Genomic DNA, 72,089 nt, shown 5'->3' with positions numbered 1-72,089 from the left:
AGATGTGGGTATTGATATAAATATTTATTTTAATGCAACAGAAATCAAAGAAGGTGTGGTATTAGCAAAAATGTAGACAAATGTATCAATGAAATAGGATAGAAAGTTAAGAACACTCATACTTATGGTATGGGTATAAATGATCAACTGATTTAAATTAAAGGGAGAAGGCTATTTAATGGAGGAAAGACAATATTTTCAACAAAGGTGCTGGAATAATTGAATATCTATATTGAAAAACAAAAATAAAGAAGGAAAAGGAAGGGAATGGAAGGGTAAGGAAGGGAAGGGAATGAAACAGAAGGGAAGGGAAAAATAACCAAACTATAAACTATGCCACATGCAAAAATTAACTCAAGTTGTTACAAACATGATTGCAACATTAAAATTACAAAATTTCTGGAAGAGAACAAATAAGACAATCTTTGTGATATTTGGGTAGATAACAAATGAGAGCCATGATCTATAAAAGGACAACTGAAAATTTGGGCTTCATCAAAATGCAAAATGTCAACTCTTTGAAAGTCGTTGATAAGAAAATGAAAAGACAATCCAGAAGATAAGGAGAATAATCTATATACATATGAAGGAAATATACGCATAATATATAAAAATTTCAAAACTTAATAATATTTTTAAAGCAGGTCAATTAGAAAATGGGCAAAATATTTGAACAGGTACTCCAAAATATACATATATATATGTATATGGTAAATGTATACATAAAACATATTCAGTATAATTAGTGTCTAGGAAAATTGCAATTTGAAACCACAATGTTGTATAGCTGCAGATTTATGAGGATGGCAAAATTAAAAATTCTGTCTGTATCATATTATTGCTGGGATGTGAAGGAATTGAAATTGTCATAAGCTGTGGGTGAGAATGTAAAATACATTTTACATTCAATCATTTTTTAAAAACAAAACAAAGAGTTTGTTAACAGAATAAAGTACACTTATCATATATTCTAGTCATTCAACTCCTGGAACTTATCCAAGAGTAAAAAAAAAAAATGTACAAAAATTTGAACACAAATGTCCATAGCAGCTTTGTTTTTAATATCCCCAAAGCAGTTCCTGTGCTATATTGATACAATGAAATTCTACTCAACATTGAAAGGGAATGGACTATCGATAATAGAAAGCCATGGAATAATCTCATAATTATCATGCTGAATGAGGGAAAGCTGTTTACCTGCCCCTGCAAAAGTTCATGTGGTGTAATTCCACTTATATAAAATTCTAGGAAATGCAAACTAATTTATAGTGACCAAAAGCAGATTAATGGTTACTATGGGAAGAGACGTAGCATGGAAGGTTGAGAGAAAAGGTTTACAAATTGATAAAAGAAATTTGGGGGGTTATATACATTTTCATTATATTTGCCAAGCTGATAGCTTCTAATACACATGCATGTTAAAATTATAAAATTATAAATTGGGATAATATTATATATATATTATTTATATATTATATATATAATACAAATAACATGCAAGTTATTTATACCAGTTATAACTAAACAAAGCTAATCATAATCTACTGAGAAGAAACATAAGGATGGTTTAACCTAAGCTGTTATTTTCTGTACTTTTCTTTTTCTACTGTACTTATGTAAATATTTCTTCAATAGAAATATAAGAAGATAAATAGTAGTAAGCGTTAGGGTTTATTAAAAAATTAAATGCTAATCACAGTCAAGTTGGGTAGATTTCTCAGCACCTCATTTCAGTTTTCTTCCATTTAAAAATTGAGTGTGTAACTTTGTGACTATATCATAGAACATTAAATATAAAATATGATATCCATAGAATCATTTAGGAGATATTTACAGGATATCCCATGCCAGACCAAAAAATGATAACAGCAGGGGAGAAACATAGTTATCAGTATATTTAAAACCTCCCTGTGTAAAAATATACAAACAAGAGTGAGAAACTTTGATGAGGATTAGAATGGTTTACTCATTTTTAATCTTGAGTATACTTGGCAATCTAACAATCATACCTTGATGTGTATACTTAATATAGCTTGGGTAAGTAAATTGATAATTTGGGGGGAAGAGAATAACAGAACTGTCTTTGGATATGCCTGATAATATAGTATACAAAATGAAGTTGGCATTTTGAGTTATGAATACAAAATTTCTAACATCTATCAGCCTCTGTTTTGAAGGGGATCAACTAAGATAAGCTTACATTGCCAATTAAGTACAGCTTAAGTGTATTTTTACTTCATTTTATTTAAGATTTTAAATGGCAAGGAAACATTCTAGTTGTTGAATTTCTTATTCCTAGAGATTCATTTAAAGCAAACAAAAACTTCTAAATGTACTAGCAAATTACACATTTGAATTGACAATTGTCAAATAAAACTTGCTAAAATTACTTTGAAGTTTGAAATTATCTAAATGTTGTAATATTGCCTTATAGTTTCTGAATACTGGATTAAATTAAATATGTTGCAATGGAACTGTTCCTCATATACATTTTATCTTTAGCTTGATAAAAGAGTTTTAATTATTTTTTGCTTGTGAAGTTGATTTATCTTGATATCTATAACCTATGGTTTTCATGTAATAATTGAGATAAATAAAACCTCCAGCTCTGAATAAAAACTTGCAAAATAAACATTGTTACAAAAACAACTGTCTAGACATTCCAGAAAGCAGTATATTAATTAAATTATACTTTTGCAGTCTATGTTTGGCTGTCCTCAGTCTTCTTGTTGTATAATGATTGGTAGATAAATATGAACAAAATAATGGTTAATTAATCAAGTTTTCCCCAATTTTATGGCCATCTGATAAAAGCTGATCATTAATAAAAGCTTTTAAAATTGACCAATATAAAACAACAACAACAAATTTTATTTTATTCAAAAATGAATGGGTAAACAGATTTAAATAAATGGGATCTTAAATGTAAATGATGGAGAAAATGCATTTTTAAATAATTGATGACCCTTTACCAAAAAAAAAGTAGAGGGCCACGGTGGCTCAGCAGGCAGGAGTGCTTGCCTGCCATGCCAGAGGACTTGGGTTCGATTCCCAGTGCCTGCCCATGTTAAAAAAAAAAAAAACTAGAACTAAAAGCCAAACATATTTATAGTATTTTCCTTTAAAAAGTCACATTAAGTTGCTGATGAAATTATTCTGAATTTTTTTATTTAAGGGGATTTAATTATTAATAAGTGGTCTTTTATAGTGACATTCTTGAAAAATCCTATACTTGCTTTCTGAATCATTACCAAAATATGTAGAATCACATTTTCCTTTTAGAATGGCATTATAATTTCATTTGACTAACTTAAATATTATTGAAATTTCAGCAACTTTCTAAATAAGAGAATGCAACAAACCTAAAAGCAACAGCTTACCAATGTTCTCATGCAATTTTCCTTTGCATTTTGCCAACCCCCTCAAGTTAAACTTATATTAAATATATTGAAACCAGCAATTTCATAACTTTTCTTAAAGTTAGCAGAGAACTGAATCAAATAGCATAAAAGTAACCTAAAACCTGAAAAGAAATAAGCACCTACAAGGAGATAGGACCTAGGCAATTACTTACATGATACTGACATAAACAGACACCATATAAGCCAGTAAGAAAATTTAGCTAGGAATTTTTAAAGAATTGCTAAATTCTGATTGTAGACTATCACATGATCCAAATCCTTAATCTTCATAGAGAGGGCAAGAAAAAAATGTAACCAGTGAGCGTTTGTGGAGACCTATTAGAGCCTTCCACAGCAAGCTGATGGGAACAGGCTCTAACACAGAGGGATGGTCAGAATAGGTGTTAGGCCCAGCATTACTCATGGAGGAGAAGCAGGACAGCTTATAAACACATACTCTTGAGAACCATACTCACAAGGACTGCCTAAAATTGAGGCTTAATCAGAACATCACAGAATGCCTAAACAACATTATCAGCTAATTTGACCAATAATTAATATTTACAGTGTAATACTCTAACAACTTCAGAATATGTATTCTTCTTAAGAACACATGGAACATTTACTAAAGTATCATATATGCATTATAACACAAACTTCAATATATTTAAGGGTGTAATATATCCAATGATTCTAACAGCATTAAATGAAAAAAATAATCATGTTGGAGGCATGGCAATATGGAAGTGTAGGGAGGCATGGAATTTACTTAGTTCTCTAGACCAGGTAGTTTAAATAGTCAGGAACTGACTGAATGGAGCAACTGTTTTGGGGTCATCTACAACCTAACATGCATCACACACTAATCTGGAATGGATGGAAGGGCCAAGATCACTGAACAAAACTGTAAGTAAACTTACAAACCATGAAGGTTGGTGCTCCTCCCCCAATGGCATGGTAAGCTGATTTGGAGTCTCTTTCCAGTGGGAAACAGAAGTCCTCTCCACTGGGAATAAGGGAAGGTAGCTCAACCAAACTCAAATTGTGGTTTTAATTAACAAATTTTGACTGCTGAACACAAGCTCTGAGCAAAGATAAACCCAGAGAAGCAGGAAGGTAATCCTGAAGTAACTACTGGAAGAGACAAGATGGGACTGTTGAGGAAAAAAAATTAAAGGCTTTTGAAGTTGGCCAAGCTCAGAATACTGTGCCCCAAAAGAAAAGGGGCAAATAGAACAAAGTGCCATTTCCAGCTCTTGACTGATGAATCTTAGGAGCAGGGGAAACTGGCTTTGAAAAGGGATTTTATTTTATTTTCTCTCTCTCTCTCTTTTATTTTAAAGATATTCTAAGTAGTTCAATAGAGAAAGCCTCAGGACTTTTCACCAAATATCAGTGCTGATCCAGGCAAAGGCCTGGTTAAGATAGTCTGAGAAACAAAATAATAAATCAAATGAACAAAATAATTCCCTAAAGGTGTATCTTTCCCAAGAAAAAGGGCACTGGGATAAGCTCATGTGACGGCCCTCCTTCAGAAACAGCTTAAGCTTGCCTTCCACCTCAACCTCTGTCTCAATCACATGTCTGGTAGGCTGAGAATTAAAGGCTCAACATCACTTTATGCCAGTGAAGAGCTGTGGGCTGACACATGCAATGTGCTGGGCAGAATAGAAAAAGCACATCATCTAAAGTCTCCACAGCACAGACAGACAACCAGCTGGGTCTCATCCTCAGGGAAAATTGATACTACCTACACCCTCATCCTGAGACCTGAATTTGCCTCCTATAGGAAAATCAGATTGGGGTTCTTCATATCTTGGGAAACCCTCCTCAAAAAAAGGTTCCACATAAGCTGGGCAAGAACCAGGATAACAAGAGCTGTAAAATTCTGACCAGTTAAGCAGAAGCCATCTTAGAGGAAAAAAATCAGTTGAACTGAATGCCAAAGAACAGATAGAAACCAAAGCCAACCAACAAGGAAACCCGATGTAAAAGAGTGAAAGCAACCTCCAGAATAAACTAATCAAGGAAAGGTAGGATATAAAGAAGACATTGGGGGACCATACAGAACAACTCAAAAGCTTGAAAGAATCAAGTGGCAGAACTTATGAGAATGAAAGGCACAATAGAAGAGATGAAAAATACAAAAACAGATTTGAAGAGGCAGAAGAAAAGATAATGAACTAGAGGACAGGGCATCTGAAATTCTATGCCCAAAAGAACAGATAAGATGAGAATGGAAAAATATGATCAGGGTCTCAAGGAATTGAATTATAATGTAAAACACATGAATATGTATGTCATGGGTGTCCCAGAAGGAGAAGAGAAGGGGAAAGGGGCAGAAAGAATAATGGAGTAAATAATCACTGAAAATTTCCCATCTCTTATGAAACATATTAAATTGCAGATCCAAGAAGTTTGCAGCATACTCCAAACAGAATAGATTTGAACAGACCTACTCTAAGACATGTACTAATCAGACTGTCAAATGTCAAAGACAAAGAGAGTATTCTGAAAGCAGCAAGAGAAAAGAAATCCATCGTATGCAAGGGAAGCTCAGTAAGACTATGTGAGGATTTCTCAGCAGGAATCATGGAGGCAAGAAGGCAGTGGAAGGGTATATTTAAAATAGTAAAAGAGAAAACCTGCCAACCAATAATTATATATCCAGAAAAATCTGTTCTTCAAAAATGAGGGAGGCTTTAAAATATTTTCAGACAAACAGATCCTCAGACAGTTTGTGAATAAGAGACCTGCTCTAGAAGAAATACTAAAGGGAGAACTACAGGTAGATAGGAAAAGACAGGAGAGAAAGATCTGAGGAAGAGTGTAGAAATGAAGTCTATCAGTAGGGGTAAGAAGAGAGAAAAAAATAATGAGATATGATATATCAGAATAAAGTCATGATGATGCAACAATGTAGATGAACCTTGAGGACATTATGTTGAGTGAAATTAGCCAAAAATAAAATGACAAATACTGTATTGTATCACTAATATGAAGTAACATTGATAAGCAAACCTTGGGAGCTAAAGTTGAGAACATAGTTTATCAGATATAGAAAGAGGGTAGAGATTCTGTACTCCTTTAAATGCTGAAGTAGTGCAGAATGTTCAAAAGGATTGATTGTGAAGATTCAGAAATGCATAGTACAATAATTTCTGATTGCAGCACAAAATTGTAAATGGCCTGAACAAAACTTAGTGTGAATATGGTTGAAAGAGGAAGTTAGGGGCATGTATGACACCAGAGGGAAAGAAAGAAGACAAAGACTGGAACTGTATAACTTAGCAAAACCTAGATGAACAATGGTGGTGATAAAAAGTATAAATATAAGAATGTTTTTATATGAGGGAGAAGAAACTAACGTCAACAGTAGGGTGTTGAAAACAGGATATATGCAGAAAAAATACAATCAATGCAGACTGTGGTCTCTAGTTCATAGCAACATTGTAATATCTTCCATTAAGTGTAACAAAGGCAGTTTACCAAAGCTAAATGTCAATAAGAGAGGGATATAAGGGAGGGATATGGGATTCTTGGTTTTGTAGCTGTTTCTCCTTTCTATTTTATAGAAATTTTTTATTCTTCATTTTTTCCCTCTTCTTTGTGGGAGAAATGGAAACACCCTCATATAGATTGTGGCAGTGAGTGCATTACTGTGTAATTATAATGGGAACCATTGATTGTTCACTTAAAGATGGATTTCATGGTATGTGAATAAACTGTTTTTAAAAATAAACAGAATGATACAATTACTGGAGAAATTGTGGAGAGAGAGAGATGTACCTTTCCACTGTTGATGGGGAAGTAGAATGGTGCAGTCCCTCTGGAGAGTAGTGTGGTGGTTCCACAGGAGGCTATGTATAAGGTTGCCATATGATCCTGAAACCCTGTTTTTAGGTATATAGTTGAGAGAACTGAAAGTATGGACATGAATGGGCATGTGTACACTGGTGTTTGCCATGGCAGTATTCATGATTTTCAATGTATGGAGATGGTCTAAGGATACATCAACTGATGAATGGAAGGGGATATGTGGTGTATACATAGAATGGAATATCAAAGTTGCAAGAAGGCATGAAGCTGTAAGGCATGCAATTAGGTGAATGCACTTCAAGGACATTACATTGTGTGAAAAAAAGCCAGGAATGAAAAGACAGATATTATAATGCCTCAATAATATGGACTAAATACAATGTGAAAATACTGAGAATTGAATTTGAGAGCATAGGCTTTCAGGGGAAGGCTTATTGTAAATGTCTCTAGATTGTAAGCTCTTACAGCAGTCACATCTGTTCTGGATGTTGTAACTGTTATTACTTAATTCTGAAATGCTGAGCTCTGTGTATAACTTTGTCTTCCCCAGAACTTTGGGTATCTGTGTTAAACCTGTGAATCAGAGCTTAGAGCTCTGCAGCTGTGAAAGTCAGCATTCCACCATACAGAAACTATCTCAAAACCTTTGAAAGATATCAAACTTCAATTAGAGATATGAATGAAGCAGATCTAGTTAGTGAAAGGCAAACTCACCAGGAATGAGGCAGGATGAAGAATTCAGGCAAAGGCTTTATTTCAGGAAGAAACAGAGCCACCTGGGCAGCATTTCAAGAGAGAAACACCCACACCAAGGTGGCAAGGGATAGGGTTTTTATGGTTTGAGGTGAGGGTGGTAGTTGGGGGCAAGGGTTAGGTAAGTTTCTATTGCCTAGCTTTCAGAATTAGGGGATTAAGTTAGGAGTTGGCTGTGCTTTACTGGTAAAGTTAAAATTTAAGTCCTGCCTGAATCATGCAGAGTTGTAATTGTCTCTGCCAGAGTGAAGGTTGAGTAATGAGGTTATTATAAGAGGGCAGCTGCTGGAGTATGAAAAGACACAAACTAGGGTGGGAGAGCTATTTGAAATATTTGCTAGAGATAGGTCACATCATGGGGGAAGGAATCCTGTTCTCCAGGCCTAATATTCTGGTCTTTTTGGTAATAAGGGGGATGCGGTTGTTGGTCTGTTTTCTGTAACTGCTTCTGGCTGAAACGGTGTGTAGTTGTCTTGAGGTGGGAGCAGCGTTGACTGGAGGAGTCAATGGACAGGACTGGAATTGTGGGATAGGAGTAGAATTTGTCTCTGCTCTTTCTCATATTGAGGGATGTCATTTATGTGTTCTTGAATTATTGTCCAGACAGTTTGGTGTATGAAATGAGAGAGTAGCTATAAGAGATAAGGGCCAAAAAGAAGAACTAAAAACAACATTAGTAATGGTGTTATTAGGGACAAAAGCATTGATTTTAGAGGTGAAGTAGGAGAAGAATGATGAAAGCCATTATAGGCTTCCATAATTATTATCTCAGGCTTTTTGAATAATTTCTATGTTTTCTTTTAAAATTTTAAGGTTTTCTTCTACTTGTCCACTTTTGTTAATATAAAGACAACAGGTTTCATTTGTGATTGCACGGGTGCCTCCTGCAATGGCAGTGAGAACATATAATGCTCTCCTGTTTTGCATAACAACTGAAGACAGGCTATTTATTTCTTGTGTTAATTAGTAATAGATTGTAAAGTTGCAGTCCAGGAAAATTGTAATGAGAGAGAAATCTTTAAAATTAATCACTCTAAAAGTGAAATTCCTACAAACCAAAACAGGCTTCAGTAGATGGTGTGTCCTATGCCAGATTTTCCTAGAATAGGATTATTATGATCATGAAACCCAATTTTCTGATCTTCTAGGAACTGCCTCTTTTTTTTCATTTGTTCAAGTTGAAATGAGGTTTCAAGAAAGAGCTTAGGTTAGGTATTTGTCCAAAAGAGGTCATATTTTGGGGTTTTAAGATAGTGGTACTATGGATGATAGCTATTATAGTACAGGATTCTGTCCATGCCCCAAATATTACCACATAGAAAATAAAACCCAGTTCCTGCAAATGTTAGGACTGTTAAAGGTCCAGAGGGAATAAAATATAATGTGGGTGGGTAGAAAGGTTAATGCTTGGGTTCCGTCATAAACTACATATGCATATAGAGGAGAGAAGCGAGGATCAGAGATGTTAAAAGTAAGTTCTGTTTGCCAGAGAAGATCACAAAAAATGAAAATGAAAAGGTTGTGGGTTGTTTTCTGGGCTTTGATTTGGTTAAGTTATATTTTGTTCCTGACTGCGTTCCTAGATTAAATAGTTCAGTTTGAATATAAGAGCTGTTAAAATATAGCATATTTTCACTGTAATTTTTACTAATTATGTGCATAGGGGGATTTTTTAATGCCTGAATTATTCCAAATAAGTGTTGAGTTGAAAAGGTTTTCTTGTATGTATTGATTTGAATGCCACTGTAAAGTGATTATATTTTGAAATGACCAGGTTTTTGACAGAAATAGCACCTTGCTGAGTCCTGTGCCCTTCTTGCTCCTTTATCCCTTTCGGCCCAGATTTTTCTCTATCTCACCTCTGCCTGTCTTTTGCCTGCTTTATTTTTAATCTTTTCTTGACCCTGTGATTGATCATACTCATCATGATTTTAACTTTCTGCTTCTGTCTTTCCTCTTCCCTTCTCACAAACACTTTCTGAGACTCTCTAAATAACTCTTCCAGTGGCTTATCCACCTAGCCATCCATTTTCTGGATCTTTTTCTGAATGACAGGCTGACACCCCTCTACATAGCTGACCTTTCGCATTCCTTGGGCCACAAGACTATCAGGGTTCATTCCTGAGTATTTTCTCACCTAGTCCCTCAACCTTTACAGGTAAGCAGAGGGAGTTTCATTTTTCTTGAGTCTTTGTTTAAGTTCTGAGATTTGGGTGCAGCCAATTTTATCCCTTGTATAATGAGGCCTCTAAGATCCTTTGTTTGTGCCCTGCTTCTGTATGTTGGTGCAGAAGAATTCGTAAATGAGAGAGCATGGGAAATGTAATCTCCCATGGGGTATTCAGGCTGAGATAGGTTGCTTAATAGGAAAGGATGTTTGTTCAAAGGCTTGGACAGACTGAGAAAGGAGGGTTGTCAGGGAAGGATCTGGGGCTATGAGAGCTAGGAGGAAGAAGAGACTGGCTGGTGGTTAGGTGTGTGATGGGAGTATGTTGATGGTGGCTTGTAGGATGTGAGAATATCTCTGCCAAGTGGGTGTGTAAGGCACTGTGGTATGACTAGAAAGGAGTGTGTGAAGAGTGGCTTTTGAATTGGCAAGCTAGGGTTGGGTTGAACCTGTATGTGAAGGGGGTTCATTCTATCCCCATGACTTGAATGGCTAATAGATTAGTCTGGCTAGAATAAGCATTAAGAGTTGAATATCTGGTACCCGTATCCAATAGAAAGGTAACAGGCTTATGTTTGATGATAAGATGTAGCCCCTGGTTGTCAATAATAATGAGGGCTGGTGAAGGCCTCATGCCCTGTCAATCCTCATTGATGATGACCAGGAGGTCAGCAGCAGGTGAAGCTTGGGACAATTTCTACAAACCTGGAGGGATTCAAAGACAGTCCATTTTCCAGTGGCCTGCTTGACTGCATATTGGGCAAGACCTGCTGGGTGATTTGGGTTTGGGGCAGTGCTTTGCCCAGTGTCTCATAGAGTTGCATCTGAAGCTGGGTCCAAGGGAGAGATGCATGGTCTGTCTGGGTAAGATTTTTTCTTACTAATGGCCTGAAAGGGCCATAGCTATCATTCAAAGATTAGTTTGCCTCTTTTTTTTATAGTTTCTCCTCAGTTTTTAAAAACCTTGAAGTCAGCAGTCATTAGATCTTGTTGTGGGGTGAGGGGAACCTCTTCAAACATTTTAAGTTTGTGTCTGATATCTGAGGTGGCCTGGGAAATGAAGCAGGAATTTAACCACAGGTGCCCCTCAGGGTTTTCTGGGGGTAAGACGTGTATGTAAGCACGTCTTCAGTGAGCCTGGCTATAAATTGGGCTGGGTTCTCACTGGATCCTTGAAAGACTTATTTAAGTTTGTCAAAATTAATCATATTTAGGGAGGCTAAATATGATTTAGGGAGGCTAATGATGCAGGTTTGGAGTGATTGCATCACTTCCAATATCAAATCAGGGTGATTAATTTGATATTGCCAATTGGGGTCTACTCAGGGCACTGCTTGTTCCCTGGGGGTTTGGGGCTATCTGTGGTATGTAAAGTGTCTGCAAGCTGTTGTACTGCCTGCTGGACTCTTTCCCTTTCCTCTGGAAGTAGGGTGGAGGTAAGAATCATGTGGAGGTCTTCGCAGGTAAAATTATAAGATTGTAAAAGGAATGGAAATTATTTAATCTATTGAGTGGGTTTGGTGGAAAATGGACCTACATTTTCTCTATTTGGGACATATCTCCTAAAGAGAATGGGACATGTTTTACACAGCGTATGCCTTCAGCACCAGCTACTTCACACAGCAGTAGGAGAGGTTGAGGAGGGTTAGATAGTAAATGGCAACAATGCACGCAAGGGAGCTGTTGCTTCCTATGAAATGGAGCTCGAAGGATATTAAGGAATGATGAGAAAGAAAGGAAGAAAGGAAGAAAGGAAGGAAGAAAGGAAGGAAGGAAAGAAGGAAGGAAGGAAGGAAGAAAAAGAAGGAAAGAAAGAAAGAGAGAGAGAGAGAAAGAGAAAGAAAGAAAGAAAGAAAGAAAGAAAGAAAGAAAGAAAGAAAGAAAGAAAGAAAGAAAGAAAGAAAGAAAGAAAGAAAGAAAGAAAGAAAGAAAGAAAGAAAGAAAGAAAGAAAGAAAGAAAGAAAGAAAGAAAGAAAGAAAGAAAGAAAAAAGAAAGAAAGACACAGATGGGCTCAGGGGGTCTGAAACTTAAGATTACATCAGACAGACTTCAGACAATTGTATTCTTAACCAGATCCTGATTTTATACTGCAGGATGACAATAGGCATGCATGCATTTCCTGAGAGAACAAAGTTCTTATCTTTCAGTGTTCTTCCTTGTACTTAAAATAACCATTTGGGGTAAACAAACATTCTCTTCCTCCCAGACTGTTCTACACACATCAGATAACATAAAGTGGCTTACTGCTGCCACCACCGTAATGCCATCTACTCCCAGATAGTTCCGCAGGTCTTATGTTAATCTTATCTGCTACAGGAGCAGGTTTCTGAGAGAGTTGGAGAGGGTGGGGACTGAGAGCAGGTTTTGGAGGAAGTTGGAGAGGAGGAAGTTTGAGAGTCCAGAGCTGGAGGAGGGTAGTTGTTATGTCGAGTTAAATTTCTGTTAGAAGGGGGGCTTGATTGGTGGGGTAAAAATCATCAGATCGATGAGGGTAAGGGGGAGGATGTTGTTCTGGTGGGGCTGAGAGGGGTGGTACAGCCTACAAGGATATGATAGTTTGAGCAAGAGCAACAAAGAGATGGACAAGAGCTAAGAGAAAAGAAGGCCTGGACATATGGAACTTCACTCCATTTTCTAGTTGATAAATAAAATTCTCAAGAGCATGGAGCATTTTATAGCCAAAAGTCCCATTCTCTGGCAACTGCGAATTGTTGTCTAGCTTATATTGTGGACAATTTTACAATAGAATATGAGATGCTCAGGTCAAATTTGGTCTCGGTAGCCTAAGGTTTTGTATTGTTTAAGTAGGCACCCCAGGGGAGTGGCCATTGAGGGAAGGAAGTGCCCCACATCCATGTCGCCAACATAAAAGAAGAAAAGGTTTCCTTAGAGTTGGGCAGATTTCAGCACACAGAAGAAAGAATGAGCCAACTTCAAGATAGATAAATTTTAAGTATCCACTCTGAGGAAGAGAAATAAAAAGGATGAAGAAAAATGAACAGACCCTAAGAGACTGTGGGACACCTTCAAGCATAACAACAAAGGTATAATGAGAGGTGCAGAGGATAGTAAGAATAAGTAGGGACAAAAGAATATTTAAAGAAATGACAGTCCCCAAATTCTGATGTCAATCTACATATCCAATAATCTCCATAAACTCTAAGAAAGATGAATTCAGAGATAAACACTGAGGCATTTTATAATCATCTTGACAGCAGCAAGAGATAAATGACTCATCACATGCAAAGTCCTCAGCACTAATTAGAAACAACTAATTTCTCAGCACTAATGATGTAGACCAGAACCAATGGGATGGCATTTTAATTAACCTTCAAAAAGGAAGAAGAAATTAAAACATTTCCAGATAAACAAAAGCTGAGGAAGTCAATCACTAGCAGAACGGCACTATGTAAAAAATTAAAAGGAATCCTTCAGGCAAAAATTAGACATTACACTAACTCAAAGTGATATGAACAAATAATGAGTATTAGTAGTGGTAAATACAGACATATAGGAAATAAATAGTAAAATGGCTGAGAATTTCTTCCTTATCAGTAATTACTTTAATTACTTTAATATAATAGATTAAACTCTCTAATCAAATGGCAGAGATTGGCAAATGGATAAAGGAGTATCATTCAAATATATGATGCCTATAAAAGACTCACTTTAAATACAAAGGCAAAACTAGGTTAAAAGTGAAAAGATGACGAAGGATATTACATGCAAATAGAAATCCAAAGGGAGCTGGGGTAGCTATGCTAATATCAGATAAAATAGATTTTAAGTAAAATATTTTTATGAGAAAGTAAGGAATTATAATTTGATATAACTGCTATTTATTCAGGAAGATATAACAATGATGAATATATGTGCACTTAGCAACAAAGCCCCAAAATGCATGAAGTTAAATCTGACAGAACAGAAGAAATAAACAATTCAAAAGTAATAATCGGAAAGTATTAATCCACATTGAATAATGGACAGAAAACTAGACAAACAATCATCAAATATGTAAAAGCTTGATTAACACTATAAGCATTACACTTAGCACATATATATGAAACACATTGTACCAAAAGAATCAAAACACACATTCTTCTCAAGGCACTTGGAAAGTTCTTTAGAACCCCCCAAAAAATCTCAATAATTTTTAATGGTTGAAAATCATGCAGAGTATATTCTCTGAACACAATGGAATAAAATTAGAAATCAATAACAGAAGGAAATTTCAAAATTGACAAATATGGAGAAATTAAAGAATACACACTTAAACAATGAGCCAAAGAAATTGAAAGGGAGGTTAGAAAATACTTAGAGTGACAACAATTAAAATACAACATTTATTGATTAAAACAAAGACGGTAGTTTTTTGTTTGTTTGTTTGCTTTTGTTTGTAGAAATGGTAATATCTATCCTAAAATTCATATGAAATTTCAAAGGTTCTGGAATACCCAAAACAATCTTGAAAACTAAGGAAAAAGTTGAAGGATTCATATTTTCTCATTTCAAAACTTACTACAAACTATAGAAATCAAAACACTATGGGACTGGCATAAAAATAGACATATAGGTCAATGACCTATATAGGCATATAGGTCAATAAAGACATAAAATCTCATGTGTTTATTGATAGGCCAGAAATAAACACATGAATCTATGGCCAATTGAGTTTGGGCAAAGTGTCAAGACGATTTAACAATAAAAGAATAGTCCTTTCAACAAATGATGCTGGTTCAGTTATTTTGTCCATAAGCAAACAAATGAAGTTGAACACCTATATCACACAGCATATAAAAATTAACTCAAAATGATAAATGACCTCAATGTAAGATATAAAACTATAAAATTCTTAGAATAAAATACAGGTTTATTATCTGCAAGAGCTCACATTTAGATATGACAGCAAAAGCATGAACAATAACAACAAAAAAGATAGAATGAGCTTCATCAAAATTAAAAGCTCTTGTACATAAGAAGATACTAACAAGAAAGTGAAGTTATCATCTGCAGAATAGGAGAAAATATTTGCAAATCATATATCCAATAAGGATCTAGTATGCAGTATATATAAAGAACATTTACATCCATAAAAATGGACAAATAGCCCAGTTAAAAGGAATTAAATAGAATTATCTCCAAAGAAGATATATAAATGGCCAAGAAGCACATGAAGTGATGGTTAAACTTATTAGGCATTAGCAAAATGCAGTCAAGACCACAATGAGTTAGCATTTCACACACATTATAGACATATAATTTTAAAATTATGGCCATAATTTAAAAAGTGGAAAATAAAAGTTCAGCAAAGTTGTAGAGAAATTGGGATCCATATCTGCTGCTGGTGGGAGTGTAAAGTGGTGTAGTTGCTGTGGGAAACGATCTTGCGGTTTCTCAAAATGTGAAACGTAGAATTACCATGTGATCCAGCAACGCTATCCCTAGATATAAATGCAAGATAATTGAAAACAGTTTTTAAAAAAAGTAGTTTTTCATAAATGTCCAAAGCAACCCTACTGAAAATAGACACAAGTTGGAAATAACCCACATATCTTTGAACACACAAATAGATAAACAAAATGTGTATAAAGATACAATGGAATATAATTTTGCAATAAGAGAATTGAAGTGTTGATACAATGCTACAACTTGGATGAACATTCAACCCATTACACTAAGTGAAAGAAAGCCATACTCAATATGTCATATATTACGTGACCATTTATATGAAATATCTAAAAGATGCAAGTCTATAGAAACAGAAAGTATAGTCATGGTTGCTAGGGTCTAAGAGAAGCAATGAATAAGACATAACTGCATAATGGTATGGAGTTTGATTTTTGGGGTGATGAAAATATGTGTGCACCAAGGACCACCAAACTGTACACTTAAAGATGGTAAATTTTGTTAAGTAAATTTTACCCCAAGAAAACATTTTAGAAGAGAATTAAGTCTTACATGTATGGAGTTTCTAGTTGGAACTATAAAGTTTTAGTAATGGTTGTGAGTGATGGTAGCACAAGATTGAGAACATAAGCAAGAGTACTGAATTACATATTTCAATTGTGGTTAAAGGGCAAATTTTAAGTTGTATATATGGGCTTAGAATAAAATTCTTTAAAAAGTATGAAACTGTACTACACAATGAACCCTAAATTAAGCCATAAACTCTATTATTAGTGCCATTATAAAAATGTGCTTTTATCGATTGTAACAAATGTTCCACCCTAATGCACGGTGTTAATAAAATGGTGGTATATGGAGATGCTGTATTTTATGCATGATTGCTCTGTAACCCACAGCTTCTCTAATTAAAAAAATGATAAAGAAAGGTTATCTGTCATGTGTCTTAATAAGAAAACTATAGTATTTGATGTATATTTTCTAGAGACCAGAATATTTTAAAATTTTTATAGTACTTTTACATCCCTGAATGAAACACCTAATTTAAATGCTGTTAGTGTCAGAAGATACCAAATCTTGGAAAAGGCAGGAAATTTCAGAAACAGTCTAAACTGCTGACCGATAATATTCTGAAGTTAGATATTTATTGAACGGAAAAAACACAATAAGAGTAGCTTAAACAAGCAAGCCTTCCCTGAGGCTCTAAGACTGAATTAGGCTCTCTTCTAAAATGTTTTCAAAGAACTCTGTATTTGCTCCTATGGTCACACCCAACATACTGTGTTGTAATTGCTTAATTGCTGTTTTCCCTGATTACAAGCCAAGTACCTTAAGGTCAGGGGTTATTCTAGTTCACTGATATATTTCTTAGTGCCTGACACATAATACATACTCCATAAATATTTATAGAAAACTGTTGAAAAAAAAATGACTGAAATAATAAAGGTCAAACAGAAATAGTACTACTTGGAAGTCAAAACAAATTAGTTCTTTGTAAAGATAAGTAAAATTGATAAAGTTTTCGCCAGTGTCACTATGAGATAAAATAGAGAAGACACAAATGTTTGATAATAAGAATGAAAGAGGGGCTCACTGTTGCTCCCACGTTAATAAAGAAATAACAGGGGGTGCTGCGAAAAATTATATGTCCTTAATTTCTACAGTTTAGATGAAATTGTCCAAGCCTGAAAAGCCACAAACTACTAAAATTTACATGGAAAGAGAGGAATAATCTGAATAGTCCTAAATATGATAAAATATATAAATAATAACTTTCCAAAAAAGGACGCTCAAGATCTGTATGATTCAATTGGTAACTTTTAGCCTATATATAAGGAAGACTAATAACAATATTATACATTCTCTTTCAGAAAGTAAAATAAAATATGCACATATCTAAACTCATTCTGGAGGTTATCGTTATCCTGACACCAAATGTGATGGTTAGGTACGTGGTTAGGTACATGGCTAATTAAATCTGCAGTCTGCCAAGGGGAGTGTCTTCTGCAATGAGTGACACTCATGCATACCCATGGTTGCATGAGACACCTTTATAAAATCCCACAATTACAGATATTTCCTGTCGGTTCTGTTTCTCTAGAGAACCCTGACTAATACACCAAACCAGAAAAGAAATTGCTAGAAAAATAAACTCTACAGATCACTATTGCTTTAAAAACACAAATGCAAAAATCCTTAACACAATATTAGCAAATGAACCCAGCATTGTTTAAAAAGAAAAATGCATCACAACTAACTGTTTTTCACTGTGCTCTTTTATATTTCAAAATGAAAACCAATAATTATCCACATTACCAGGTTAAATAAGAAAATGAAACAAAATAAAACCAATCATATAGTCATCTCAATTAATACAGAAAATACATTTGACAAAATTCATCAACCATTCATAATTAAAATATTAGCAAATAGTACTATAAGGGAACTTCCTCAATCTCATAAAAGTGGTCTCCAAAAACTACAGCTAACAGCATACATAATGGTGAAAGAAAAAATGCTTTCTGAGAAGGTGTGTTGGTTTGAAATGATGTATGTACCCTAGAAAAACCACCTCTTAATCCTAATCCCATTTTGTAAAGGCGGCCATTTCTTCTAATTCAGTATTGCATGTTTGAAACTGTAATTAGATCATCTCCACGGGGATGTGATTTAATCAGGAGTGGTTGTTTAACTGGATAAGTTGGAGGTGTGTCTCCACACATTTGGGTGGGTCTTGATTAGTTTACTAGAGTCCTATGGGGGAAAACATTTTGGAGAAAGTGAGAGATTCAGAGAGAGCAGAGAAGAATGACACAGTCATGAGAAGCAGAGAGCCCGCAAGCCAGCGATCTTTGGAGATGACGAAGGAAAAGGCCTCCCAGGGAGCTTCATGAAACAGGAAGCCAGAGAGAAAGTTACCAGATGATGCCTTGCTCGCCATGTGTCCTTCCAGCTGAGAGAGAAACTGTGACTGTGTTTGCCATGTGTCTTCTCACTTGAGAGAGAAACCCTGAACTTCATCAGCCTTCTTGAACCAAGGTATCTTTTCCTGAATGCCTTTGATAGGCATTTCTATAGACTTGTTTTAATTGGGACATTTTCTCAGCCTTAGAGCTGTAAACTAGCAATTTATTAAATTCCCCTTTTAAAAAGCCATTCCATTTCTGGTATACTGCATTCCGGCAGCTAGCAAACTAGAACAGAAGGTAAGATTATCAGTATGATATTCTTACAAGCAAGGATGTCTCGACTCAGAACTCCTATTTAACATCATATGCTGGGAATCCTAACTAGAGCAATAAAATAATACAATGAAATAAAAGGCATTTATATTTGAAAAGAAGGAAAAAAAGTCCCTATTCATGGAAAAAATGATTGTCTACTTAGTCAAGGCTCTCTGGAGAAACCGAATCAACAGGAGTTATCTGTAAACATAATATTTATAAAAGTGTCTCATGAAAGAATGGAAATGCAAGAGTCCAAGCTCCATAGGGCAGGCTGCAAGCCTGGCAACTGTGATTTAGGGTCTTCACAAACTTGACAGAAGAGGCTCACTGGTTGAAGGAGCAGTGAAAACCCCTGCTTCTTCTAAAAGTCTTAACCAATTGCATAAAAGTCAACTGATTGGATTATCCTGTTTCTGGGTGATATCCCCTTAGTTGATCATAGATGTAATCAGACACAGCTGCAATCAATTGATCGATGATTTAATAAAGCAACCTTCTGGTTTATCAACCAGCCAAAAAATATACTTGAGGTAATGGTTAGGCCAGTGGTTGCTTGATCAGACAACTGGGCACCATCAGTTGGTCAACTTGAGAGATGAACTTAACCACCACAGAATTAAAAAGAAAAAAAAAGCCTACATTGAACTTATATCTATTTTAGCAATTTTAGAATACTATGCCAGGAGAGTTAAATGGAAAAACATAAAAAAGGAATTCAATATTTGGAGGACTAAACATAGTAAATGCATCATAGCTTATCAAATTGATCCATAGAAGTTCATTCAATTCAACTCAAACTCTCAGCAGGTATGGCCAAAACTTCAAATTTTATTGGCAAAGTAAAGAAACAAAAATAGCCAAAACAATCCCGTCAAAAATTAATTTGGAGAACTTTATTTATTGTTGTATTAATTCCTCAAAAAATAACACACAAAATTTTCATATCTATATATTAGCATTGAAATATATATTTTCTTCAGTTTCCTTTGTTTAGAAATGATGTTTATTTAACACAGCCATACTTGCTTTAGTCAATTAATGTATATTTACAAGTTACAACAAATTCCTAAATGATTTGTTTCTTAGTTTATTTAGTAAATTTAATAAAAACTAATTGTGATTGTGACTTAAATTAGACTAGGTGGTATATTTGGCCTTTTGTAAAAAAAATAAAATGTTGCTCTTCCTTCTACAGTATCAGCACTGTTGAGAAAATAAAAGAATTTCAAATCTGAGGAGATATACTACCCTGTTTTTTATGCAATGATTGTGTCCTTTTCTTTTAGCAACAAGGCCAAATCAAATGTATTGCTGTTATTAATAATATAATAAAATGAAAAGTTGAAAATAGTTTTGATTATTTTGTTTATTTATTGAATCACGGCAAATTATTAATATAATTTCAAATGAAAAGAAAGCAGAATTCAATAGATATATCTTTGTAACCAAGGGTACGCTATGCCATCATGTAGCATTCTTTAAAAAAAAATCAAACCTTGATTTCATTAAACACTATTGAGTGTTAATTTTCATTTAACAAAATGATTTTGAAGATTATTTATGATGAAATTGTCGATATTGACCCTGATAACTTATTTAAAATTTTACTCGTGTCAGGCATAATTGAGCTTAATAAATAATGTGTGCCATCCTTTTTATATTTAAATATATCAATTCATTAAATTTCCTCATTTTAGTTATCTAACCAAATGCTATGTTAATCTCAAGTCACCCTTAAATTCATCTTCAATCTTTAAAAAAAGTGTTGCAATCTTAGAATCAACTAATTACCCCATCAGTACTCTATTTTACAAGAAATTTATTTTTTTCACAATTGCATCTGCTAGAATGATACCAAACTTTAAATTACTTTGCTTCTTAAGAAATGACAAAATAGTGTGAATTTTAAGGACAGTTATTAAATCCAATTTTGAGAAAAGATATATTAAAATTATTTATTTCATATATGATATAAAGAAAAATTGGAATAATATATATAAATGAGACAAAATAAAGACCATTTATCTGCATTTCAGCTTTTCCTTAATTGATTGATTTGGGAACACAAACCAGGCCCTCTACTACCTCAGTAAGGAAATATGCCTAAATAAACCATTGCCTGCGAAATGCTTTTAGTTTACCGACAATGGAACAGTGCATTGTATGATGCTTTCATACATACATCCATGGAGCAGAAATAGTTTTCAAGACTAATGCTAGAAGAGTAAAATAGAAAAAATGACATATGAAATTTTTGTTAGACAGTTTTGATCCAGAGCACAAATTTGGACCATATTGGTTGCCTTAAAGAAGTTTGTCTCCTTTTATTCTTCCAGAAACAGTGTTTTCAGTGTCCTTTTCTGCACACCCTTGCCCACACAGATATTATCAGCATTTTAATGTTTTGCCAAAAAGTAAAAATAATATTTACTTGTGTCCTTAATTCACACTTAACTGACTATTAATGAGGGGGTCCATCTTTTCCAAATTTATTGGCTATTTGAGTTTCTTCTGTAACTTGACTATTCACACCCTTTACCCACTTTTCTACTGAGTTGTTCTTTTCTTACTGATATGTAGTAATTCTTATTTATGTGGCAAATATTTTTCTCAGTCTAGTCCTTGTTTTTAACATTTATAATTTTAGTGTTGTTTTTACTAGTTTTTACAAAATAACATATAGCAAATGTGTTCTAAAGAGTTTTGTGTCTTTCTCAAGATTTTCTTTCCTACCGTAACGACATAAATTAATTCACATATATTTCTTTTACTATTTTTATTGCTTTGATTTTTTATAGTAGTCTTTGGGAATTTATTTTTGCATAAGCATTTTCCACATTATTAGTCTCTTCATAAATATAATTTTCTATGCTTGAAAATTTATTCAACATGTTTCTGCATGCACCCTTAGTTGTTAACATACTGTCAGCTGTTGGGGACAAAGTGGTGAATAAAAAAAGAAAGCCCCTGTCTTAAAGGAGAGATAGTGAATACATACACAAGTTAATCCACATTCTTGCTATGAATGATGAATAAGAAGGAATTAAACAAGATGCTGAAAAATAGAGCACTACCTCTTTAGAGTGGTCACTGAAGGACTTAAAGGATGGGAACATAAAATGGTTCCATGAAATGGAAATACCATAATTTAATTAACCATTACCCTTGCTGGATTTTTAGATTGCTTCCACATTTACAATATTACATTAATAAATAATGCTGATAGAAAAATACCCTCTTAACTTGCTTTGAAAGCTAATAAATGATATATTTCAATTGCTTTACTTGTTACTGACCACTAATGAACAATTTCCTAAGAGTTGCAAGTTTCTATTTCAGTAGTGCTGGTACAGTATATTTTTTCAGAGGAAGGGCTTTGCATTAAAAGAAGCCTGCATTTTACTGTGGAATATGCTAGTTCATTTGTCTTTTTCGTGTTCATTTTCCCAGTTTGCAGAATGGCAAATATATCACATACCCATCTCAAAGTCTTATAAAGAAAGTTAGAGCACAAGTAATTAAGAAATGAAACACAGTCCACAGAACATGTTCTAAAGGATGTGGACTCACCTCTAAATTGATTAAAGAAAATGTACAGTAAATGGATAGCAAGTGTCCCATAGTTTCCTTATTCTTCTGCCTCTATTTTTCCAACGTTTTCCACTTCATTTAATTTTAAGGAAAAAAAAATTCAGACTAATTCTGCAACTTTTAAAACTTTACTAAATATTTTCCACTGTGAAGCTTATTATTATTCACGCATAGTTTAAAATTTTGCTGTTTTGCCTAGGTTATATCTGCTGCTTTCTGGAAAAATTGATGATTTGCCTCTACCACTGAAAACATTTAAAGCATCATAAAATTAGCTGGGTTTTTTTTGAGGATTTTATTATTATGGTTCCTTTTCAATGGATTTTCCTAATAATGATAAATAAGACAATTATGATATTGTTATAGTCATATTCACCATTGTGATGACCATGAAACTTAAACATTTTGATGCATCATAATGCATTAATTATTTTCAAAATGTTCTTTTAAAGATCGTAGGAATTCAAATAGGTGTTTCTGAAAGAAATCAGAAAGTCGTGAGAAGTGAATGGGCTTTGGACGTCAAACCTAATACATTTGAATTATTTTATATATTGTGAGTTCTTATATGATTTATGTTATTAAAAAAATTATAGGATGCTTTCAAAAGTTGAAAATAATATTATTCCATAGGTCATCATTTTACTTATATCCTTTTCCTTCTCTTCCATTCATTTTTGTAGATGAGAATGATTTCAATAGCTATCATCACCAATATAAGGACAACTTTTAAGTCTCAGCAATTACAGAAAGAAATAAGGTAAAATTAACAACAACAATAATAGAGCTTTGTTTATGGAAATGGCAACACAAATGCCTAGAACTTTGTTTGTAGTACATTAAATATGTGTCATAATAATATTTTGAGCAATGTTTTGTTATCTCTATTTAAGAGATGATCATTTTCAGGTCAATAGAGCTTAAGTCTCAATTTCTGCAAACTATCTTCAAGCTATTAAGTTAAAATTAAGCCAATCAAGTTGCGTGCCAAATTGTGCTATTTCATTGTTTGTATTTGAATGTAACAAAGTACATTGTGATATGTTTTATGTGTATTAAATCTAAGAGCAAAAACTAAACTAAAATTTATATCATGTATATATATGGGCTTATTTAAAAGTTCTGCTTGTATTACATCTTGAGGAGCAGTTGAAAAAGGACAGCAAATACAGGCCTATGTAGGAGAAACTTCTTACAGAAAATTATAACACTTTGGAAAGGAAACAGTAAAACGTACTGATATGTTTAGAGTTAGATAGTGAATATATTTGAATTAAAATTGACAATAATTGATTATACCATTTACAGGAGAGCAAGATCTAACCAGAAAAAAAAAATTCTAGGTAATATGACTCATTAGATCCATGAATAACTGAACCCTACTTTTATTGTGAGAATTAGATAACTATATCCCAATACTTCTACAGCAGCTGAGAGAGAGAGAGAGAGACAGATGAGTCAAGAACAGACCTGGAAGTTGGTATGTCACCAAAGAAATGAACCCCAGTGAAGGAGATTTGAGTCTATGGCTCATTCTTTAATTCCAGGACTGTGTAACCAAGTGCTTGACGTATCTCTAGTATAAAACATTAAGGAAAAGAATTTCCACAGTCTCATCGAGTTGGATTACTAATTCACAAACCCAGTGTATATATTCAATTAAGAGGAAATATTGACCTCATCAACCAGGCAATTTCTCGTTGACAAGTTGCGTGCTGCAGTTATTTGCTTGAAATTACTTTCTAACACCATGGGCACAGGCATTTTGTAAAATATAAAGTCATGGAGCAATTTTAGCTGCCATAATATATTACTTGTTATGTCCCCTATCTGATATTGAACATTAATAAATTTTGGTTGTTTTCCATTGGATCAATAGTGCATTCACATATGATACATTCATTCAATAGGAATGGTCTAAAATAGACCATAACATCTCATTTATTTTGATCATGTTGTGCCCATATTTTTCTGGGGAGCCAGAGATAGACAAAGAGAGAAGGATAGAAGGGTAGAACATAAAAGGTAGGTGAGAAGAAGAGCAAGAAAGAGAGAAGTGGCAAGAGGGTAAGGAAGAAAGGGGGAAGAGCATGTTGGAAATGGAGTGGCATAATAATTCTTCAAAATATCAAGACAAAGACACACGTCGCACTTAATTTTTTCCCCATTTCGTTGAATTTTTTAACAGCTGAATATTTTTTTGGTCGGTTAGCATATATTGTATATCTCAGAAATCGTTTGTAACATTTCCTTAGAATTTAGAAATTATGAGGACCTATCATTTGTAACATGGTTTCTAATTTCTAAAATACATCACAGCCAATGCCATGAATATTAATTCTGTTTCTTACAGTATTTGGTATTTTTTTTGTATAGTAGTAAGATAGAAATAAAAAAGGGTATCCCATACAAATTATAAAGGGTGGGAGAAATATTTGTTTTCTGTAACTAAAAATGTATTTATTTAAAACCCACGATCTATTTATGGTAATAGGAGATTTTTGTCAAAATTCTACATTAGTAGTTTGTATCATAATAAAACGTAACAGAATATATCCAATATTAATGTATAGCAAGTGGAACTGATGGACAGGTGCTGATCAGGTGGGTAAGGGATGTTGCAACACATGAACAATGACTTAATTAACATAGGAAATTGACTTCAATTTCTCATCAGTTTTAATAGACAATGCAATTAGAAGTGTAAGAAGCAAGACTTCTCATGGAAAGATATTCCAGCTATGTGTGTGTGTGTGTGTACATGTGCACACGTGTAAAGAGAAAGAAAGGTGTGCTTTTGCTTCCAATGGAATTAGTTACTTGGTGGTCACTGTAGTTTCAAGATCTTCAGAGAGGAACATGAAAATTTATTCCATAACTATTAATATATATATTTTTGTATGATGTATGGCAGAGTCACATTTCATTATTTTTCCATGTGAGCATCCCGTTATTGCAGCACCAGTTGTTGAATTTCTGTTTGTTTGTTTTGGGGAAGTGCATGGACGGGAAATTGAACCCAGGTCTCCCACATGGGAGGTGAGAATTCTATCACTGAACTACCCCTGCACTCCTAAAAGCTATTAATATTGTATCTAACATATAATTGTGAAATTTTTATTATATGTCAGGAATTTTACTAGAGGCCAGAATTTGAGGCTTGCTTTATTTAGAGGTGTATTGTACCTTCCTAATATTACAATGTAGCCATCAATAATAGCTTTTATAAATGGAATCCCAACTTCAGCTTTGTCAGAATTTTCCTTTCTTCATCAAGACTGTTGAGATTATTCTCTTAGTCTCAACCCAACAGTATAGTAAGAACTGCATTGCCTTCCATCATTTGCTTTGCTTTCTTTATCCCAGGATCCCGTGTGATTGGATTAAAGATTATGAAGGGGAATCTGTGTGTCCAACATGACATAGTTTTTCTTTCTTCCCCAACTACCCCTTTATTTTAAGACTTTTGCCTGGTTTTGTTATATAAAATCTAGTTCCTTGATAGACTTGCTGATTGATTCATCAGAGTATAGGATTTGTATTTCTTACTCAAAATGGAGAGAAAAGTACAAACACGTGCAAATGTAGGACTTCCAGGGCATTTTGTTGCTTGTGGAAGGGATGGTATAGAATTTTAAAGGGAATTTATCCTTCTTGTTTAATGAGAATTATTTACTATTAGTTGTATATTGACTGGACTTTCTGTTCTGTGATTATAATGAGTGAATGATTTTTGTATACATAAATCATAGGAACTGGATGCTCCACCGTATGGAAACTGCTTTGCTGCCTTACCTAATTCTGAGATCTGCCCTAGTTGTTGTCTCAGGAACAAATTCTAATTTTTCTCTTCTGACCTGCTTTCATGCTACATGACTTTTCAAGAAAGAGGTCTGCCTGACAGAGTCGGGCCCTGGAATGACTGCTGCTGTGCATTGATCCAGTCTCATGGAGGGAAACTGTTGCCATTACAATTCAACACAAAAGAACAAAACCATGAGAAATTGATAGTGCTTGAGCTAATAGGCTCAAATCTGACTTGAGTTCATGCCCACCTCACAATAGATCTTAAAATAGCAGGGGGAACTTCAAACCCTTAGTAGGAATCTACACAGTTTTACTTCTTAGAGTCTAGATTCAGCTTCCTTTGAACGTCCCATTTGAGAACACTATTTTTTCTTAGTACAATATTCACTTCTTTCCCAACCATAATTGACAATATGAACATCCATTGCTTTAGAGGAACTCTCCAATCCTCAGTCATAATATTGTCAGCTAACCTTCAATACATGGACCAGTTAACTATTATGCTACCTCAATAGATTTTTCAAAAATCTTCCCTATTCATTCTTAAACAGTTTCACCTGTGATTCATCAACAGTATAATTATAATAATCCTCTAATAAACGTCCCCCTTAGCATTAAGTGACAACATAGTCTGATCATCCACTGTCGTACCTCATTGCATCATTTTCTCCTCTATATTTTATTAATACATGTTTGGGGGGCAAAGACACTTCTCTGCTGAGAACAATAAAATGTTTTTAATTAAAGAACATATACATGCCCAAGTAGCAGAAAATCAATTCTCTATAATTTGTACAAGTACAAAATAACTAATAGATAAAATTATATCAGCAGTCTTCCTTTAGAATAGAAAATAACTCAATTTACATGACAAACAATTTTCCTAAATAAGTTATTTTTCTATTCCAAAGGCAAACTGAAGAATTATTCATACTATTTTATTTTCTCCAATACCAGAATTCAGAAAATTATTGTGCCAACATATTAAAAGTTATAAGTGGAGTGGAATATAGGTGGTTATCAACTAGACGAGCTTGCTTTAAGGTGAATGATCCTGACACAAAGCTGGAGAGTCCTAAACATTGCAACTAGAGTTGTATTTTATTCTTCTTATCAACCCAACTCCATCAGTGATTGATCTCTTCAGAGGGGAACACAAAAATCTTAATTTAAGGTGGAAATGACTGCTTTCTGTAACTGAGATTTAAAATCAGATTTCATTGCCACCATTTGTCATGTTATATTTCTGATGCTCCCAGTTTCTCTGGTTTTCAGTATGACAAATCAGCTTTCTTCTTACCTGTTTATTTCTTTTGGAACATTCTCAACAGTGATCCCTTTTGCCTTGAAACATCAGTTTCACTAGTCTATATTTTTATTGAAATCTCTTTTTTCCCTACAGAACCCTCCCTTATTTTCTTTGTAGTTTAGTGAAGTTTTTGTGTAGGAATCTACACAGTTTTACTTCTTAGAGTCTAGATTCAGCTTCCTTTGAACTTCCCATTTGAGAACATTATTTTTTCTATTTTCCTACTTTTTGTGTGTTAGAATAGAAGCCCATAAAAATGTTTTCACAATTCATACTTTTTAGCAGGGAGTGTTATTTTGTGAATGACATTAAGTAAAGAATCAAGTCAGTACAGAGAGGCTACAGATGGATAGGGATTATATCATAAAAATGTGTATATGGAAATAAAGTTAGCAAATGAGATTTACCATGGACAAATGCACTTGATAATTGAAAGTACTCAAACTTAATAAGTTTGTCCAACGTATTGCCTTGGAAAAAAAACAAAAAATAAAAAAATATATAAATTGGATCATTTTTAGTAAGATAATTAAAAATAATTGAATTACTAACATCCACTCAGATGGCAACAATGCTCTTCCCAGATTCCTACATCTTAAATTCTTCAGAAAAAAAGACTATTATATGAGACATAAAAATGAATCTGTACAAAAAAGTGCAAGATATGTAATAAAAAAGAAAAATATGATGATCCCCTTTGTATTTTTAATTCTCCTAAAAGATAATTGAAATTTTAAGTGAATGTGACAGCAGTTTATTAGATGCTTATAACATTTATAACTATAAATATATCATAGCAAAGAAGAGAAAAGAATTAGGAGTATATAGACATAAGATATTACACTAAATATAAATAAGTTTAATAGTATTTGAAATTATACTCTGAAAACTAAAAGATTCATAAGGTAAAAACTGTGGTAACTCCTACCAATAGACAGGCAAAAATAATAATCAATAAAGAATATAGATTTGAATCATGAAAAGTACTCAATTCAAAATAAGGCAACAAAATAGTGAAATAAAAACAATAGAGGAAACAAGCAAAAAATTATTGCAAGATAATAGATATTGATAAAACATGAATAATTACATTAAACTTAAATGACATAAACATACCAATTAAAAGACAGAGATTGTATACAAGGGATTTTTTTGAAGATGCAATTTTATGCTATCTAGAAGAAGCTCAGTGTAATTATAAAAGTTGTAAAGGTAACACTTATAGGTTAAATGTAAAAAGATGAAAAAACAATAAATAACATGAGCAAGACCAACAGAAAACAGGAGAGGCTGTAAAAATATCAGATCATGTAAACCTCAGAACAAGGAATATGACCAGTATTAAAAGTGGACATTACATAATGATAAAAGGGTCCATTTAGTAAGATAATACCAGCAATTCCAAAAGTGCGTGAACTTAATAGAAAAAGTTCAAAATATATTAAACAAAACTGATAAAAATGAAAGGAAAAATAGGCATATCCACTATTATAAATGGAGATTTCAACACTTCTCTCTGAAAATGATAGAATTTGAAAAAAAAAAATCAGTGAGCATATAAAAGACATGATTAGTATGTATACATATAGTTCCTATTTCTGTCTTGGCAGAGGACCTAGAGACAATCACAGTTCAGTTGCAAAGGAACACATCTTGCACTCAGAAATCAAGGATTTCTGATACCATTTTCCAATAACGGGAACAAGGGTTGTTGTAAAAATGGCTGATTCCATGGCTGTAGAAGGGAAAAAAACAAGTTATGATTGGAGCATCTTATGTCAGAAAGTATGGATGTGCTCAGAAAACAAAATGAAGAGGTATGTCAAAGGGGCACAGAACCCATCTAAAAGAGTTCCCATGGCCAAAATTGAACAACTTGAGCAACAAAATAAATAACACAGTATGGGATTATAACCCAAAATTCAAAATAAATATTCATGAATCCATAATAAACAAGGTGAACTTTTGTGAAAGGAATAGAAAAAAACAGCAAATAAATAAATAAGTACAAATCTCCTGTAAAGAGTTGTATTATATTCATAATTCCTGTTCATGGAGTTGATAATTCTCTTTGAGTGTGGGCTGCTTTTAGAGCCTTGCTTCCAAAGAGTGAAGCATGAGAGGGGGAGGGAGTAACCTTACAGTAGATAAATAAGTCAAAGTTTACCTTAGCCAGGTAATCATGGTTAATATCATCAGTGATAGAGTATGCTGATAACAAATACTATTGATAGCAATTGCTATTTTTAAGCCAACTCATCACATGGCATTTGATTTAACAGAGAGGTCATGTCAAGTTAATCTAATATGGATCTGACATTAGATTCTGGAATTCACAAAACCTTTTTTGAACTGTTTTTTATTGTAAAATGTAACATATATATGGAGCAAAGAAAGAAAGTATAATAATTTTCAAAGCACACTTCACCAAGTAGTTACAGAATAGATCCCAGAGTTTGTTGTGCTACCATTCCATCATCTCAAATTTTTATTTCTGACTACTCTAAAACACTGGAGGCTAAAAGGAATATTAATATAATGATTCAGCAGTCATGCTCATTTGTTAAATCCTATTTTCTCTGTTATACCTACTCCTTTTCCTCTGATCCTCTCCTAATCTATAAGGATCTTCAGGCAATGCCCATTCGGACTTTTTCATGTTGAGAAGAGAAGTTGACACTAAAGGGTAGGGGATGTAATCAATCAATAATTGTGGAGAGGCTGGTCCCTCTGGGTTTAGGATTTATTTGAACTAGGAACCTTCATGGACTTATAGGTTCCAGGAAAACAAACAGGGCACAAAACCTTTATAGAGTCTCAGTGCAAGCCCTAGGTGTTCCTACGAGTCAATAGGAGTTATGTTGATTGGGGTTAGCAATCAGCAACTATCTAACTGAAGCTTATATAAGAGTAAGCCTCTCTCAACTCTTATTTGATCTCTCTTGGCCACTGCTGCCTTATTTATTTCACTTCTTTTCCCTCTTTTGGTCCAGAAGGTATTGTTGATCCCACAGTGCCAGGACCAGACTCATCCCTGGAAGACATGACCCATGTATTCAGGGAAATTTTCACCCCTGAATGGCATGTCACATGTCTCTGGGAGGGTAATGATTTTCCTTGCATTTGGGCTTAGAGAGAGAGGCCATATCTAAGCGATCAAAGAGGTTTCCTGGAAGCAACTCTTAGGCCTCATTATGGATGGTCTTATCTTCTGCTCTACAGAAATAAGATTCATAAGGGCAAGGCTCAAAATGAAAGATTTGGCTGATTTTCTTGGGAGTCCCCAATGGTTGAAAGGGTGCTTGCAGTTTTTCAGATGAGAAACTTTAACAGTTTAATATATATCCCTTTGGACTCTCAAATGATTCTCTCAATACTTTTAATTACCAGCCCATAATAGTCTGACATGTATCCCAGTATTACATTAAGCTATATAGAATTACAAGGTCTCATTCCTATTCTGGACTCCAGGAGTTTGTGTTGTTTAAATCTGCCCAGACAGATTGATTTAGATTATATATTTCCAAAAATCCAGCTTCTACCTTTGGTTTCATATAGTAGCTGAAAATCTAGAGCAAATACACTATCATCTTTTACCTTGTATTGGAACTCATGAAATATTAATAAAGGATGGAGTTTAGTTAATAGTAATGTACCAATGTTGGTTCCTTTGCTGTGCAAATGTACATAGTAATTGGAGACATTAACAATGCAGGAAACTAGGTGAAGTTACAGGGAAACTATTTGCCATCTTTGCAGCTTTCCTGTAAATATAAAATTACTCTAAATTTTTTCTTAAAGTCTATTTAAACTAAAAAAAAAAGGTATGTGTATGTTTGTATATTTGCACTTGTGCTCATCTAGGATATGCATATTTTGCAATGCATGGTGGTTTTCCAGCATACTTTGTCTTCCTTACTGCCAGGAACAAGTAGTTTTCTTTTATTCTGTTCCTTGAGTTTTAGTAATAAGAACTAATTCTAGAAAGTGGATGTCAAAGACATCTGGTACGTTGGTATATTTTAATTGGCTATATACCTTATTTTTATAATTTCAAAGACAAAACTGTATTTCTTAGAAGAATGTTCCAATAGAAAATATTTTGGAGAGGATTACAGATACTTAAGATAGATTAGAAATAGGGCAGAAAGTTCATGCACTTCAGCAGCTCTTTGCCCATAAAATAGCTAAAAGTGATGAATCATGAAAAATAATGCTAACACTTATATCCTAATTACGTGGTGTTATTCGTGTTACAAAAAATTTTAAATATACGAAGATCCAAATTCACTTATATCCAATTATAAAAACTAATGATTTTCAGTTTTAGGAGCAAAACTCTAAAACTGATTATTTATTTGAATTATCTTTCCCATATCTCTGTTGAAATTCTTGCTGTATGCACATTTAAGTTCTGTTAACTCACAGAATATAATCATTTCTTCCTCATTTAATTATGGAAAAACTTATATTAAGGTTTCTTCAAAAGAACACATCATTATCAGCCATAGGTTTTTTTTTCAAATTTTATATGCTGTTTTTCTAGCAATGTGAACATCTATCTTATATTTTTAAAAAGAAATTTGCTTCAGTTGTGAATGATACAATAAAAATCATGTACTTATGAAGTTTAGATATGTTAGTTCATTATTCTTGAAATAAATGACAAAATGATGGACTACAAAATAATTTTTATATTTCAATTAATTCATTAAGTGAAAGTGACAATTGAGAGCATATAATGATTATAAGTTGTAAGGAAAAAATAAACTTATGTTTTGACATCTTGAAATTTACCTACCATTGCAGGAAATTTTACATTTTAATGCATTCAATTGAATATATCTTTAATAATAATTTTTATGTATTATGCTTTTAAAATAAATTATTTTCAAAGCAGCTTCTGCCTGAGAGCAAAACATTTTCCCATAATATAGTAAAGATTGTGTCTCTTGAATATTTTGAATAAAAGGCTAAAAGCCTATTTAACAATTTAATGGAATTAACTGTATTCAACTTGTCTAATAGAATATTAATTTCTATTTAGAATATGATAATGTTTATTATTAATATAACACTTCCTGCATTATTTATATTGTCTTATTCATGAAACTGTAGATACCTATGGAATTAAAGTAATATTTAATAAAAAAGTATAGAGAATTTTGATTTTGTATTATTGAAATAATTTTATTTTATAATGATTTAAATATTTTGTACTGATAATCTCGTTTTAGGAGAATATTTCAACTAAAATATTTCAGAAAGTTTAGTGATAATTTTTTTAGAAGGAATTGAGTGTATTTCAACAATGCCTCAAATGAGATAAAGCTTGAATTCGTTATCAGCTAAAATCTAGAGATAAAATATCAAATTACAATTTGCATTATCTTAATGTGCAGTAGATTTCTTTTTCCTTTTCTTTTTTACTTCAGATTTTCCTTTCTTCATGAAAATCAGTCCCCAACCCCATCCACATCAGTGTTTTCTGTCCAAACAGGTTTTTTGTGAGATTTTGTAAAGAATAAATTTCTCAATCTTTTATGATCTGAATGTGTGTATTTCATGCCTAACTAGAATAACAGCTTGATTGAGCATAGAATTCTACATTCAAAACTATTTCTCACAATCTCTTAAAGATATTGCTTTTATATATTCTTGTTTCTTTTTATTTCAAATGCCTTGATTGAGGAATGGCTTGCATAAAGTTAAATGCACTCATTTCAACTGCACACATTTGTGGCTTTTGGAAAATACGTACATCTATGTAACCACCCCCTCCTTAATAAATATATAAAACATTCATCATCCAAAATAGTTTCCTAGTGTCCTTTCCTGTAAATATAGGATTTCCTATATGCCTTCTGTCACTTTGAATTAGATACATGTTTCTTGTAGTTTCATAGGAATGAAATGTGCTGCATTTTCCATTCATATGTATCTTTTTTCCCACAGAATAATGGTTTTCAGATGTAAACAATATTGCTGATTTTATGGAAAATTTTCCATTTTTCTTTCTAATACTTTTCCATTATTTTGGGGAAAAAAGTTGTTTATTCATTTGTCAATGAATAATTTCTGGGTTTTGGCTATCATAAATAGTCCAAAGCAGTCTACAGAAGGAAATATCAAAGATTAGAAAAGAAATAAATGAAATAGAGAATAGAAAAATATATAGAACATCAATGAAACCAAAAGAAATCTCTTAGAAAATATCAACAAAATTTACATAGGCTTAACTAGCCCAACCAAGGTAAAAAGAAGATTCAAAAAGAATAGAAGGGAACACTTCCAACTGAGGAAGTTAGCGTTATCATGATACCAAAACCAAACAGAAGTGTTATAACAAAAGAAAAGTGCAGGCTGCTATCTCTTATGAGTGAAGGGATAAAAATTCCCAACAAAATCCTAGGAAACTGAATTCAGTAGTAATTCAAAAGAGCTATACAAACATGAACAAGTGGGATGTACTGCAGGAATGTAACATCATCCCAACACATGTAAAACTGAGAAGTTATTATTTGAGAACTGATTATGATTACTGAATAATTACATAGATTTTCTTCTTCTTTTTTTCTTTTTTTTTTTTTTTTTGCATGAGCAGCTCCAGGAAACAAACCTGGCATGGCAGGCGAGAACTCTGCCACTGAGCCACAGTTGCCCACCCTATAGATATTTCTTTTTACTTTCTAGTATATTAGAATAAAGAGAGGGAAATACCTGAATTCTCTGACCTGAAAGCTAGTTGCCCTGATCTCTGCTAATGATTGCATAACTATATAGCTTTTATCTTGTGATCCTGTGATTGCAAAACCCTTGTGACTGACCCTTGTTTGCACCCTTTATCCAGTTTTGCAACGTTAGACTTTTTTGATCATAGAGAGAGCGCCTAATGTTTATTAATGAAAGGCTTTGGGTCAGTCTAGAACTAACTCACCCCAATTCCAAAGCCCTGCTTTGAATGTTAAGAAAACATTCTTACATATGTTCTTCTGCAACTCATGTAATCAATCTACATATCTTCAAAAATTAAATCAGTTCTAACCTTGTCATCTCAAACCATTGTGCTCATTATTCTAAAACCTGCTTATCTTTTGATACCGCAAAACTATCAGAGTTACTGCAGTTAAAGGAGACAGATTTTTAGGTCGATGGGCCAACTGATCTTCTGCTTCATCCCTAACAGTAAACTCTTTGTCTCTTGAAATCCCAGTGTCTTGGGAATTGATCATTTGAGTGCATTGGGCAGAGAACTCACTGCCTTTGATAATTACCAAGACAAAAATTAATCAATATAATTAACCAATGTAATGCAAAATACCAAAAGACTAAGGTTAGAAAAAAGAAAAAGCATGATCATCTCTGACAAAGGAAAAGCATATGATAAAATCCAACAGCCTTTCATGATTAAAAACAGTTAACAAACTAAGAATAGAACTGAGCTCCCTCATATGTCTTTTATCAAAAATCTTTATCAAAAATAATTTTACAACAAAAAGATCAAAGGACACTGATGGGCTTTTGTACCTCTACAAGATAGGATCTGAATAAAGTGGAATATCTGCTGAAATTCACTGACAGGTGCACCTTCTGGCTTTAATCAACAGTGGCTCAAATTACAGATGCACCTGTGTTCCCACTATAGTTACACAAGGTATCCCTTAACATTTTAGGGGATTTACCAATCGTACAACAGAAGAGTTCAAGTTTCTATCTTAACACTGAGAGTCTTAGCCAAAAATCAGTCCAATCTGCACAATCTGTAGACTTTTGGGTCATTTCTAATGTTCTGGTCATCTAGCGCAGCTAACGATGGCAACAACAATTCGTCATCCAACATTGTTTCGTTTGAGGTAAAGAACTCTGGGAATGTCTTGCTTCACAGGTACTCAAAAGAAAGGTCACACATCTTTGCACAACAGAAGGCCTCACCAATTCATTTCTTATCCTCTCTGAAGCTTCAAACACTATTGGTAGTGATCAAGAAACATTTCACTCCAAAGAATACACAGTGATGGACCCTTGACAAAGGCATTCAATAGAAAGTTCACTGCTTACTGGCCTCAGCTTACAGGCCTTATAAAACACCATAATGGCTTATTTAAATAAGTTCAAATTCAGCGAAATGAAACACGACATTTTTGAGTCATCAGCAAAATATTGAGGGTGAATTGTAATTGCATCTGACTCTAGTTTTGGTGCTTGCTGAAAGTCTTCGCACACCACTCTCTCCTCTTCCACTCTTACACTACGTTTGGACAAGCTGAAAAAAAAGTAATATTCTCCCTCTCATTCTCTGGCAGGAAGTTCAAAACACTCAAGCCCTGACTAGTGTGGAAAACCTCACTCGATCCCATGCTGTAAACACAATAAAACTCAAGCCAGTTTCCCTTCCATGCTTTCTTAAGCTACTTTGAGACATTGAGTCTGTCTTGCTCTCCCCCCAAAAAAGTCTCATTCTATGAGTAATAAAGCCCTTCATAACCCTCTTGGTATTTACGTGGCACTTTTTTGGAAGGATGTGTCCTATCTCCAAAGAATGACGACACAAAGAACATACATAAGTAATTAGATTTTTTAATAATTTTCTAAGCCATGTTTTCCCAAAATAGATTCTACTCCTCTTCTTTGCCTCATTCAAATTTGATTTATGATAAAATACATCATTTCTTTTGATTGATGTTCATTTACATTAATATACATTTTTAAGTATTTCAATTATCTTTTATTATAAAGAATACAGTATTTAATTCTTGAATTGCTTAAAAAATGAAGCCAATAAAATAAGGGCAGATATTAAAATTCTTCAATAATTTGAGATCTCCTAGGTTATTTAAGTATGTCATTCTTTATATACCTTGCAAGTTTTTCTGAATTCTGTCTTCAGAAACTCTAATATTACAAATTAAAATTTGCTACAAAATTATTGTAATTTCTCTATTATCCAACATTTGTGAAGTGAGTTGTAATATGATACATTATAAGAACACAGGCTTGGAATGACAGAGATTCTCAACAAATGACCATTTTGTTGCTTATATGGTATAAAATGTCAAAAATAAAGGGAAGAGATCCGATTTGGGGAGGTCCTCCAGGGAGGCCAACTGCTCGCGTAAAGGATGGTCAGTGGAAGCTCTGCCTGCCCCAGTTTGTGTTGGAGATGAAGCAACCTTTGCTACCTGAGTAGTAATAATTTTTTTTTTAATTTATTTTATTTATTAAACATACCAACATACAGACACAAACATTCTCACATATGATCATTCTATTTTACATGTATAATCAGTAATTCACACTATCATCACATAGTTGCATATTCATCATCATGATCATTTCTTAGAACATTTGCATCAATTCAGAAAAAGAAATAAAGAGAAAACAGAAAAAAATTCATGCATACCATACCGCGTACCCCTCCCTTTCATTGATCACTAGCATTTCAATCTACTAAATTTATTTTTACCTTTGTTACCCCTATTATTTATTTATTTTTTGCCCATATGTTTTGCTCATCTGTCCATAAGGTAAATAAAAGGAGCATCAGGCACAGGATTTCACAATCACAGAGTCACATCTTGAAAGCTATATTATTATACAATCATCTTCAAGAAACATGGCTACTGGAGCACAGCTCTACATTTTCAGGCAGTTCCCTCCAGCCTCTCTGTTTCATCTTAACTAAAAAGGTGACATCTATTTAACGTGTAAGAATAACCTCCAGGATAACCTCTTGACTCTGTTGGGAATCTCTCAGCCATTGACAATTTTGTCTCATTCTCTCTTCCCACTTTCGGTTGAGAAGGTTTTCTCAATCCCTTGATGCAGAGTCCCATGAACACAGGGTTTTTACACTACAGGGTGAGTGTGCCTTACCACTGACAGAAAGCATGTGCAAAATTTCATGCTGGCATGGAGTTAGGGCTACTTGTTCCTGATTTTGGGGTCAAGGTATGGTCAGGTGATTAGGCTATAGACCTGATATCTCCTCCTGACCTGCAAAATGGGAACATATTAAATCAACTGCACACAAACAAGCAGGGGTTGGACCAGAGCTGTGATATGGCCACTGAGTGTGTCCATGACTTTCCCAGAAAAATTTATTTAAGATTTTTGGTGAAGAAAACCTTTTACAAAGCCTCCATAGTCATAGGTATTTCATAATTATTTTGGAGTTCACAAAATGTTAATATTCTCAGAATAAGATCACCAATGTATTTTATATTCTTAATATGCATGGATGAAAGTCACATAAAGTGCTGCACAATTAATTTTCCTTATGCATTATTATTCAGTGAAGCCTCCCATGATAGTTTAACCTCTTAAGCAAGCCTAGCCTAAAGTTACATAATTTAAATGAATTTAATGGAGGATGTAATACTGTTTACTTACGCAGTTTAGTTAAATTAGCCTAAATATTTTGGCAAATATCTAGTGAGATAGTATGATTAATTACTTTAAAAAAATACTTTGTTTGGCTTTGTTTTGTGCTCCTTACTTTGTATAATTGCTCAACTCTACAGAATTCTGGTTAATCCCCTTTCTATTTATATACATGTTGCCATCCTCCAGTAGAAACATTAACTGAACAAAGTCCATTATGTGCACAGATTTTTCAATGCATAAAAATATGGCCATGGAAATAGATGGTAGTTACATATTGCAGCAAGCAGTATTTTCTTAGGGCCTTACATATTTTTACCAAAATTCTTCTTACTTTCTGGAAAAATTAAAAGAAAAATTGGTTGTAATTAACACATAATATAATCAGTATGACTAAATGTCCTCAGATGGGCATAGTTCAGAGTCAGAATCCATGATGTGGATATCGTACTCCCATAGATTCCTGAAGAGGCAGGTTTGAGGTGAATTCTTTAAAATAATGATATTCACAGTTCAGGCACCTCTGCTACAGCACTATGGGAGAGCAATAAATTTGTGGCTGCCTGGTCAAAGGGATTGCTGGCTATGGGACATAAAGTACAGTGCCTAGAGCAACTATCAGGAAATTGCTTCCTATGAAAGAAGAGACATGTGCATCCATGTAAATGAGAGAATTCCTAGGGTCAGCAGTGGACATGTGCAGGATAAGACACAGGTACATCAAGTATCAGGGAGGTCCCTACACCTTGACCTTGAGCTATTCTCTAAACTTATTGTATGGATAAACTCTGAAGGAGAGAACTCACAGAGATCAGTCTGCAAAGATTGAGGAAGGTCTTTTCCTTATTTCTTTCTTTTATTTATTAGCTCCTGGAATTCAAGGAAAGCTCTGTCATTACACTAGCTGCTTAAGGAAGATGTCTCAGAGTCTAAATTCCAGCTATATCACATTTAAATTTCAACATGTCAAGGTCTCAACAAAATATTTAAAAACCTGCAAAGAAGCATGAAGCAATGGCCCAGACAAAGAAGAAGATTAAAACATCAGAACCCATCAATGAGGGGAATCATACCTGGGACATACCAGATGAAGGATTTTTTAAATTATCCTAAATATGCTTAAAGAACTAAAGGAAAAATGGATGAAAAAAAAAGGAAATCTGAGAAACTATAGATGGACACAACAGAATATCTAGAGAGAAACAAATGTTATGAAAAACAAACAAACAGAAATTATGACCAAAGTAATAAAAATTAAGCATTTCACAGAGGGGTTCAATAACAGATTGGAGCTAGCAGATTAAAGAGCCAGTGACTTGGAGATAAAACAATTGAAATCATTCAGTCTGAGGAGCAAAAAGAACAAAGAATGAAAAAAAAAAAATGAAGAGAGTCTGAGTAGAATGTGGGGATGTCATCAACTGCACCTGTACATGATTTCAGGCGACTCAGAAGGAAGGGGCAGGAAGAATATTCAAAATATTAATGGCCATAAATGTCCCAAATGGAATAAAGAATATGAATATACAGATCCAAGCCACTGAAAAGATTCCAAACATGACAAACACAAATAGACCCATACCATGACACACTATAAACAAATTGTCAAAGGTCAAAGATAAAGAGAATGTTGAAAGCCGCAAGAGAGAAGCAACATATTACATAGAAGGTAGTCATGATAAGATTAGGTGACAATTTACCATCAGAAACCATGAAGGCAGAATGCAGTGGGAGAAGATATTTAAAGTGCTGAGTCCAAAAATATACCAACCAAGAATTCTATATCAGAAAACTGTCTTTCAAAAATGAGGGAGAGTTTAAGGCATTACCAAATAAACAAAAACTGTGAGAATTTGTTGCTACTTGACTGACCCTACTAGAGACGCTACAAGGAGTTCTGAAAGTTGAAAACAGGTACAGTAGACAATATATGGAAGCTTCATGAAGAAATAAATATCTCTGGTAAAGGTAACAGCATGGGTAAGTATAAATGCCAGTACTGTTGAAATTTTTATTTGTAGCTCTACTTTTTTTATTTCCAGCAGACTCTAAAAGACAAATGCTCAAAATATGATAAATCAATGGTTTTAGACTCATAATTTATAAACATGAGAGTTGTGAAAAGAACCGCATAAAGGTAGGGGGATGTTGGGGTATAGAAACATAGTTTTTATATACTATTGAATTTAAATTGGTATCAAAGCAAATGAGATTCTTATGGATTAAGAATATTAAATTTCAGCATCCTGGTAACTAAAAGAAAATATTGGGGAATACAAACTTATAAAAGCAGAAAGTAGAGTACTGGTTCTCAGAAGCAGGAGGCAGAGGGACTGAGGAGTTAATGCATAATGAGTGTAGGGTTTCTGTTTGTGGACATAGGAAAGTTTTAGTAATGGAAAGTGGTCAGGATACTGCAACATTGTAAGGTAATTAATTCCTGCGAATGGTACACTTAGGAGTATTTGAGAAAGTTTATATTATTTATATGTTCCCATAATAACAAAAAAGAAAGATCAACCAAAGAGACAATGATATTAAATGCAATACATGATCCTGGAAACAATTTAGTAATGGAGAAAAGGCTCAAAATGACATTATTGGCACATATGAAAAAAATGGAGTATAGACTGTAAGCTTCTTTGTCAATATTAAATTTCTTGAGCTTGGTCATTACATTTAAGATAGTTATATAAGGGAATATCTTTGGTTTTAGAAAATGTGCATGGCAGTATTAATTGTTTAAAAATGGATTAATAGAGACAGGCAGGCAGGCAAGCAGGCAGCAGACAGAAACAGAGAGACAAACCGTCAGACAGACAGATACATAGCTGGATATATAGGTGGATGTCATGGTAGCCAGTGTGGAAAATGTTAAATTGGTGAATCTGGGTATCTGGAGGGATAAGGGTATGTTGAAGTTCTCTGAATGAGGTGTGTATTATATTTTTGTAAGTGTCCTGCAAGTTTGAAATTATTCCAAACTAAAAAGTTTTAAATAGATGAAACCTATTGCTTCTTTTTAAAATTTTTATTACTGTCAGTGGTTACTTCTCATTTTCCAAAGTAGATACAGAACTGGACCAAGGAGACCAGGAGAAAAGTTGAGATATTCAATAGATACTGAAAGGTGATATAGAAATGAAAGCGCTTAAGCATATGCTAATAGATCATGTATCATTTCATATTGAAAATATATATTTAATGGATATAGGGCTTATTATTTTCCCTAAATCTTCCATAAATATTTCATGATTTGCTTTTAAATTCCATGGTTTTGTTTCTATCTTTTCCTAAAACAAACAAAAAATAAATAAAAGCAAAAATGAAGAAATTGTAAAACAACAGTTTTGATGCAAAAAAAAAAAAATACTTAAAAAACAGCCTTTTCAAACCTTCTTATATATAAGGGTTAGGGGAAAATATTTATTGGGGTTTCCCACATGCAGTGATGAAACTTAAATAATGCAATTCATATTCAATTGATGTGGAAACTGATGTTTAGAGAAGTTGACTCTAATTGAATATTGCATTTTAAGAACTTACCTCTAAGCAACAAAATTGCACTTGGGCACAGGAGGAGTGTGATGGCTGGAATTTAGAGTTCCTGGGCTTGCTGACAATTTACCTGAATTCTAGGTGCGCTTGCTTCTCTGTGACGGCACGAGTTGTCTCTGATCTGCTTCTTAAGCAACCGGATTTGCCTGTCTTCACCAGCTCCTGTGAATTCTCTATTCATTCCTCAGTCTATCCCATATTTAATCTGATAAGTGTCCGGACCCAGAAACTCCTCCTGTGAGTTGATTCAGTAAATGGAAAATCTCTAATTTTCCCCATGTACCCCATACATACACTTAACCTACAGCCAATGCATCCCAAATGGCTATAGCTGGGACCAAATGCAAACAGTGTGATCATGTTGTAATATCACTTTTATGTTTCACTTTGAAGCAAGGTATATTTTGATTAAAAAAATAAATTAAGAAAAGTTGTGAATATAGTAAAGGGACGCTCATATATTCCTTAATTAGATACAGAAGTTGTGGATATTTTACCACATTTACTTTAAAAATCATTTAGAAAGATTAATAGGTATCATACTTTTATAGACCTATTTAATAGAAGTAAGATTGAAATTATTACACTAAGATTGACTTATGCAAAGTGTTGATGACCTTGCTTTCATTGATACGTTCTTGAAACCCTAGAATGACGTTTTCGTTTAAAGAAAAAACATTCAATTAGCCTTATGTTCAGAATTAAGCTGAAATGAAAATGAAATTGAAACATTTTACTTGATTATATAATCCACCTATAAGTCAGCAATCCCACTTTATTTCCAACAGGACCTATGTGCATTTAAAAATAAATAAAGAATTCAGAATATAGTGAGTCTCTTCATTCTCTAAGGCATCACAGGAATATAGGGATTCTTAGAATACTTGGGAAAAAATGTGATTAACCAGTTAAGAACAGTTGATTAATGACCTTTATTTTTTCAGTATTAAAGAATTTAAAAGCTAAATATAATTTCCCAAACTTCTGTTTTTACACTGGAAACAAAAGTGCTCAGTGACAGAACAATTAAAATTGCACATTTTAGAGAGCAAGATGGTTTGTGGGGAGCTGGGAATAATTGCATCACCTCTATTCTCTTCAAAAGAATCAGCTGGAAAATCAGTAAGACATTTGGGAGCATTTTTCTCAGGACTAAAAATCAACTACAAAAATAACTATGAGGGGCGGGCCACGGTGGCTCAGCAGGAAGAGTTCTCGCCTGCCATGTAGGAGACCCGGGTTCCATTTCCAATGTCTGCCGGTGCAAAAGAAAAACAAAAAACAAACAAAAAAACATTAGTTGAATTAAATAACAAATTAACAAAAAATTAATGCCAGTGGGTGACTGATAATGCATACATACAAACATATTTTTGTTTCACTAAATATTCTTAGAGAGCATTTTTAGTGGTTATCAGAGAAATCTAGTATCAAAAAAAACACTCAAAGAAAAAAGTGTAAATAGAAAACTGATGAGATAATTTAGAAAGCATCACCACAGTGTTTAGAAGTGAAGGCTTTTGAATAATCATAATCCCTGAGTTCAGCATAATCCCCGAGTATGCATTCTGAGTCCAAGGAAATTTAGAGATTTTCCCTATCATACAATCATAAAATGCAAATATATGTTTATATATATGTATGCACACACATATATATGAACAAATATGTATAAATGTATATATGTGCAATTGATCTGGTTTTATTTCATTCAATGGTGAGGATAAGTGTGACATGAAAGGAATGGGTATAACATGGTGGGAAAATGTTATAGTCAGTGTATTCATCCAACTTAGCCTCAAGTAAGAAAAAATAGTTATTGCACATAGATTAAATTCAACATTGGTTTTTCCTTCCATTTCATCTAGTATGTGTATCATTGACTGGGCAAGACTGGGTTTAGAAGGTACATGGAATTAGGATTTGGGGTACTAAATTAGGCAAATATAGGACATGGTAAAACTAAGGGTGCAGGTTGCATGATTCAAATAATTGCTCAGATTTATTGATGTGTGTGACTTGTACCAGCTTATGAGAAACAATGGCCCCATCTCTTTCCATCTCAGTTCTCAATAACTTCACCATGGATAGCTTGGAATTGGCCATGATAAGAGTATCTGCAGCACTAAGGAGATCAACAAATGCTACAAAATCAGGAATCCTAGCTCCCCCATGACCCACTCCATCTAAGAAGGCTAGTTGTTCAATATTTACCAGAACATCACTGGTTTAAACCAGTCACTTTCTAGTATGGAATTTGCAATAATTATTTTACTTCTGTGTACATCAAATTTCTGAATTGCCAAATGAAAACACCAATACCCACCTTAAAACCTTGTTGAAATTACTAAAATTGATGCTATTTTTAAAAAATCATCTAATATTCATTAGATGCCCCAAATGAGTTACTTACAGTTGAATTCAAATGGACTTTGCGCTCAAAGAGTTCAGAAGTTACTGGATATTCTGAAGATTATCAGGTATAAAATATTAAGAAAAAGCACATGGTTTAGTTCATAAGCTTATATTAAGAACACATCTGCACAAGTATATACATCTTTGCATAGTGTTGCAATTATTAATATTGTCCAAAAAATAAATGTAATATATGGATCTGAACAAAAGAATAACAATATATATTTTGTTATTCTCAAACCCAAAGGGATAAAATCTCTAAGAACTTAGGTAAGATTTCTAAGAACTCTAAGAACTTAGGTTAGACTACCAGAGAAATATAAAATGGCATCTGTTTTTCATTCATACATTTGTTCTTTGTACGATCACATGGATGCCTATTCTATGCTAGACATTTCTCTGATGATGGTGGGGACAACATGAAATACTGAAACTTTATAATGACAATACCAGCTTACAGCTCTTGGCATATAGAAACTGTGATACTGGCTAATATTTTTTATGTTTTTTCATGTGCAAGATAGTATTCTAAATACCCTATACTTATTATTATTAGACCTCAAATTTGCAAATAAGAAAACTAAAGTATAGAAAGTTATGCAATTTTCTCAAGATTTTATAATTAATAAGTGACAAATATGAAATTTGAACCCAGCGTTTCACAGTTAAGCAAATTTAAAAGCACAGTGGTGTTACTATTTTCCATTATGAAGTTGGAAAATGTTAGAGTCATCATTAAAAAATAGACATTTAAAAACAATGAAATTAAATGAATAAGCAAGGACTGTCTTTCCCTATTATGTTGATTCTTCAAGTTAATGAACATGGAATGTCTCTCCATGTATTTAGGTGGCATAAAAAACTTCATTCAACAGCACTTTGAAGCTTTAGAATACAGATTCTGTAAATGTTTTGTTAGATTAATAGTTAAATATTTATTTTTGGTGGGCAATTGTAACTGGTTTGTAACATGCATGTCATTGCTTATGCATGTTACTGTTAATATATAGAAGTGAAATTAGCTTTTGTGTGGTAATTTTGTGTTATGTGACCTTGCTGAATGTATTTGTTAGTTCTAGGACTTCTTTTGTAGATGTTTGGAGGGAAATTTTCTATGTTGTGTTGGTTTGAAACTGTTATGTACCCCAGAAAAGCCATGTTCTTTTAATCCAGTCTTGTGAAGGCAGACCTATTTGCTGATGGGACTTTTAGATTAGGTTGTTTCCATGAAGATGTGACCCCGCCCATTCAGGATGAGTCTTGCTTCACTTGCTGGAGTCCTTAAGAGTGCTCAGAGAGTTTAGAGAAGCTGAGAATGGAAGTACACCAGGAAGAAGCAAGAAGAACCCACAGGAGCTCAAAAGAGCCATCTGAAACCAGAAGCCAGGAGAGATAGACAACAGATGTTGCCATATGCCTTCCCATGTGACAGAGGAACCCCGGATACCAGCTTCCTTTCCTCCAAGAAGGTATGTTCTTGTTGGTACCTTAGTTTGAACATATTCACTATCTTATAATTGTAACTTTTAACTTAATAAATCGCCTTTGCAAAAGCCAATCCATTTCTGAAATATTGCATTCCAGCAGCTTTAGCAAACTGAACAGATTCTGGTACCAGGGAAGTGAAGTGCTGCGATTTGCAAATACCAAAAGTGCTGGACAGCACTGTAAATGGATAAGGGGAAGGTGCTGGAAGAATTGTGATATGCTTGGTAGAAAAGTTCTGAATTGCTTTGAACAGGCTGTTGGTGGAAATGTGAACCCTAAAGATACTTCCAATAACACCTTGGACATAAATGATGAATATGTCATTCCAAACAGGAAGGAAGGTGACCCTTGTTTTAAGGTGGCATAGAATTTGTCAAAAATGAGTCCTGGTGTTGGACGGAAGGTAGAATTTAAAGAGACATGTTGGGATACTTAGCTGATATTTCCAAACTAAACGTGAATAATGCAGCCTGGCTTCCCCTTGCAGCTTATAATGCAATGTGAGAATAAAGGAACAAGCTGAGATCTGAACACTAAGAAACCAGAAATTGATAGTTTGGAAAGTTCTGAGTTTTTGGAATATGAGACCCCTGAGGCTAGTATCCCACATGAGGATTTTTAATTTTTTTTATTGTGAAATCTAACATATGAACAAAAAAAGCAGTGAATTTCCAAGTACATTTTAACAAGTTCTTATAAATTAGGTTTTAAAGTTTTGTATGGTTTACAATTCCATGATTTTTCATTTTTTTCCTTCTAGCTGCTCCAAGACACTGGAGACCAACGGAAATATCTATATAATGATTTAGCAGTCATACTCATTTGTTAAATCTTATCTTCTCAGTTATACTCCTCCTTATGTTTAAATAACATATATACATAAAAGCAATACATCTCAAGGTACATTGCAACAGTTGTAGAACACGTTTCAAAGTTTGGTATAAGTTACAATTCTACAATTGTTTAGTTTGCTGGGGTCCTTTAAAGGGGAAACGTTTCAAAAAAGCTGAGATGCTGGAGAACAGTGTCTTCAGAGTCAACATAAATGTAGATGTTTGGAAATGGAGAAGCACCGGGGACTTTAATACCTGGATATCATGAGCTGAGAGAGCTAACAGGAGCTAGACAGGAATCAGAGCCCAGCATGGCAGAGCCATGCTGCCATGTACCTTTCCATGAGATGCTGATCTAAGAGATGACACCACCCAGTTTTGCTCCAGAGAAGCTAAGTCAAGACACAGATACTTAGAGAAAAAGTCACTGAAATCAGAAGCTGGAAGTAATAGAATCAGGACCAAGGACCAGTAGATGCCAGCCACACGCCTTCCCATGTGACAGACTTTGGCTTTTTTTGAGTCTTAGAACTGCAAATGTATAACTTAATAAATTCACTTTTTAAAAACCATTCAATTTCTATATATTGCTTTCTGGCAGCATTAGCAAAGTAAAACAAGCCCTGAGGATGAAACATCATTCTAACAATGACTCTCAGATTTTGAAATCGAATAATGAAGCTTATCCTTCAGGTTTTGAGAACTGTTCAGGATTTTGATCCTTGTTTTCCTTGTAATTTCTCAGTATGAAAATGAAAAGGTTTTCCTTATGACTGTCCTTCCTTTGTGTATCTGAAGCAGATAACTTGTTTCACAAGTCCACAGCCAGAGGAGAATTTTGCCTTAGTACAGACAATGCCTTTTTAATTAATTTTGATAAGACTTTGTGCTTGATATTGTTACTGAAATGATTTAAGAATATTGTGATAGAATGAATGTATTTTGTATGGGAATGAACATATCTTTTGGGGGTCCACAGTACCGAATGTGCTTGTTTGAAACTTTATGTACAGCAGAAAAGCCACATTCTTTTAACTCAATCTTGTGGAGGCAGAGCTCTTGTTGGATGGGACTTTCTGCTTAGGTTGTTTCCTTGGAGGTGTCACCAGCCCATTTAAGGTGGGTCTCGATTCACTTGCCTGTGTCCTTAAGAGAACTGAGAGAGTTTAGAGAAGCCAAAAAAGAAAACATCCCAGGGAGAAGCAGGAAGGACTCACAGGAGCTGAAAGAGCCATTTGAGACCAGAAGCCAGGACAGAAGGACAGCAGATGGTGCCATATGCCTTCCCATGTGACAGAGAGACCCCAGATACCAGGTTCCTTTTCTTCAAGAAGGTATGTTCTTGTTGGTGTGTGTATTTGACATTTACACTCTCTTAGAATTGTAATTTCTAAATTAATAAATCACCTTTGTAAAAGCCAATCCATTTCTGGAATGGCTTTAGCAAACCAAAACAGCTGCTAATAGGTATAGTTTTAGTCTTCTTTTTCAGGTTGTATGAGCTTATTTTCTTTGCATTATTTCATTGTCTATAAATTCTAATACTACATGGAAAGTTGTAAGAGTGGACAATTTGCTTTGTTGTTGATTTTAGGGGGAGTCATTCAGTCTTTCACTGTGAGTATCATGTTACCTGTATGTTTTTTGCAGATGAATTTTATCAAGTTGAGGACTGCCTCCCTCTCTTTCTCCCCCCAGTTTTAGTTTACAGGGAGGTTTCATCATGAATATATATTATATTCTGTCAAATGCTATGTCTGTGTCAATTGGTATTGAGTCTATGATGTCTCTGCTTTAGCCTTTTGATAGGGTGAATTGCATTTATTGAGTTTTAGACATTGAATCACCTTTGAACAACAGTAATAAAATCCATTTGAGCTTAGTGTATAAATATTTTTATATATGGCTGGATTCAATTCACTGTTTTTTGAGGAATTCTTACGTTTAAATTCATGAGGAATAATTATGTGAATTTTTCTTTTCTTTTGCATTGTCTTTGATTTTCCTATCAGTGTAATACTGGCATCATAAAATAAATAAGGAAGCTGTTTAAATGCAGTGTTAATTCTAATTCAATTGTTTGGTAGAGTCATCTGTTAATGGAATTTTTTATTTTAAGGGGTTTTTAACAGCAAATCAGTATAATAGATACAGATCTATTCACATTCTCTATTTTAATTTATAGTTTTCCAGGAATTGGTCCATTTCTTCAAATTTTCAAATTTATTAGCAGAAAATTATTCATTGCATTTCCTTATTATTCTTTTAATTGCTATAAGATCGGTTGCAATATTCCTTGGTGTAGTCTTAATATTAGTGACATATCTTTCCTCTTTTTGTCTTTGTCAGTCTTGTTAGAGGTTTATCAATTTTATTAAATTGTTCAAATAATTTTGATGATTTTGCTTTAATTTTTTATTTCTTACAATTTTAGTGTTTTCAATTGCATTAATTTTTATTCTTATCTGTATTATTTCTGTCCGTCCTCTGGCTTTGGGTTTATCTTGTTATTTATGTAAGAACTTAGATTGTTAAATGGAGAATATTCTTTTATAATGTGTACTATCTGATGTGCTTTTCTAATGTAGTGCTATTAGTTTTCCTCTTAGCACTTCCTTAGCTAGATCCCATATACTTAAATATATTTCGTTTTCATTTACACTCAGTTCTGTGTGTTTGAATTCTCCTTGGGCACTTCTTTTTGACCTTTTGTAATTTTCTAAGGTTTTAGGCTTTGTTTGTTTGTTTTTCCTGTTGTTTTTTTAGTTATTTGTTTCCAGTTTAGTCTATTATGCTTATATAACATACTCTGTATTAATTCTGTTCTTTAAAATTTTGAAGATTTTTTTTAGCGGCCTAGGAGATGCTCAATATTGGCGAATGTTAAATAGCTGTTTGAAAAAAAGTGTATTCTGTTTGGGAGTGGAGTGCTCTGTATATGCCAATTAGATCCTTTGGTTGATTGAATTGTTCAAATCTTCTGTAACTTTGCTCTAGCAGTTCTACAATTGCTAAAAGTTGAGTGTTGAAGTTTGCCATTTTAACTTCAGGTTTTTCTATTTCTTCTTTCTCGTCTAACAACTTAGCCTCTTGTATTGTTTCTTTTGTTTCTTATATACAAACATTTAAGATAATCATACCTTCTTGATGGATTGAGTACTATATTATCAGGTCTCCGGTAAATTTCTTGTTTCTGCAATATACATTAAATTATATGAACATAGCCACTCCTACTTTTTGTGATTAATATTTCCATGGTATATGGATAGACATATATAGATATACTTGTACTCTCAACCTATGTCATCATATTTGAACTGACTTCCTTATAAACGGTGTATAGTTAGGATGAGTCTTTTTTTTTCCCACTCTCTCAATATCTACCTTATAAATGGAGCATTTAGACCATTTACATTTATGTTAATTATCAATATATTAGGGCTTTCTCTTTGTTTTCTTTGTTTGCTTGCCTTTCTGTGGGGCACTTGAAGAGTTTCTAAGACTCTGTCTTAACTTATTTATAATATTTTTGAGTATTTTTCTTTGTACAGTTGTCTTACTGCTTGCTCTAATACAATATACATTTGTGATTTATCACAGTTTAATAGCATTGATGTTTTAACACTTAGAATACAACAAGTAAACCTTTCTTCCATTTAGGTACTTTTACCTTCACCACTTTTCAAATATCCTGGCCTTTTTTTTCAGATAGTCTTATAATTTTTGTTTCGGACACCAAATAGGATATTGAAAACTCATATACAGCTTATCATATGGAGTTTACCCACATTTTTGCTCTTTCCAATATTCATTTTTTCCACCATGTGCCATGGTCTCTTCTTTCATTAGTTCCTTTCTGTTTGGAGACCTTTCTTTAGTCTTTTGGAAAGGGTATGTTTGCTGTATGACACATTTTTTTGGTTTCCTTTGTCTTAATTGAAATAATCTTGCTAGTTCAGGAAGTGCTTTGGCTTAATTTTTCATAAGTATAACAGAGATGTGTTTAAGCACATTATTTCTCTATTATTTAGATATTGTAATTTCCATTTCTCTGACCTGAATTTCACTGGTTCTTTCCACTCTACCAATCAAGATATATACATATATATATATATATATATATATATATATTTGAGAGTTTCTGTTTCTCTTGTTTAATGTTCCAAGAGAATATCATTACCTCTTAAGGAAGCATTTTTATTATGGCTTCTATAAAACCCTTGCCAGCTAGTTCAAATGCTGATTCATCTCAGTTTATTGTCTTTTCTCATTCATGTTGTGATCTTCCTATTTCTTGTATCACAATTGAGTTATGGTTGTATCCTAAGATTTTCAATATTATATTATGATACTCCAGATCATTTTGCATCTTTTTAAGGAGGCAGTGCCCTTGTTGAAGTGTAGTGGCAAGGCTGAATCTGTTTGAATTATCAATTTCCCACTAGGTCCCACCAATATATTCCCAGCAACGTGGAATGTTGACATACTGCCTGTTTCAGATGTGTGAAGTGGACGTTATTTCTGTCTCCAGCCTTCTGATACCCCGCCAGAGAAAGTGGAACACAGCCTTGTTGCTTCCATATAGAAATGTAAACTCAGTGCCCAAGTGTATCCTGCTGACTCCAGGGTGGGAGAAGCAGAGGGATACCTCAATTTATTACGTAGTTGCTACATGGTGGAGGCAGTACCTCATCTCCTCAATGGACTATGCTAGGCCTGACTGACACCAGAAAAAGAAGAAGGGTATAATTGTGCTGTTCTGATCAACCCCACCTCCCACCATCTCATTCCTTCTTGTTGATGGCAGTTGAGAGTGGAAGCGTTGCTCCTCTTTGGGACTCCTGGCACCAGGGGGCAGTAGTGAGGCAGAATGTGACTAGCATAGTGTCTCTAGGCTTCTTTGTTGGGTTATGTCCAGGAATGTTTTTTAAGTTGTAATAGAAAGGAACTAAAAGGAATGTAGAGACACCATCTTGGTTGGAACCAGAAATTCACACAAGGTTTTGTTTTGTTATTTTTTAATTAATGAGAAACAAACAAACAAAAAATCCTTTTTGAGGGGATAATATTAACTTTAGGTTTTCTTTTAATATTTATTTGATTTCAAGTGTGTATTAGAAATCACAGTATATACTTTTTCTAGCTATTAAATACCAAATCATTTTTTTTCCACATTTGGAGGGCATTTTCCATAATTTTACACTGAAAAATTTCTATGCAAATGAGTCATGCCTGAACTGTAGGTACTAAAAGAAAACAACAGTATTCTACATCTATAAAATTATTTTTGAAAAATCTTTACAAATATAGTCAATCTAATTCATATAGTATTTTGTAATTAACAATATATTTCATAAATTTCACAACTACGCAGTTAAGCACCTATGTGCTCTTTTGATTTTTGGTAGGTCTAAATATATTGATAAATATTATTGATAGTTCAGTTTCCTTAGTTTCCTACTAAGTTTAAAACACTGATAGTTCAATTTGAAAATGCAGACTGGTCTAGGACTTTTATTATGCTAATCTGGATTTATTTAGCATAGAGAATGCCTATTATTGGGAGTATAATATTACCCTATTGTGCAACAGTTTTCAGCATTAATCTAAGGATATTCTGTGGTACTTGAAGATCTGGTAAATATTTAAATCATGTTTTTTTAGATATCTTGTAAGTGTAACATTTTGATCAAGTATACACAAGAATAGACCTACTTATATGCTATAAATTGAAAATTAAAATGTGTTTCTAACATTTAATTAAAAATACGGGAATAATTACTTTACTATATACACAATGTATATTACTTACAAATAATGTTAATAATGAAATATTCTCTTCACTAATAACTATTTTGGGGGAAATGAAATATAATTAAATGAATAGTTAGTATAATTTTGGACAATGAAGTCATTTATGAGCTTTCTATACAGAACAAAAATAGTTAAACATGTTTCCTAATTCAGAATTTCCTTAAAGGAACTGTATACCACCTAGTGATCTAGTGGCAAAATTACAACATTTAATTCACCACTTTTTCTACAAGCTTCATCATTATCATATTATGAGAGACAAAAAAAAAAACAAAAAAGAGGATAGGAAAGAATAACCTTTTTAATTAAGCTTGAATTGAACATCTTACTTTGGTATAATAACTTTCTGGGAAAATTTCCAGGTATTCAATTATTCCTTTTAATTTGCACCTTAGCAGATAAGGTGCACCCAAAAAAAGAGGTGTGAACTTTTGTGACTTCATAAATACTCGTGTAATGCTGCAACCCATGTTCATTTATGTTTACCTAGAAGTATATATTATTCCTGATTGTTATTAATTATAGTGTATATGTTTAGTATACTCATATGCTCTTAGGTGTCTGTTCCATATGAATATATATTGGAAAAACTGTTGAAATTCTGCTCTGACATAATGTTGAAGCAAGGACTTAAAGAACGTTGGAAAGACTGATATTAAAAATACATAATTAGAGGGAATAGTGTGGAAAAAAGGGCATTTTCTCTCCTTCCGTTTTTCTCCTTTACACAGTTTATTTAAGAAGATACGCTGAATTGACTGTCAGAAATTGGCAGACTGATACTGTTGAGATTTCCTTATGGTTTATTTCAAAATTTATTCAAAGCTTGAGATTTCCTTTTATTTTTTTCCCTCGTTGACTACTAAAATTATTCTGGATCCATAGTTCCCATCCGTTTCACATTGTTCAAATTCACAATCTAATCCAAACTTCCTTACTTTCAATGAATATTTTAAAAGCAAATCACATTCATCCAACAAAAATGCTCAATTCCCATCCTCTCTATCTCAAAACAGCCCTGCATCTTCATTCATTCTCCTTGTTGCCTCTATAGCATGAGGAAGATGTCAAATTCTTCCTCCTCCTTTTGAGAGTTACTGTCTTAGTTCTACTCCATCCCAAGTTCCCTCAACTGAGCTCTATTAAATATCCCCATTCACCTTTATAGCATCCATCTTTGTCTCTTCAGCTCCTTCTCTTGGGTTTATCTTCATAGATAGAACAAAAACATAAAATAATATAGTTTCTTGATCATGGAACCCAAGTGTTTCTCTCTATTTACCCAATCTATCTTCTATACTCTACATTCAGATAAATTACTTCTGATTAGCAAAATTGAACATATTATGCAACCATTTTTTTTCACTCTGATATCAAAGTTTAGGGGGCTGTGATTTTTAATTTAATGTTTGATTATGTAAAATATATACATGGTTACAAACCAAATAAAGGACTATCCAGAGAATTGTAGATTTATCCTACTACCTCCACACTATTTATTCCTTCTAACTTAGACTTCTATTATTATTTATTTTAATTTAGGAATTGCCTTTAAAAAATTTAAATGTGCATCTGTGTGGTGACATATTAAGCATATTATATACTATCTCGATATTTTTCACTTAAAAAAATTATCCTGGTGTTGAAGCCATAGTACAGAGTTTTTCAACCTCAACATTATAGACATTTTGGACTGGATAATTCTCCCTTGTGGAAGGCTGTCCTGTGCATTGTAGGATGTTTTACAATATTCCTGGCTTCTAGCATCTAAATGACAGTAGGACCTCCCTAGTTGTGATAATAAAAAATTTCCTCAGATGTTGTCAAATGTTCTTAAGAAAAGACAAAATCACCCCTAGTTGAAAACCCTGCCAGAGTAGTGTTTAGAGAGATTTCTCCTTCCCTTTTATAGCACCATAATAGTATTCATTTTCAGGCTGTGCCATTGTGTCTTGAACAGTCCCTAATTGATGGACATTTGGATTGCTTCCCATCTTTCCTTATTAATGATATATTGTGATGAATATTCTATCATATTTTAACAAGGTATTTTTGAAATTGATTTTTTAGAAGTGAAATTATCAAATTAAAAAAAAAAAAAGTAACCATGTAGTGTTGCTAGCTGTTGCCAAAGTACCCTTCATTTTGTTTTCACACCAGTTAAGTATGGGTGCATAATAGCACATTTTGATGCTAAACCTTTATTGAGAAAACAGTCACCTATTTCCTGTTTCAGTAAAAGTAGAGATCCTTCATGCTTATTAATCTCCTTTCTTTCTTGTCACACATTGGTGAATATAACATTCATTTACTTATTTCCATTTTCTCATTGCTTTGACATTTCAATTTGTAGCTAATTACTGAAAATATATGGTTAGAATTTATGTTGTTGTTAAAATAAGAAAGCATTTTATTTCTACCAGGCACAAAACGCTATGAGGAAAGCTAAACAAAACAAAACAAAAAATACCCATCCTAACTGCATCTCATGTTTGCACTTTAAAACAGACAAATATATAACATAAGCTACTTAAAATTCTATTTATTTTGGAGTTAGCTATCAACTACCCCACTCACCTTTTCCTTTGTGCTTTTTGTCACAGAGAGAAAGAATGTACTAGATATTAAAAGTATATACCATGAGCCAGACAGTTTGTACCAGAGAAAACCTAGATAATTATAATTGGAATGTCTTCCAATTTATAATACGTTCTCATGTTTTATTTCCAGTTTTCATTATATCTCCAAAGTTATTATAAAATACCATCTCCATCTGGAGGAAGTCCTTTGGATTTCCACCACAAGATTCCATTTAATGAACACTCCACTGAATTATGCAGAGTTATTTCAATGCAGGTAGCCTTCTGGGATCAAGCCCAGTATTTTTTACTGTAGTCAGTGGTATTTTAAAAGAAATTAGAAATTGCTCTCATACTTTTAAAACAAAATGAAGTCCAATATATGTGTCTCTTACACAGGTATTGCTTAAGATTTCCATCCTAAAGGTGGATGTTGGCCTCAAATTTTCTTGTGAAAAATGTTATGAAATAACCTCAAGCATACTATGAGACAATCATGTTTGAAATTCCTAATAATAAGTAATTATTTGTGTGATAATTTTGGACTAAACTAAGTTATTTTTACTCTAAAGATTTTCCTAGGCAACAGTATTTTAACTGTCTAAGCAGAAAGAGAGAAATCATTCTAGGTATTTTAAAATAAGTACATTGATTCAAGAAATTGATATTGTGGCATGGGAGAGATGACAAGACAAACAGAGAATTGTTTTGACAAGTCTATATTGACAAAATTTGAGCGAGCTACCAATCCTGGGTTGAAGGTATGATGAGAAAAGAATCCTGAAACAATGGGGTTGAAGGATTGTCTCCATAGGAAAAACCGCCTAGATAGAACTTGGGATCTGTAGGAAGGGGTTCTCCACTTGCAGCTAGAGGCACAGAGAATAATCCACTGCCATGAATAATTGCTAAAGATAGGGAAGATAGAGGAGAGGAGATGCCCTTGATGTTTCCTTCCCCCACCTTCCAATCTCTCACCAGTGCCTTCCTTTTGCTGGTTCTGTCTTTAATTTGCAATGGATCAGCCTCCTTGTTATGCATAGAAAAACAAGAAGGGATGAGAAAAACATCTGAAACCTAGGCAAATGACCTGCACAAAATTCCTTCTCATTCCTGTCACAAAGGATCATTTATCAGTAGACACTTTCTAATTAATTGAAGGCTGGCTTCATTGGTTGGTATTCCTTTATAGTTTTTACTGTAATTGAGAGAAACATTATTTTCTTACCATTGTGTTGAATCATCTCCCTTACAAAAGGCATATTCAGGTGCCAATACCCCGGTCCTGTCCTGTGGGTGTGAACCTATGTGTAAATAGACCTTTTAAAGTATTGAGTCAGGTTAGAAAGGAAAGGAGGGAGGGAGAAGTAACCCTATAACCCATAACAGAAAGTTCCTTTCAGCAGGCTCACACCTAGTCCCCACACACCTACCATCACCCAGTTGGCACCTGAAAAGAACCATTGAAAAGTGAAGCTCATCAATCCCTTATTAGCATAGTCAGAGGGGAAAGGGCTCCTCTCAGTCCTTATAAGGCAAGGATTCTACCCTCAGAGAGCTTCTCCTCCTTTGGAGGACACCTGCTCTCATTTTCCTTTGAGCATGAACTTTCACTATGCATTAAAGTTTCTGAGCTGTACATACTGAGTAATCTTTGGATTCTTTGGCTGTACACAATGACCAGCCCTCAAGTTCTTCCTGTAGCTGAATCAAGAACCCTCACAGCACCAACCCTTGGTTGAGGCCTTGATTTCTCTGAGAACTCCCAGGGCTGTCAGGCTTCTTATTTTCCAACTAAATTAGGGTGAGCCTTAATTAATATGGCTGAAGTCTTTATCAGCAAAGGAAATTGGATGGAGAGAGCAAAGCTACAGGGAGCAGCCAGAAGCAGGAAGTCAACAGAAGCCAGAAGAGAAAGGAGAAGATGCCGCCATGTGCATTTCCATGTGATGGAAAAACCAAGAAACCCCAAAGATTGCTGGCTAAAAAGAAGATGCTGACCCTGGAAGAAAACAAGCCTTATAGCCTCTGAAACTGTGAGCAAATAAATTCCTGTTGTTAAGCCAACAAACACTCAGTTAGAAACTGGGAAACTAAGGCAATGAAATCACCTTATCATTCTTGCAGTGAATTTCCATGAGAAGGAGGATTTTTCCATTTTGTCCTTTATGTCCCCAGTATTTAATAAGAGCTCAACCATATTAAATGGTCAATGCGTGAATACATGAATGAATAAATCCAAATTCATCAGAGATTCAAACTGTAGCCAAAATATAAAACTCTGAAATTTAAATAGAGCTAATTATTTTTGTGGTGAGTTTTACTTCTTACTTGAAATTTGGATCTAATATTGGGGATGAATATCAAATGATCAAAAGATTTATTCATTGGGGAATAGCATGCATATTTCTCAATATTTCAAACATAAACGTGGCCTATGTGTTTATGTAACCTTTATTTACTTCAATGTATATCAACTATCAAAATTTATGCAAAAATATTAATTAATAGATTTGTTTGGCTTAAACTTTCTTATGAGTGTCTTTATCCTTTGTTTCACTATAAGAAACTCTTGGTTCCATTTTTAAATCTCCATATTATATACAATATTCCAATAGTAAAGGAACCAAGAGATGATACATAAGCTAGTTGATTATATTTACCATAACTACAAAATGGTAGAAAGATAAGTAAGGTTACTGTATTCTGAAGTATATGCTGAGGATAAAAGAAATGTTCTCAAAGTAGGTTAACTCATTATGTAACAAAGGTGAAAGAGAGATCCAAAGAGAGAAGATTTGATATTTTTCTGTTAATAACTAACTCGAGCTATGAGAGCTGAGCTGGGCTGCCAGGTGTCAATGATAGCTAATTAAACAACAATCAAGCAAAAACAGAGATAACAGTAAAGCCTTCAAACACTTACTCTGTTGGTTCAAGCATCAGGTTAAAAAGCATGAGAGCAGAGAAAGCTCTGGCTTGCCCTTGTACCATTATGTCCCATGAGAAGGCACCTGGTGAGAGTCAGATGGCTCAACCCAGTCCTGGGAGCAGGTCTCACCGTGCAGGGAGCTGGGAACAAAGACTCCTGCAGTTTTATGAACCCAGGGGCTGGGAGGAGGAGGGGACTAGGACTGGAAATTAATTTAATCAGAGTGGAGAAAAATATCCTCAAGTTCTCCCACCCTACCACTCCTCTTAAGGAGGTCTGAGGCACCTGAGGAGGGCCTCAGGTTGGGGTGCAGGTGTGACTCAGAGCAGGGGCTGCAACTGCCTTCCGAGACTGCAATGCACTGGGTATGCACCAAGTCTGGTGTAGAGAAGACTGCCTTCCTCCCTCAGACCTGCCAGGTAAAGTCTTTGGTCAGGCCTGGAAAATCACACGACAATTTTGGCCAAGAGCCAGTCTTCTCTTTTCTAATTGCTTCATGCAGAATAATTAGAATAAATAGCAAATTCATCTTTTAGTTACTGACCTTACAGCAGGAAATGTGGTAATATTTTGACAGAGCATACTTACTGAAATGTGCCTTCAGAAGTGATGTGCATATTTAACATCGTTGTTTTAACTATGTTTAATTGAATTCAGACAATCATGTTTGAATTCTTTGATTGATTACTTCTGATAATACTACAGCCTTGGATGCCATGTTTGGTTTTACTGTCCGTGAGGGGAAGACATTTTATAGTAAATGCAATGCTAACCAAAAGTGTTGTTCCATGACTATGCTTCTTCAGTATTTCTGAGTATTTTGGAGCATCATCTTTCGATCACAGACAATTTGAGAATATTTATTAATGCCTTCTACTGCATATTAGTGAAGGCTGCAGGAGCACAAATTTACGTAATTAAAATAGTTTAATTGAAAATGTATTCTAACAATTTCTCTCTTTTAAATATTCAGCTAGAATTATTATATGCTAACTTGACATTTAATAACCCAGGTGTTTAGCAGTTATCCCAATAAAGTTCACAGTGATTTGGATGTATCTGAAAAAAGAAAACTGTTGTAACTATATGAATTTGATTTGACTGTGGAATCTCAATGTTAATCTAATTATAAAGGAGAAAAGCCTGAGACAAACTGTTCATTTTGCAAAATAATAGGTCAAATAATAAAAAAGTAAGCATTTAAATATCTACTTATATTTATAACTACTATATCCACCTTTGACTTTGTCACCCATACCAGGCATGAGGCATGAAGGAAACCTTAGCATTTAGCAAATACTGATATGATAAGCAATTATTTTTATTTTGTTTCTCAATCTGTTTACCTCACAGATATTCCTATCAATAAACAGCTCAATTTGCTCAGATTAAAACATTTTGTTTCTGGGCAGGCCATGGTGGCTCAGTGGCAGAGTTCTTGCCTGCACTGCTAGAGACCCAGGTTCAATTCCCGGTGGCTGCCTAAGCAAAAAACAGAAAAAAGCAAAAAAAACCTATGTTAAGTTATTTTGATCAGAACACAACCCATTCATTTGGCATTGTCTATGTATAATTTCTGATAATAATTCTGTTGTCCTTTAGTTAACAGCTTGGTAATCATTAATAGTCACAAAACACATGAAAATGATATTAAATATATCACTATCGTATGATATGGAAATAAGAATTTTATATTTAAAAATCATATTCAATGACTCAATTTAATAATGTATAATGTATGTACTGAAGTTTTTCTGACACATTTATTATATTTTGTATTAAAAACTCAATTATATTAGTAAATTTAAAAATTAATTTCTCCATTAACGTATCTTCTTAAAAAAGAGCATCATTATTTTATTAAAAATGTTTTTGCAATATTTTATGGTACGTGTTTCCAAATTCAAGCAATGTTGAAGATAAAGCTGAAGTCATATTGGTTTGTGGTAACTTTGACTAAGTGGTTCTGAATTGCTTTCCGGTGTTAATGCAGTCAAAACTCATCCCTAAAATGAAAGATACAATCAAATTCAAACAAAAGTCAAATAATGGCTGTCAGTATTTCAGACATTTACAGAGGAAAGAAATATAAAGGATATATTAAATAATATTCCATCTCACCAGTATTCAAATAAATTAAAATTAAATTAGTATTGTCATTGTGACATTCTCTTTCTATAAAACTGTTAACAGAAAAATACCCCGAGTTTGTTGAGAGTGCAGAGAATAATTACTGTCTAAGTGCTGAGAGTATATAATCCTGTCACACATCTGATAGGAGATATTGTTGTTGGTGGTTAAGTACTTGAAACATATCTTATACTCTTTGACAAAATAAATCAAACTTTGGAAGCTACATAATAAATAAGTGTAGTTTACCTCAAGAATTATATTAACTCTCCCATAACGTTGTTCATTATACAATTAATGTGATTAGACACTGTTTATATTTCTGAAGGTCTATTAGTCAGTACTATGAATTTCATTGTTATTCTGTAATAATCCTTTTAAAAATGCAAATCACCTTATTGTTCGAATAGAAATGAATACTGCAATAAACACAGATAATCTGATCAAGGAACTACAAAGTAGTCATTAAAAAACTTATATTGTATCATAAGGAAAATATTTGTAACACAGGCTAAATTATTTTAATGTACATGTACTAGAGACATAAAGAAAAGTATAGAGAACCTATTTTAAAATTAAAATTGGAATAATTATTAATAGTAGAATTATAGACTAGACCAATATGTAATTTGCAGATCTATGTTTATTACTTAAAAATAGTTAATGCCATTTTGAAAAAGAAAAAGAAAGCATGAAGACTACTTAAAAATGTTATATATGAAAATGTAACTAATATTCAAACCTAATGGATTTCTCTATGAGAAACAGATTTCAATGAAAGTCAGAAAATTATTCATGTTCTATTTTGGGCTAATAATTTGGGCACCAAATAAATGACACTAACTTAAGTGCATAGAAATTCACCCAACATTCATTTATTAATACATACCATGCTCATTTTACCACAAGAAAAGGACATAGGGCTTCAAAGAGGAATGAGCCAGGACACTTGTATCTTCAAGTAGTTCATCACAGAAAGGCAGAAAGAGACCTTATATAATTATCATGTGTATCTTGTACCAACAAATAGTAATTATAAAATAAGGGAAATTGTGATGTAAGATATTAATAGACATCATGATTGAAATAATATTTAAACCAGAGTTGAAACACAAACAATTTCAAGAAATAAGACAAGTCTATGTGGAAAAAGACAATTTGGGTATGGGCAGGGCAAATTGCAAGATAAGTTCAAGGAATGATGAGTGTTTGAAATATAGATTATGTGTGCGGGATGTGGGAAGAAATAAGTTTGGCAAAGGCGACCTGTATAGATTGCACAGAACGCTAAATATATACTTCTAACTATATAAAGTAAGATGTGGACTTTGGAATTTTGCTAGTAGGTGGTAATATTAGCAAAGCTGATCTAATGAAGTTGAATCAACTTCTTTGAATATAATAGAGAAAGCTGAAAGCAAGGGTCTACATGGGCAAATATTTGGAACTTTAGGAAAGAGTTAACGAGGCTTTAAACTAGGAGAGTGGAAATGAAAGGGAAAGTGTTTGCTTCCTGTAATAACACAGGCTAAATTATTTTAATGTACATGTACTAGAGACATAAAGAAAAGTATAGAGAACCTATTTTAAAATTAAAATTGGAATAATTATTAATGGTAGAATTTAGACTATGAAATTCAGAGACAATGCATTGAATTGACTATGATTTTGTTAACTATCTGCATTTTAGAAATTAGGGGACAAAAGAAACCAAAACTCATCTTCAGCTTTCAATCTTAAAAAGTCACATGAAAGTGTTGGCACAATTTAGTGCTTGAAATCACAAGAAGGAGACTGGATTACAAAGAAAAGAAATTTAGAAATCCACCAGAAAAACAAGATAGTTGAAGACTAAAATTGCATTAAAGAGAATATAGACTGAGAGGTGCTAGCCACGTGCTGAGATTAATAATGGCCCAATTTTAGAATCAATAGTATGCATGAAAGCATTTTGCTTTTTACTCTTCAGCTTTCAAACTAAGTTTCCCTTTCAAGTAAAAATAAAGGAAGTTGATCTGGTTAGTCACTCCAATTAATTGAAAGAGTCCTTTTGAAAGTACAGAATGCAATCTTTTCATGTAATGATATGTCTAGTGCCAATATTTCTAATAATCTAATGTGCCAAGCTTTATTGATTTTCATTTGGAGTTCTTCAAACATTCAAAGACAGTTCTATCAGTTGTGGGGCTTCAATGTACGCAATTGAAGAAAAGGATGGTCTCAACTCTCACAGGTATTAATGGGTCACTGTTCCAATATTCAATGTGTCAGAACTTTCATAGAGAAATAAGTAAGTGGAAAAGTCAGTTGAACTTTGAACCCATAATTTCATTAGGGTTTCAGTTTCTTCTATTAATCCTAAAGCCTATTTCTCTAAGAAATTTTTCTAGCTTATTTCTATTAGAAACTTTGAAATTTGGTGCATTTAAAGGGGTGTTTTATTCTTTTGCACTCACTAAAATTGTGCTGCCAACTTCTGAATACTTTTTTTAAAAACTTATTTTATTCATTTTAGTATACCCCTAATAGTGGTAGACCCATATTCTACTTCATTGTCTTAACCAGAAAAGCTAGAATTCTTAATTGGAAGCATCCCCATACACCTGTATTTTGTCATGCTTATTATTTTTTAGAAGCTCTTCTTAGACAGTTTCTAACATCTACATGTTAGATGTTTTACCACCATTAGTGGTAAAAGCACAAGGATGAGGATTCATTGTCATGCATTCAAAATCCCTTTCATACATTTAATGCTTTTACACATAGGATAAATATATGCAGAACATAGTCTAAGAAGTATTTCAGTAATAGTTATTTTAATTCTATGTTTTTCCTCTGTGTCAGACAAATCAGTGCAAAACAATTATGGTCAGAAAATCATGTAAGTCATGTTCTCTGAGGAAAGATTTGGTTTGGAAACTTTACAGGGACATTTTATCAATAAGTATGGTTCCAAAGTTGCAAATGGCTCTGATATTCAATTATCAGGTCTTCATTTATGGCTTTGAAAGTTGGTCATGACTACACATAATGATATATAAAAACAAATCCAATTATCTCTACTGGGAATTGCACAGACTAAGTTAAACCTAGGGAAGTTTTGATCAAAATGTTTTTACATAATTCTGCATGGCAAAGAGAAAAATACCAAAACCTATGTTCCAGCATAGAGTATGTAAAAGGTATAAAAGTGCATATGTAAATTAAGAAGAGAATCTACTATGTGTGTATAAAGGCCTAAAATAGACTGGGAGGTTACAGGAATGATAGTGGTGGCCTTTGGTATGTGATTGAGAGAAATAGAAAAATAAAACAGAAGACATAATTTTACTTTATTAAAAAATAAAATTTAGAATGCAATGTTTTATAGTTTGTACATAAATGTCATATTCCTGAGTTTTCTAAGTAAAATTAAAATTTAATTATTTTATCTTAAACTTTACATCTTATATGTAATTAAAGTTTAATTTTATATTTTGAAAGTAACACGTACATTTAAATAGATTCTTAAGAGACATAGTTATTAGCATTACATATTTATCTTCATCAGAAATCAGACTGAATGCATTAGTATATTTTATAAAGTTATGAAATTTATTAGCAACAACATTGTCTCCAATAACTAATCCTATTCAAATAAATCACAAAACATAATCAGTTACTACTCTTTCCTCCTTATTTTTCATGTTGCTTTTGATCCCAAAGATTTGGTGGCTCCAATTTTATTGATGCATATTTTTGTACAAATCTATATGAATAAAATCATGCATATACTTACATAATGAAATATACCATGAATATTGTACTTAGATATTGTCAACCTTTTATTTTTTACATATTACTTCTTTCTATTATTTTGTATCTTGATAATCTTAGTATTTTCCAGAGAATTTATTTTTTGTGTGTGTAATGGCTAATAGTTTGAGTTTCTGAATGAATAAATCCTGTTGAAGTCTTGCTGAGCCTATTAATAATTATATAATCTTCAAAAGATATTGTGACAATTGAAAGAAATAATTCCTAGGAACCATTTAATACAATATTTTGGCCCCAGTAAGCGCATGAGCAATTCAATTATTTTTAGAAATATTAATATTACTTTGAATTCAAGAATATGACTTCCATTTGCCTTTGATACTTTTCCTTTTTAATGTTATATTTGCATGCATGTATTTCTGATAAATGGTTACGTTAAGGTAAAGACAACAGTGATGGTACTTAAAGTATAGAAAGAGGTGAATATGCTACTTTTTACAGAGGGCAATTACTTAAAAGATTTAAAAAAACTATTTTCAGGTAAGGAGAATCATTAAAATTGTGCTTTGTTAGCTAATTTTTTATCTATCTCAGAAAAATAAAGTCCTGTCTTTCATTTTTATTCAGAATTTTTAAATGTTTTTACGGCTGGAGTAAGAATGTGAAACATTTAGTGTAACAGGAAATAAAAAAAAATTAGTTTTATTTTACTAGTCATTTGTGAGATTATTCTTGGAAAGCATGTTTAATAAAAGTATCATTTAAAGACAATCTGCAGATATGTCAATCTGCACATCTCTGAATCACATCGGAGATTTTATTTTATTGCCTGGAGTATGTAAATTGAAGGTTTGCTTCTTACCTGTTAATGATGAACTTTTCCTTGAGTAGATCTCCTCCTAAAGCAGTACGGCTCCAAGAAGAAGCTTGTTGTAGAGAGAGGGATAAAATATGACAGAGAAACTGTCATGTTTGCTCTCGCATTGAATTTATTAACATCTGTTCTAGTTTGCTAGCTGTTGGAATCCCCAATAGACCAGAAACAGAATGGCTTTCAAAAGGTGGAAGTTAATAAATTGCTAGTTTACAGTTCTAAGGCCAAGAAAATGTCCCAGTTAAAGTCTATAAGTCTATAGAAATGTCCAATCTAAGGTATCCAGGGAAAGATACCTTGGTTCTAGAAGGCTGATGAATTTCCAGGTCTCTCTCTTTCAAGTGAGAAGGCACATGGTGAACACAGTAGGGTTTTCTCTCTCATCTGGAAAGGCACACAGTGAACACAGCCTCATCTGCTAGCTTTCTTTCCTGGCTTCTCATTTCATGAAGCTCCTTGGGAGGCATTTTCCTTCTTCTGACTATGTCGTTCTTCTCTGCTCTCTCTGAATCTCTCATTTTCCAAAGTGTTTCCTCTTTTATAGGACTTCAGAGACTAATCAAGACCAACCCAAATAGGTGGAGATACGCCTCCATCTAATCCAGTTTAGCAACCAGTCTTGATTAAATCACATCTCCAGGAAGATGATCTAATTAGTTTCAAACATGCAATGCTGAGTAAGGATTAGAAGAAATGACTGCCTTTACAAAATGGGATTATGATTAAAACATGGCTTTTCTAGGGTACATATGTCCTTTCAAACCAGCACAACAACATATATTTATATGAGGACTATGCCTGGTTCCTGTAACCAGCATCATTTTCTTAATAGGGTAAATCATCTAATTTTTTCAGTTCAAAGTTGTGATGGCAGCTTCATAAAAGTAGCCATTTTGAAAATAAGGGGATTTTAGGTCTGTGACTGCTTATAACTTCTTGTGTGATTTGGGATGAATTATTTACCCTATCTAAGAATCCGTTTTCTCTTCTGAACGGAAGTAGTCAGGATTAAATGGTCCATAAAGCTGTCTGTATTTTCAAAGTTCTGTGAATTTTAAGAATGAATTAAAAGACAGTTTTAGACAAAATGCACTGATTTGTTTCTGGGCCCCCAACTTTAAGAACTAATCATGAAGAAATTATTCTTGAACCCCATTAAAAGTTGTGTAGATTATTCAGATAGATGTACATTACAATAAACATCAAGTAGTATTCCACAGCTACATTTTCCTTATTTGAGTTTCTTACAAACTTTTTTCTACCATATAATAAAATAGGGCATTTATTTGCAAAACATTGATCACAATAATTCATGTCACACTAAAATTATAATTGTTCCTCATTTGTTAAAAGTCAAAGACAGCACTGGGAAACATAAGTAAACTTAGTCTCAATAAGCATTGAGTTGGTATGCTAGTTTGAAAGGACGTATGTCCTCTAGAAAAGCCATGTTTTAATCCTAATTCCATTTTGTAAAGGCAGCCGTTTCTTCTAATCCCTATTCAGCATTGCATGTTTGAAACTGTAATTAGATCATCTCCTTGGAGATGTGATGTAATCGAGAGTGGTTGTTAAACTGGATTAGGCGGCGACATGTCTCCACCCATTTGGGTGGGTCTTGATTAGTTTCTGAAGTTCTATAAAAGAGGAAACATTTTGGAGAATGGAGATTCAGAGAGAGCAGAGAATGCTGCAGCACCACGAAGCAGAGAGTCCACAAGCTGATGACCTTTGGAGATGAAGAAGGAAAATGCCTCCTGGGGAGCTTCATGAAACTGGAAGCCAGGAGAAGAAGCTAGCAGATGATGCCGTGTCCACCATGTGCCCTTCCAGATGAGAGAGGAACCCTGACTGTGTTCACCATATGCCTTTCCAGATGAGAAACTGTGACTGTGTTTGCCATGTGCCTTCTCACTTCAGAGAGAAACCCTGAATTTCATCGGCCTTGTTGAACCAAGGTATCTTTCCCTGGATGCCTTTGATTGGACGTTCCTATAGACTTGTTGTAATTGGGACATTTTCTCAGCCTTAGAACTGTAAACAAGAAACTTATTAAATTCCTCTTTTCAAAAGTCATTCTGTTTCTGGTATATTGCATTCTGGCAGCTAGCAAATTAGAACAGTTGGTTTAAAACTTAAAATGTTAAAAATACCAATAGATCACTCTGTAATTTTTTCCAGTGATAATATTACATAGGTTTTCTATAAAATAGAAACATTTTTATATTTGTTTACAAAAGGTACCTCTAGGCAGTCCACATACCAAAACATGACGAAGGAGTGACATCGATCAGTTATTTTTCCCTCCAAATGTAATACGCCACAAATTACAAAGAGCTCCATTTATCTAGAATTTAAACAAGTAATCATATAAACTGAATTACTGGGCTTTTCAAATTCCTACACAAAATTAAGTGATGTGGCAAGAAGTTGATTCCAGGGATTTATGTTAAAAACATTTATGTAGGGCTATCTTAAAGGATTGCTACACATTCAAACTATTGTAAATTTACATCAAAACATTGTTTGAAATTAAAACTACTGCAAAATCTCAGGGTCTTGTTAACTTACTAAGGAAAGACTAAATTCATTAAGTATATTTTGTTTTCTCCTGCAATTTGAAAATGGTCATCCCTGATGCTATGTCACACACACATCCTGCCGCTCGTGCTCCTTCTATTCCTATGGACCACCTCGTGTTGAGTGCCTGGCATGGGCCAGCACATTACGTGGTCTCCTACTTTCTAATCCCTACCTTCTAGGCAAGTATGTTGTTTTCCGAACTCATCAGAGAAGTTATGGGACTTGCCCCAAGTCACACACAACTCAGAACGCACAAGTGTGCGTTCAACAGCATCTAGAATTTATTCTTGCTCTTTCTACCACATCAAGCACTCTTGGGAAACTCAATCCCTACAACTTTTCATAACGATTCTTGACAACCAAGACCCTTCTGTACAGTGATGCCCATACAAGTCTCTGTAAATTAATTGGATTTCATAAGAATTAAAGTTTTAAAGGATATTCTTCTTTCCCCGTTTCTTAATTTGCCTTTCATTTACTGTAATAAAAATATATTTTAAAACAAAATTTTAACGTGAACCATTATGTGTGCTAACTGCATTTCCCCTTTCAGTCTCTGAAGTGCACAATTCTTTGCTGCATACCTAGCACACATTTCCTCCTTCCTTCTTAATAAAGGTTCAGTTTTGTTCAGAATCCATCTCTCCCCTATGCAATACAAGTGATTCAGTGGAAGCAAATGCATGTTCAATTTTATGGGAAACCTGATTTCTAAGCCCATTGTGTTAATACTCCTTCTTCCTTCCTCCACATCAGTGATTTAGTTTAGCAACCCAGATTTAAGCCGAGCAGCACAGAATATTCCCCTGGTGTCTTAGTCCAATGTTTGATTTGTTACAGAATAACATAATCAGGCAAAACGCAAAGATCTTTAATTTATGATTTTGAAAAGTATTTCTTTCCTCTCTTACCTCTGGATGAGAGCAGGGTGCATGTAATTCCAACTGCCACTGGCAGCCATTTTATGATCACAGATACAACCAGCCTTAGTTCTGAAGCTAATGCTGTGGACGGCAGACAGAAGAGATGGGATGTACCTGTATTCCGGATGACAGCTTGGAGCTGCTGAGCTAGCAAACTCAGGAGTCAACCCTCTCTGTTGACTTTTTTTTTTTTTTAATTTATTGTGAAATATAACCTATATACAAAAAGAATCAATTTCCAAGTATATTTTAATAGTCACAGAAAAGATTTTAAGGTTTGGTGTGGGTTACAGTTTCATGATTTTTTGTTTTTTGTTTTCTGTTTTTTTTCCTAACTGCTCCAAGACCCTGGACACCAATAGAAATATCAATGCAATGACTCAGCAGTCATGCTCACTTGGTAAATCCTATCTTCTCTGTCATCCTCCTCCTTCTCTTTATATAACATACATACATAAAGCAAATATGTTTCAAAGCACATAGCAACAATTAGTTGCAGAACAGATTCCAGAATATTTTATGGGTTACTATTTCACAATTTTGGGCTTTATTCCTAGTTTCTCTAAGGTACTGGAAGCTAAAAGAAATATCACTATAATGATTCAGCACTCATGCTCATTGGTTAAACCCAACCTTCTCTGTATAACTCCACCATCACCTTTGATCTTTCTTCCACTCTCTAGGGGGTTTTTGGGTTATGTCCATTCTAACTTTCTCATGTTGGAAGGGGCTGTCAGTAATATGACAGGGGGGATGCAACTAGTTGATATTCTGGAAGGGCTGGCCTCTCCACATTTCAGGACTTATCTGGTCCATGGAAACATCTGGAGGCTGTAAGTTTTGGAAAGTTAACCCAATTCATGGAACCTTTATATATAAGGTTCCTTTATTATATAATAATGCTCTAGGTATTTTTTAGGATTGGAAGGAATGGTTTTGGTTGGGGGTTGGCAGGTTATGATAGGTAGCAATGTCTAACTGAAGCATGCATAAGAGTAACCTCCAGTGTAGCCTCTCAACTCTATCTGAACACTCTCAGCCACTGATACCTTATTTGTTACGCTTATTTTCCTTATTTTTGTCAGGATGGCATTGTTGATCCTATGGTGCCAGGACCAGGCTCATCCCTGGAAGTCACCTCCATGCCACCAGGAAGACTTTCATCCCTGGCCATCATGTCCCACGTATCGGGGAGAGCAATGGTTTTACTTTCAAAGTTGGACTTAGAGAGAGAAAGGCCACATCTGAGCATTGAAAGAGGTCCTCTGGAGGTGACTCTTAGGCATGCCCATAGAAATATTAAGCTTCTCTGTCACATACATAAATTTCACAGGTGCAAGCCTCAAGATCAAGGGCTTGGTCTATTGATTTGGGTGTCCCTAATGTTCAGCACAGCATCTGGAGTTTCCCCAGTAGTAAAGTTTAATAGTTTCATAATTGTTCTTTCATCCCTCAAGGGACTTTGCCAGTACTTTTTGTTTATCTGCTTAATATACTCTGGGATGTATCCAGGCATTATTTTAAAGCTATACAGGATTGAAAACTCTCATTCTTATTCTGGGCTCCCTGTGTTTGGATTGTTTAAATGACCTGTCCAGACAGGTTAGTTAGATTATGTGCTACAGAAAATTTAGATTGTGGGCATAAAACTTTTTTCTTTGGTCTCAAAGAATAGATGAAGTTCTAAAATACCAAAAATGTTTACTTTACACCTGTATTCTGAATTACCTTAATCCCGACCAGATTGGCTTCACTCTTATCTCTAAATACCATGTTATACATATATAAAACAGCCTCTCAAAATCCAGAAATAACAATTACCATTCCAGACTAGCTGTGATTGCTATAAGAGCTTACAATCTAGGCACAAGTTTTTCTTTTGTTTGTTTTGTTTTGTTTTTTTTTGTTTTGCATGGACAGATACCAGGAATCAAACCCGGGTCTCCAGCATGACAGGTGAGAACTCTGCCTGTTAAGCCACCATGGCCCAAGGCCCAAGTTTTTTATAAGTATTTTCTAAATGAGATCATGCAATATTTGCTCTCTTTGCTTCTGGCTTATTTTGCCTCACCAAATGTCCCACAAGTTCATTCACATTGTTGCATGCCTTACACCTCTTTCCTTTTTGTAGCAGCACCATGTTCAATCATGTTTACATTATAGTTCACCAATCTACTTCTCAGTCAGTGCATCTTTCAGCCACCTTCATCACTGGGCCTCATGCATATTGTCCAAAAACAACAGTCCATCAACACTCTCAATTTTAGATAATTTCGTTGTTCCCAAGACAAAGATAGCCAATAAACACAAGCTCACCAAATAGAAAATCCAAACCTCCCCCTAACTCTTGTCCCTCCCCCCATTATGTACCCCTGCTACAGCACTGTTGATGTTTTCTGTTAAATGTAGCCCAATAGTATTTTTCTGCCTATACCTGAAATTATACACTCTTTGTACAAGATTCATACCTTTGCAGCAGTTCATTCAAGAATTTATTTATATTCATAGTGTTAATTGGTGGGGAACATGAGTCTATACAACCCCTTTCGATCATGTTCACCTTCAATATAGTAATATTACTTATAGACACACTAGTGAACTGCCTTCACTTCTCTCTATCCCCTTATAATTCAGTTCAACCTCCTCAGTAATCGGTTCACCTATCTCAAGCTTCTGCGTATCTCTAGTTCCCCTATATTCTGTATTATAAGCCTCTGAATATACATTTACCATGGTCATAAAAGTGGAATCATACAGTATCTATCTTTTTATTACTGGCTTATTTCACTCAGCATTTATGTACTCAAGGTTCATCCATCTTGTCATATGGTTCAGGATGTCATTTCATTTCATTGCTGCATAATAGTCCCTCGTATGTATATTTTTGTTAATCTGCTCATCTGTTGATGGGCATTTGGAGTGTTTCCATCTTTTGGCAATTGTGAATAGTGCTGCTATGAAGATTGGTGTACAAACGTCTGTTTGTGCCACTGCTTTCCGCTCTTCTGAATATATACTGAGTAGTGGTATTACTGAGTCATAGGGCAACTCGGTATTTAGTTTTTTGAGGAATCACCAGACTGTCTTCCATAGAGGCGTGCATTATGCATTCCCACCAGCTGTACAGGAGTGTCCCAGTTTCTCCACATCCTCTCCAACATTTATAGTTTCCTGTTTGTGTAATAGCAGCCATTCTTATAGGTGTGAGGTGGTATCTTATTGTAGTCTTGATCTGGATTTACCTTATAGCTAATGAAAATGAGCGTCTCTTCATGTGCTTTTTAGCTATCTGTAAGTGCTCTTCAGAGAAAATGTCTATTCATAACTTTAGCCCACTTTATAATTGGGTTCTTTTTTTTTGAGTTGTCTGATTTCTTTATGCATACAAGGATATCAGTACTTTATATGATGTGTGATTTACAAATATTTTCTCCCACTGAGTTGGCTGCCTCTTCACCTTTGTGACAAAATATTTTGAGGCACAAAAGCATTTGATTTTGAGGGGTTCCCATTTTTCTACTTTTAATTTTGTTGCTTGTGCTTTGCATGTAAAGTTTAGGAAGCTACCTCCTATTACTAAGTCTTGAAGATGTTTCCCTGCATTTTCTTCTAGGACCTTTATGGTACTGGTTCTTATATTTAGGTGTTTGATACAATTTGAGTTAATTGTATCAAACTGTATCAAATTGTATTTTTTGGTTGTTAATATCCAGTTCTCACATGCCCACTTATTGAAAAGACTATTTTCTTACAGTTCATTGGATTTCGGGGGACTTGTCAAAGATCAGGTTAGCATAGATTTGTCTATTTCTGCACTTTTGATTCAATTCCATTGGTCAATACTTCTATTTTTATGCCACTGCCATGCTGTTTTGACCACTGTGGCTTTATAAAAGTTTTAAAATCAGGGAGTGTTAATCCTCCCACTGAATCCGTCTCTTTTAGGATGCTTTTAGCTATTCAGAGTCTCTTTTCCTTCCAGATGAATTTGTTACCTAGCATTTCCAAGTCTTCAAAGTAGGTTTTTGGAATTTTAATTGGTACTGCATTGAATCTGTAGATCACTTTGGATAGAATTGACCTCTTAATGACATTTAACCTTCCTATCCATGAGCATGGAATATCTTTCCACTTATTTAGATATTCTTTGATTTCTGTTAACACTGTATGAAGTTTTCTGTGTTCAAGTGCTTTATGTCCCTAGTTAAATTCATTCCTAGATACTTGATTCTTTTTTTTTTAATCTACTAAATTTATTTTAACATTTGTTCCCTCTATTATTCTTTTTTTATTAATTAAAGAAAAAATAAATTAACCCAACATTTAGAAATCATTGCATTCTACAT

The 72,089-nt window shown here is 33.9% G+C and overlaps 1 long non-coding RNA gene across 1 annotated transcript; it reads right to left on the bottom strand.

Moving 5' to 3' along the window:
- Positions 1 to 58,811: 58,811 nt before the first annotated feature.
- LOC143676474 (uncharacterized) lies at positions 58,812 to 67,824 on the bottom strand. The gene is made up of 4 exons (XR_013172111.1): positions 67,732 to 67,824; positions 66,501 to 66,584; positions 64,226 to 64,289; positions 58,812 to 58,959 (listed from the first exon to the last, which is right to left on the bottom strand). It is a non-coding gene; the product is annotated as an uncharacterized LOC143676474 (long non-coding RNA).
- Positions 67,825 to 72,089: the final 4,265 nt, after the last annotated feature.

This window comes from Tamandua tetradactyla, chromosome 3 (genome assembly GCF_023851605.1).
Source record: "Tamandua tetradactyla isolate mTamTet1 chromosome 3, mTamTet1.pri, whole genome shotgun sequence".
Lineage (NCBI taxonomy): Eukaryota > Metazoa > Chordata > Mammalia > Pilosa > Myrmecophagidae > Tamandua > Tamandua tetradactyla.
The sequence above is the reverse complement of the archived record's forward strand: the minus strand, read 5'-3'. Positions and strand labels throughout refer to the sequence as shown.